At 35.1% G+C, this 72089-nt stretch overlaps 1 pseudogene; it reads right to left on the reverse strand.

Annotated features, from left to right (window-relative positions):
- Positions 1-11716: 11716 nt before the first annotated feature.
- LOC120116802 lies at positions 11717-49100 on the reverse strand (annotated as a pseudogene).
- Between the last annotated feature and the right edge of the window lie 22989 nt (positions 49101-72089).

The following is a 72089-nucleotide window of genomic DNA, read 5'->3' on the forward strand; positions in this document are numbered from 1 at the left end:
CCATTCACCCCCTCTTGGCCAAATCCGTCAATTGATTAACTCAACAATTGGTATCAGTGCCTAACTCATTTGAAGGTTTAATCGCCTCTTGAGTCGATTCGGGAAGAGTTATATCAATTATCAAAGTCATCAATGGCCTCCGCTTCAAACTTCGACTCCGGTCTCAATTCGATGCCCGTCAACAAGCCTCCTTTCTTCAATGGAGCTAACTATGCTTATTGGAAGAATAGAAAGATGTACTTCATTCAAGCAAGTGACATGGGAGCATGGAATGCTGTAGAAGAAGGATACATCAAACCTCTCACTCATCCAAGGTTGTGGAGTGAAGGAGAGACAAGAATGTTCCAGCTCAACTCCAAAGCCATCCATATCATTTTTTGTGCTCTTGGACCAGATGAATACGGAAGAGTTTCATCGTGTACAACCGCCAAAGAAATATGGGACAAACTTCAAGTCACTCATGAAGGTACCGATGAGGTAAAGAAATCTAAAATTATATTCTAACGCATAGCTATGAAAATTTCAGGATGAAACCAAATGAAGATATCAAAGCTATGACGATAGATTTTCAACGATATCAATGGTCTCAAATCATATGGAGAGATCATTTCAAATGAAAAGCTTGTGAGGAAGTTAGTCTACTCCCTCCCAAAATCGTGGCAATCAAAGAAGACGACAATCATCGAGTCTAAGGACTTAACGTCCTTAACTCTTGAAGAGCTAATTGGGTCACTCCTCACTCATGAAATGATGCTCGAAGATGAGGTGGACCTCGACAAAATTGATGAGACACCAAAGGAGAAGGAGAAGAAGAAAAACATTGGAGTTACTCTCAAATCCACAAAAGATGAGAGTGATTCGAATAACGATGACGATGACGAGGAAATGGCATTGTTTGCCAAACGGTTCAAAAAAATGATGAGACCTTATCGAGGAAGAAAATTCAAATGAAATGAAGGCCTCAAAAATGAACCGAAAGAGAAGGACCCAATCATTTGCTACGAATGCAAAAAGCCAGGGCGTGTTAAATATGATTGCCCACAATTGAAGAAAAAGGGTCAATCAAAGAATAAGCACAAGGCTCATGTGGCTACATGGAGCGATGAAGAAAGTTCCGATGAAGAGGAACAAGAAGTAGCTAACTTGTGCTTGATGGCATTTGGGGAAGATTCTAAGGTAACTTCTAACTCATCTGATTTTGATGATTTATCCTATGATGAGTTATTAGAGGAATATAATGGGTTGGCTTCGGATTATGAGAAATTATTTTTAAAATATAAAAACGATGTTTCAAAATTGAAAAATGAAAACAAACTCATATCCAAAACCAACAACGATCTTGAAAGTAAAATCAAAGATTTGCAAATCAAACTAGAAGAGTTTGAAAAGAAAAATTTAGATTTGCAAAATTTACTTTCAAAGATCAATGATGATCATCAAAATAAAATTGATGATCTTAAAACTTCTTTTGATAAAGTTGGAACAAAACATTTTGAAAAAGGTGGAAATTCAAAATCCAACTTTGTTAGAAAAAGTTTAAGAAACTACAATCATAGAGGTCCCCAAAGAACCTCTAATGGAAAAAATCATTAGAAGTATGTGGGTTCCTAAAGAACTCATTACTACTAAAGATAAAAATATCCTACACAAATGGATACCTAAGGGGACTAGGATTTTGGAAACTAATGAATATGGACCCAAAAGAATTTGGGTACCAAAAATCAAAAATTAATCTATGTTTGTAGGGAAATGAGCATTGCTACAAGGCACGGGAAACAAATTTAAATTCATGGTACCTTGATAGTGGATGCTCAAGACACATGACCGGAGACAAAAGCCGGTTCATTGAGCTTAACGCCAAAAATGGAGGAGAAGTGACTTTTGGAGACAATTCAAAAGGTCACATTGAAGGTATTGGTACAATAGGTAATACCTCTTCCATACAAATTAAGAATGTTTTATATGTGAATGGATTAAAGCATAATCTATTGAGTATTAGTCAATTATGCGATAAAGGATTCAGTGTCTTATTTGAAATTAATGGTTGTAAAGTCATTGACATTGCATCTAATCGGATTATGCTTATTGGTCATAGAATAGGGAACATTTACATGGTGCATTTAGATTCTTTTGATATGACTAATTTATGCCTAGTTGCTAAGGATGAACATGGTAGTTGGTTATGGCATATGAGACTAGAACATGCTAGTATGAGTGTTTTGCAACGGCTAATTCAAGGTGATTTAGTTCGAGGGTTGCCTAAGCTTAAATTTGATAATGATAAAATCTGTGATGCTTGTGCTAAAGGAAAACAAAAGCGTGTTTCTGTTAAATCCATTAATGAGTATCAACTAGTAGAGTATTACAATTGATCAATGTAGATCTTTTTGGGCCAACTAGGACTACTAGCTTGGGTGGAAAACAATATGCATTTGTCTTGGTAGATGACTATTCTAGATATACTTGGGTTCTATTTTTAAGTACTAAAGATGAAGCATTAGAACAGTTCATCACATTTTCAAAAATAATCCAAAATGAAAAGGGTTACTCTATAACTAGTGTTAGGAGCGATCATGGAACTGAATTTGAAAATCTTGGATGTATTGAATTTTGTAATTCTAATGGTATTAGTCATAATTTTCAGCACCTAGAACCCCTCAAAAAAATAGAGTTGTTGAGAGGAAAAATCGAACTTTAGAAGAAATGGCTAGAACCATGCTTTGTGAAAATAATTTGCCAAAATATTTTTGGGCGGAAGCCACAAATACTGCTTGTTATGTTGTTAATCGAGTAATGATTAGGCCAATTTTAAAGAAAACTTCATATGAAATTTTCAAAAATAAAAAGCCTAACATTAGCTATTTTCATCCTTTTGGATGTAAATGTTTTGTTTTAAACAACGGTAAAGAAAACCTTGGCAAATTTGATGCTAAAAGTGATGAAGGAATTTTTCTGGGTTACTCCTTAAATTCTAAATCTTATCGAGTATTTAATAAAAGAACTTTAGTTGTAGAAGAGTCTATACATGTTGTTTTCGATGATAATCCCCTTCCAAGGAAGGATTCTTGTGTGAATGATGATGTAGGTGTTATAAATACAAATGATGTTAGACATGAAGTTGGAGAACCATCATCAAAGGAAGAAACGAAAAATGAGGAAACTCATGATCCTCTTGAGAATCCAACCATTGAAGAAAGGGAAGTATCTTATCCAAGAGAGTACAACTATGTCAAGGGTGGTGAGATTATAGGTGATTCATCCAAAGGGGTAACAACTCGATCTTCTCTTAGAAATATTTGTAATTATGTTGCATTTATTTCATGCATAGAGCCTAAGAATATTAAAGAAGCATTAAATGATGAACATTGGATTATGACTATGCAAGAAGAATTAAATCAATTTGAGAGAAGTAAAGTATGAACATTAGTTGAAAGGCCTAGTAATAAATCTACTGTAGGTACTAGATGGGTATTTAGGAATAAGCTTGACGAGAGTGGTAATATAGTGAGAAACAAGGCTAAACTTGTTGCTCAAGGGTATACTCAAGAAGAGGGTATAGACTATGATGAAACATATGCTCCCATAGCTAGGATGGAAGCAATTAGAATGTTATTAGCATTTGCATGTTTTCATGAATTTAAATTATATCAAATGGATGTTAAAAGTCATTTTTAAATGGTTTTATAAAAGAAGAAGTGTATGTGGAACAACCTCCAGGATTTGAAGATTCAAAATTTCCAGATCATGTTCTTAAATTGACAAAAGCTCTTTATGGTTTAAAACAAGCTCCTAGAGCTTGGCATGAAAGATTGTCAAATTTTTTAATTGAAAAAGGTTTTTCAAAAGGAAAGGTTGACACTACATTGTTTTTAAAGCATAAAGGTAAAGATTTATTAGTAGTTCAAATTTATGTTGATGATATAATATTTGGTTCTACTAATGATGTTCTTTGCCAAGAATTTTCTAAGCTAATGCAAAGTGAGTTTGAGATGAGCATGATGGGGGGAGCTCTCATTTTTCTTGGGACTCCAAATCAAGCAAAGAAAAGATGGCATCTTCATTAATCAAGCTAAGTACGTCAAAGATATGCTCAAGAAGTTTGGACTGGAAAATGGGAAACCTCATGACACTCCAATCAGCTCTTCAACAAAGCTTGACTTAGATGAAGGAGGTAAATGTGTAGATGTTAAATTATATAGGTCAATGATTGGATCTCTACTTTATCTAACTGCAAGTAGACCAGACATTATGTTTAGTGTTTGCTTATGTGCTAGATTTCAATCATGCCCTAAGGAATCACATTTACTAGCTGTTAAGAGAATCTTTAGATACCTTAAGGACACTCCTAGTTTAGGACTTTGGTATCCTAGAGACTCTAGCTTTAGCTTGCATGCTTTTTCTGATGCGGATTATGGAGGATGTAAATTAGATAGGAAAAGCACCTCCGGTATTTGCCAATTTCTTGGAAATATGTTGATTTCTTGGTTTTCAAAGAAACAAAATTATGTTGCATTATCTATCACTGAAGCAGAATATATTTCAGTCGGTAGTTGTTGTGCACAAGTTTTATGGATGAAACAACAACTTTTTGATTATGGAATTGAAGTAGGTACTATTCCTATCAAGTGTGACAATACTAGTGCTATTTGTCTCCCTAAAAATCTCATCCAACACTCTAGAACTAAACACATTGAAATTAGACATCACTTCATTAGAGACCATGTCACTAAGGAAGATGTAGTTCTAGAATTTGTTGATACTTTGCATCAATTAGCGGATATTTTTACAAAACCCTTAGATAAGGAAAGATTTTGGACACTTAGGAGAGAATTAGGTTTAAGTGACCTATCTTCACTTAGTGTTTAAAATAATTCAGCACTTTTAATAAATACTGAAAAATGCTCATAATAATAATTTTTGATTGCATTCATTACTATTAGTTAGGGGGAGTTTATGATTCTTGATGAAAAATTAACTTTATGTTCAAATATTGATTAAAGATTAATTTAATTGTTTGAACATAATTATTTTTCAATATATGAGTTGCCTATACCACTAGAGAAGATTAATTTAGCATTTTGTATGCTTAAAAGTCGGATTTTAGCATTTTGGTGCAGAGGGAATCGATCCCCCCATGAGGGAACCGATTCCCCCTTTGAAGGGGAACCGATTCCCCCCACAGGGGAATCGATACCCCCCTGGGGTTCTGTTAAAATCGGACAGAACACCCCAAAACCCCAAAACCTATTCCGTCTTTTCTCACCCTCAAACACTCAAATCTCCATTCTTGCCTCAAATCATTGATTTTAATCGGAATTCACTTCAAATATCATCTCCTAAACTTGCAATCATCATTAAAATCGTGCAAACAACATCTAAATCCCCTCAATCTTCATCTTTCAAGGTAAATTTTTCTAAACTCTCTATTTCATTAATTTTGAACATAGGATTAGTTTTAATCAGTTCTAGGTTGAAATAGTGATCGGGCATTGATTGTTTAGTGATTAGAAACTAGATGTTACAACTAATTTCATCAAAAACACAAGAATTTTCCAAAAAATTTAAATTTTCGAAATTAAAAAAAAATTGTTGTTTTTCAAATTATTGTGTTTTGATTAGATTATGTTGTTGTTATGAAAACTATACATATATTGTTTCTCAAAACCATATTTTTTCAAAAGTTTTTCAAAAACTTTGCCCATTAGGATTGTTTTAGAGAACCTTGAAATATTGAGGACTCAATTGAGTTTTGGGATTAATTGAATTGCATACATTTGTTTTTAAAATTGCAGATTATCCAATCTATTCCGATTTCCTTCACCATGTCTAATCCTAAACGTGCTAGGTCTTCATCTAGTCGTTCTAGTCGTCAACCAAATCCTCCTCCTATTCCTCAAAATCCTATTCCAAATCTTGATCCTAACTTGACTATCCAAAATTCTTGTTTCAATCAACCGGGTCCTAAAGACTATCGTTATTGGTTTTACCAATATTTTGACTCGTATAAAATTAGGGAAGAACGTATCCCATCTCTTCAAGCTATGGTTGCTATTAACTTTAAATATCTCCCTATCTTGCATGAATGGAAATTTGATAAACTTTTCGAACTTGAACCCGTTGTCTATCATTAACTTGTTCGTATCTTCTACTGTAATGTCGTTTGTATCAAAAATCGTGACAAACCCAAAACCATAGGAGTACGTTCCTACCTCCTAGGTTAATATTTCCATCTTGATCCGGATTACATAGCCAATGCCTTAGGCTTGGATAATGAAGGTTTATCAAATGAAAAACAAGTTTTAGGCTCACGATATAAACGAAATGATAGTGCAAGTGTTCTAGATCTTCATGAGCGTTTTCTTCATCTCATGATCACTTGGTGGTTTCGACCATCCGGGGGTCGTTATTCCACTCTCAGAGCTTTAGACCTTTGGTGGTTGCATTGTTTTGAACACAACATAAAAATAAACCTTTCGATATTATCTTTGCTGAGATCGTTGAAACCGTTAACCTAGTGCCAAATAAGAAACTCTGTTCTTCACTAGTTTACGGTTGTATCCTTAGTAATCTCTTTTCTAAAGCCAAGCTTCGAGTTGGTCTAGATGCCGCTTTTCCTCTTAAGGAACAAATCAATTTCTTTCTTTAACAAGAGCGGGATGGGTCAAAAATAAAGAAACCGGTGAATGGGTTCGATCTTCTGCAACAACTCCGGGAGCTAGTTCTTTACAAGCTCCACCCGAAGCTGACGAAGATCTCGAGCTTGAGCAATTAATGCGAGACATCGATGAAGCTGAAGATGAACCTGAGCAGCCCGAAGAGCAAGCACAACAATCGACTCAAATGCCTCCATATTTTCAATCTTTTATGGAGACATTTGATTACCGATATGCGACCATGGATTCGCGCTTTAATTCTATAGAGTCTCATTTATCCACAATGGGAACTCAACAATTAGAAATTCTTCGGGAAATGCGTGCAAATAATGAAGCAACCAACGCACGTATTAATGACCTCACTAACGAAATGGCCGCTATGCGAGCTCGTTTTCCTCATCCTGATCCGGATATGTGATTAAATGTTTTACTTTGAACTCCAAATTCATTGTTTTAACATTTTGAATATTTTGGAATGTTTGAATTTGTGGATTGTGAATTTGTTTGGATTTATGGATGGTGTGAACTTATATGTTTGGTGTGATTTATTCATTATTGCATCATTTATCATTATTAGCAATATGACCAATTTTACCATATCACATTGTTTATGAATATTGATTATGGAACTAAATGGCTAACGTTTCTCTTGATTGTGATCTTAGCAGCTTATGCATACATATACCTAATCAATTGGCTAAATGTTTTTCACGTTTCTTTGAATCTTTTTGATTTAACAAAAAGGGGGAGAAGTGTGTGTTTTAAGTGTGTTTTAAAAATGATAAATGGGAGAAGTGTTAAAGTAAGGGGGAGTAATTTCAAAACTTGATTTCAAAATCTTAAAATTACTAAAATATTTTGTTATATCAAAAAGGGGGAGATTGTTGAAAACATTTTGATATTTCGATATAACAAATTAAGTTAAATGAATTTTAATATTTTCCAAATGATTTTCTAAGTATATTCGATATAATTATTCGAATATCAAAACATTACTCCAAATATTTCAAAAATCATTTTTAATCCTTACTTAAGTGTAAAATTAAGTTTTAATCTTAAATCAATTTCAAAATAATCTTTCAAAGTATTTCGAACCATTTCAAAGCCAAAAATTCCAGATTGCTCAGAGGGAACCGATTTCCCCCCAAGGGGGTACCGATTCCCCCCTGAACGGTTTGGCTCCGAGATTTCCAGAATTCTCGGAGGGAACCGATTCCCCCATAGGGGGTACCGATTCCCCCTGTTCAACGGTCGAAATATTTGAATTTTACACTTAGGGAACCGATCCCCTATGAGGGGGAACCGATTCCCCCCACGCTCCAAGCATTTTTATTAAATGTTTTCACACTTAAACGGCTATATTATCTTCATTAATTATCCCCAACGTTCAGAAGTGATTCAAGGTGTATTTAAACAAGTTCTGAAGCCCTTGATCAACAAGAAATTATAGAGAAACAAGAAAGAAAGCATCAAACACCAAGTTTGTGCAAATCAAGCCAATTTTTCCTTTCAATATTCATTTTGCTTTCAAGAACACCATTTGTGCTCATTTGTAATTATCTTTGAGTGTTCTTTTCTTGTTCTAGAATTGTGCAAATATCTTACCTTGTGAGGTTTTCCTTGTAAGTTTGCAAATTTGTAATCTTCTCTTTGAGAAAGAGTGTTCTCAAGAATTGGGGTATATTCTTGAGGGTGTTGTAAGGTTATCTCTTTGGCCTCAAAAGAAAGAACAAATTAGTGAATTTGTTGGGAAATCCTTAGTGTGGATAGCTAAGGTAGTGGACGTAGACTTTGATTGAGAAAGTCGAACCACTCTAAATCGCTGTGCAATTACTTTCAATTTTCTGCAAAAGCTTCCACCAAATTTTTAATTGCCAATTCACCCCCCTCTTGGCCAAATCCGTCAATTGATTCAACAAAACCCATACCATGGTATCGATACTACCACACTATGGTTTCGATATTACTCTATGGTATCAATACCATTTTTGCATTATGTTTTGAATGGTATCGATACCTTACCTTCGGTATCGATACTCCCCCTTCAGTATTGATACTGATTGAATGAGTATCGATACTACCTAGCTGATTCATCCCTCGTGCCCAGAATTTCCAATTTTCAACCCGATTATCACCCAAATGATGTCAAAATTTGTTATAATCACACCATACAATACTATTAAACTCTTCTTTAACTATCCATACTAACATTCCTTTATTTAGATACTCAAAACATCTAGTATCCCTCAAGATCATTTGATTCGAAGAATCACACCAAAATTTCTATTTTGTTTTTAAACTCATCCAATGCTTCTAATATCTTATTTACTACTTTGACAAGTCAAAACAACCAGTAAACATCAATAAAATCTAATATACTAACATATCATTTCAAATCGCATTTTCTAAAATCTCTAATATTTTCTCTATTTCATAGTTTTAATCTCATTTAATCCTTCCTTAAGCTTCTATATCACTTAAGGTTGTAAAAACAACCCATAATCAAAAGGAAAAATTGATTAATTGAAGCTTACCTTTGGAGCTATGGAGGAGGCTTTATCCACGTGAAAGAAGAAGAAAAGGAAAATGGTTTTTTGGTATCTACTTTCCCCTTTTCCCTTTTCTTTAATACCTTACTAATAAAAATTTTAAATTCATTTTCCTTTAAAAGACCAAAATGCCCTCTAAATCATCAATTATTACCATTTAGTCTAAACCACAAATCCTAATCATTCTTATCTTTTATCATTTAATCTAATAAATCCTCCTATTTTTAAATCCTTTCAATAAAGTCCTTAATTTGGTATTTGGGGTATTACAATACCTAACCCTTAAGTATTGATATTATCTGTCGATAGTTATATTAAAACAAGGCTAAAAACTATTTAATATAAAATAAGTATTGATACTTCCATATCAATATCTATACTACCTCATTGGGGATCAACTATATCTTCGAAGTTCATAAAATAAATGGGGTATCTATACCACTAGACTGATATCGATACCACTATCTCATGTATTGACACTCACCTTGTGTATCGATACTAACTCCATCTTTGATGTTTAAATAAATCTCCTCGATATCGATATCAAGCATCTGGTGTCGATAACTTATGAACAATATTGATACCATGAACAACTATATCGAAACTTTAAGTTAAACTTGCTCATCTTTACACACTCATTCAACTGGTATCGGTACTATAATAGTATCAATACCAAAGCCTAGAAAATGGTTTCTAAGGCTCAAAAATTACTCTCAAACCCTCTCTACATATTACTATTAAGGTCATGCATCATTTTTATGGTTCTCAAGGGTCATATAGGATCATTTAGCACTTAAATATCTTATGTCAAACACTTAAACAAGCATTTCAAGCCAAAATCAAACAACACACAATGCTTTCAAGTTATATTCTACCACAAAGCATCATCTTTATGATAGCCATGATACTACAAGGTGTTAATGATACACTACCATGCATCAAATCAACCAAAGGAAGCTCCTTAATCAAGATCACCAAGCTTGCATTTACCTCTAATCCTTGAGGGTTTTCTTCGCTCTTTTGTTAATCAAACAACATCAAAAATGATCTCTAATCACTATCAAATTTCAATAAAGACTAAGGGAAAATTTTAGAAACAAATGCATGCTCTAAAACTCTCCATAAATAGATAAAGAATTAAACCCCACCATAAACACTCTTGGATTCATGCTTCCCAAAATGAGTGATATGTTACTCAAATTAAAGCACTTGAAACTCTATGAATGTTTCTTGCCTTGATGAAGTTGAGATTTTATCTCTAAGGTGTTAAATTGAGGGTTTTCAAAAAAAAATTGGTGGGGGTGGGGGTGGGGGTGGGGGGGGGGGAGAGGAAGAGGAAGCAAATAAGGAGAAGAGATGAAGTGAGAGAAATGGTATTTGCCTTCAAAATCTTAAATGAGTTAATCACCTTTTCGGCCCCCCAACCTTAAAGCTCTCATAAAAATCTCTTTTTTCTATGTCCAATTGGGCTAATTCTCACATAAATAAAGCCTCACTTGCCTAAATGATCCAATTAATACCCTAACCGACCCAAAATTATCTTCAACTCTCATATGTTAACTCAAAAATTTGAACTGCTACACACCAATGAAAAAAATATTTATTTTCCATTTTTTTCACTTTTCTATCTCTTCAATTTCTCACCATTTCATTTTTTTCACTCTACAAAACAAAATCTTCATTGTACTGACACATTGAATAAATATACAAAAGTTAATTATATTTTATTAATTTATTTAATTTTCAATTATGAAATCTTTGCCAAAATCCAATATTTAAACTAAAAAACTATTTTTTAAAAAGATATACATATTTATAAAATCTATTAACTATTATAATTATCTTATTGAAATAAATTATATTTTATTAACTTTCAAAACATTTACCAAATTTTAAAATTTAGAACTTAAAATTCCCAAATTTTGGTTATAATAATGAAACCAACATTTATTCACCAGAGGAAAGGGATACATGTCCGAGGGAGTGGCAATTCCACCGCACCTTTATTTCCAAAAACATATATAACTTGGTATTAGACAGTAAATGTTGTTAAATTTTTACATTTGCCATTGTAATGTCACGTCTTGAAGTAGGGAACATAAATCCCACATCGAAAAACAGAAGGGAATTTCTAAAATTTACAAGTGGCTCGCTGTACATCCTATCAGACATTTTTTTGGAAAAGGATAACGATATCATGATCAGTGGTATCAAAACAACTCTTTAACTACTCTCTTTCACGTCGAGTGTCCTAGCGGACGAAGTAGGCAGCGTGGACAATCGTGATGATGACTCACAATGAGGATGTCACGAGATAAGTAGTGAACACACCGGAGAGAAATCCTAAAGTTTATAAACGGTGTAGATCTAAATAGTGATGCAAAGGACACTGTATAAATCAGAAATCAGTCCATTCTTTTTCTATAAAGTGATGCAAGTTGTTAAAGGAACAAAGATTTTCCATGTCTATCAATGTAATTCAACTCCATGAGTATGACCAAATGCACAAACCTATGTTAGAAAGAACATACATTTCATCGAAAGGTTCGAATACGGAACGGCTACAGACTGTTCTTGTTAGCAGCATGTAGTCAACCTTGTAAACGAAGCTCATAAACGAAAAATGACCGAATATAAAGATTGATCATAAGATCATTGGAGCATAAAATGATAATGCAATGGCAACTTTCGTGCAGTTGATTGATACATGATATCATTTTAAAAATGAAGAAACAAAATTGAATCACAAAATGAATGATAGTCAATACTCTCATGTATTTGCGTCAATGAATTCTCTGTATTCTTTCTTCATTTTGACCCCGGATACAGTCCTGTAAAACCAGGAAAAAGAGGAATTGGATGGAGGCAAGAAGTTTATTTTGACCCTTAGCATAGTATTAAATTGTGGCCGCAATGCAGCGTAATGGCCGCATCGTAACGTTTTTCAAGGTCACCGCGACACCACAACCACATCTAAAATCATATTTACTTTTAAGAAACAAATCACGCCGTAACGTCCGCAACCGCAATTTAGTACTATGATCCTTAGACGTTATAAAACTGATAGTGATGCATTTCTTTTGCAACAAGCCTACTCATCAATTAACAATATAACAAGTTTGTTTTTGCATATACATGAAAAAGGACAAGTTTAGCCAACCTGAGCATCTCTTTATTTTTGAAAAACTGCACACATGGTGTACCCATAATTCCAGCAGCTTCAGCAATTTCTGGATCTTCCTCGATATCGATTTCGATAAAATGTACACTCTGATCAAATTCATCAATCACCTGTAAATAGACAGATTTAGTGAAAGATAAGCAAAACAAAATTTCATTTTGCATGATATAATTTTGCATATAATTATAGATGTGTCAGATGCATGCGAAACTTTGTGAAACAATATGATATAATTTTTAACTTCCATCATAATCACACGGCTAATGATTCAGAGAATGAGATTTACACAAGCTTAGTAGTCTAATAATCTATGTAATCCTGAAACATAAAACCGGTAATAAATCACGTTGAAGATTTTGCAAATCAAGTCCAACTCGGCAAGCTAAACAGCATGAAGTTTGAACATATTAGGACTAATATACCGTGCTAAGAATTGGCTTCAAAGTCCGACATGGACCGCATGTTGGTGAAGTATATAATACACATTAAAGCCTTGGACTCTCGTGATACAACTTTCGCAAAGCATACTGAAATAGAATAAATGAATAATACTGGTTTATTGATAAGAAAAAATTGAAAACTGAAAACAAAAACAAATCTAGGCCTATTAGGTACAAACCTGGCCCTTATGCTTTGTGAGTGTAATGTCAAAACCTTCTTGAATATCTCTATCCGTCAGTTCTCTCTTGACCTCCTCAGTTTGAGGCTGCAAGATATATGATCATGATAAATATAATAAAAGCATGTGTGATATAACTCCGAAGGAGCTTAGTAAGGCCGATCATTGAGACAGTACAAAAATACTTGCAAAATATAATAAGAACACCGGAGTTGGCATTTGTTAGAAAGAAAAATACCTGATGAAACTCAACCAGAAGATCATTTCTAACAAGGTATCTTTCAACAGATAAAGCAGCAATGCATCCGGATCCAGAAGCAGTTACAGCTTGTCTCCACTCATGGTCCTGTTAATGAAATGAACCAATGGCGTTGCAAGACAAATTCATTATATACAGACTTCTTCAAAGACGTGAAGCCAGATGGTAGTTTAAATTCATCAGGTAACTCGAGCACCATCATGTTTCATGTCATGAAGAGAATGCAGTAAGCCTTCCAAGAACTCATCAATGGTCTTTTTCATGCAAGGAAACCATCAAAAGAAAATATTTAGTTTTCCATAGTTATATTTATGTTTCTTTGGGTCATCAGTAAGATCATGTATCGTACAGGAATACACATATTCGACACCACAAACTGAATATGGACAAATGGGAGGCTGACTACAAACATAAGGGAAAACTTAGGAAATATGAACATGCTCCTGTCAAACAAACGTCCATGCCCAACATTTCATGTCATGAAGAGAATGCAGTAAGCCTTCCAAGAACTCATCAATGGTCTTTTTCATGCAAGGAAACCATCAAAAGAAAATATTTAGTTTTCCATAGTTATATTTATGTTTCTTTGGGTCATCAGTAAGATCATGTATCGTACAGGAATACACATATTCGACACCACAAACTGAATATGGACAAATGGGAGGCTGACTACAAACATAAGGGAAAACTTAGGAAATATGAACATGCTCCTGTCAAACAAACGTCCATGCCCAACATTTATCCTAACAGAAACATGGGTTATAAATTGTCTTTCCCGCAGCAAATACAACAGAAGCAACACCCTACACCTAAGAACACTAGTTTTCTGAATCTAATACTATATGCATGGACATACATGTCAGACAGAAGCACTCTCTAGAAATCATATACACCATGAAAGATAAAATGACACTCCTTAAAACAATTCAATATATAGCAGGCTATGCAGTCTTGCCAAATAATCAGAATATTGGAAGAACTTTATGCTATAAATATTCAACCAAATTGATAATGGTTGACTAGGATTAATCCAATAATGACAATTCTTTATTATATAAATTGGAACTATATGTTAATTTTTTTACAAATCTGAAATCTAAAAGTTCTATTCATGAAAGCCAACATATCAATTTAGTTTCATCATTTTCAAATACTAGAGTGTCACTTAAATAGGCATTTATGAAAAATTCCCATCGTTATGAACCCGAGTTTGGGATCAAGTTACTGGGCAATGAACAGGAAATTCAGATTTTGAAGAAGGTTCTTCGACCTTTTCTCGTCCCCTATTTTTGCCTATGATGATGAAACTCTAAGGGAGTAGCCTACAACAAGTTGATGGATAAAGAAAACCTTATGAAATAAATAAAATTGAGAATAGATAATAGAGAATCATAGGAATAAGATAAACTTAAAAAAAATAAAAGATAAAATCAAAATCAAACCCCTTTGGCTCTTGGTTTCTTGCATGTCAGACCCATCCAACAGATTACAGATTATAAGAGAGAAATGAAAAGTAGACCAAAAATTTGACTTGTTGAGCTCATAACCGGTTTGAATCTTAGACACTGAAGAACAAAAAGAAAAGTTTCGCTCTCTCATTATTACAATTGGGTTACTCTTGTCCACCAACAACATATGTGAGCATTGCACTGTCATTTTCCTTGATGTTCCCTATATTGTACCTACTTCAACTGATGATGCTAGAGCAATCCTTAGATTCTTTAATGCCCATACCAAGGTATTACGAAATATTCCAAACACAAGCATTTATGATTTTTAATTAATACTCCTATATTTTTGAAATGCTAAGGCGAACATACCATAAATTCAGGCATTGCTGACACACAAGTCAATGTTTTGAGGAGATGAGATATTTGTTAACTGGTCCCAAACTAATATGATATAAGAGGAAGATTACCTGCACGTCTCCTGCTGCAAAGACACCTTCAACAGAAGTCTTAGCAGTACCCTCCTCAACTATCACGTATCCTGAGCTGTCAAGTTTTACTTGACCTTGCAACAGCTGGCTATTTGGTGAATGTCCTATACCATAAAACAAGCCCTTTGCTTCGAGCACAGATTCCTCCCCTGTATCAACTCTTCTGGTTAGTATGCTGGACATTTGACCTTTCGTATTGCTAACAACATCCACGGCCTCTACATTGAAGTGCAAGGTGATATTTTGGATTGTCGTAAACTCTGAAACATTCGTGTTAATTACTTGTTAAACAAACATTCAGGGAGTTAAACTCGACAAGCAAAATGTTCATTAGTACACGATGCACCACAATCAAGGTAGCAATTAGAATGACCACGAGAAATTTCAATTAGAACTAAACCACTGACTTCATTCAAATATAAGAACAAAAGTGATGAAAAAATCAAATCACCACAAATTCCATTACATCATGGCCTAAGCTTTTGGATAATTCATTCTTGAGAAATTTCAAATAATATAAAAAGTTTTAAACAGAATAGTTCAATAAATTTCATGAAGGTCATGCTTTGATAAAATTTCCTAGGTTCCCATGACCAAAGCAAACAACTTGTAAAGTCACGCAGATATGAGATAGCATCAACTTCTATGATGATCACCATGACTATAAAATGATAGAAGCAACTTCTTTATATTAGCTAGCATTTCCCCAACACAACTAGCATAACAAGCCAGTATCCTATTTTGTGTCTGTATACTTTCTAAACATCACCATACCACTTCCAACAAAAAATTCAAATTTCTACTCCATTCACTTTGATTCATTCCGACATATGGGGTTCGGATTTGTTACCTTCATTGATGATTGTATAAGGATCACATGGGCCTATTTGATGAAAACAAGTCTGAAGTTCCAATTATATGTACACATTGTCAAAGGTTATGAAGAATCAATTTGGAGTCAACATTCAAACCTTGGGACCTAACAATGGAAGAGAATATTTCAACCAAAGAGCTAATGACATACTTATCAAACAAAGGCATTCTACACAAACCAACTTGCATTGAGGCTCCTAAGCAAGATGGTGATGCTTAAAGAAAGGATAGACATTTTCTTGAAGTTGCTCGCCTTTCTTGTTTTAAAAGTGTACCAAAGTTTTGTTCATTAGAAAGGATAGACATTTTTCTTGAAGTTGCTCGCCTTTCTTGTTTTAAAATCATTCATTATAACAACTTATTTAATCAAAAAGATGACTACCAGAGTCCTCTAAGATCATAGTGCTATCGAGAAATTAATAAACTTTTGAGATTTAAAATTTTTCCTAGAATCTCTTTGGTTATACTGTGCCTCATTTGAATGATTTGGTTGATAGTTTTATTGTCCCTCAAATTGAGGAAATAGATTGTCACTATAATTAATGAGGAATTAGTGGCTTCAAGACATATTTTTATAAATTCTAGCAAGTTATGGTTATGGAGGAAAATCATAGAGTTTTTCTCGTTGAAATTTTAAATCTCAAATTCTATCTTCATCTGATCTCTGAAATTCTACAAGGTACCGAAGCTTGACTTGGAGAAATCGAAAGCCAAAATTTTGGAAATAAACTAAAGTTTAAACTAAATTTTAGGATCATAAGAAAATTATAACTTAAAAACAACTTGGTTGATTAAATTCATTTCCGAAATCCTTCAGATTTATTGACTAATAGTCCTAGCTCCTTTCAAATAACAATAAAGCCAAAAAAAGCTGCTTAATTATTTTTTGTTTATAATCAAAATTAGAAATGTTCAATTCGATGAAATTTTCTAATATACTTGTTTTTAAAAATGTTTAACTATCTTTTAAAATGAACTAATATTTATTTTTTAGAAGAAATTAAATAAATTTGAATTTTCAACTGATAGGATTTTTCTTAAAAAAATTACATGAAACCATTAAAATTTGACCCATCAAAAAATTGAGTCGGATTAAACTAGAATCGACTTTTTTTCAAATCCGTTTTTGGTTTGGCCTAAAAAAATAATTATTGTTTATTTGAATAAATTTTTTAAATAACATATAGTTGTTTATTTGAATTTTTATCAAATCAGAAGAACAGTCGAGATTTCAACAAGTCAAAATAAAATAAATGTTCCATATAACATGAGAATGAATTATTATGTTATTATTAAAAAGGCAAAATACAAGTTGGTGAAATCTTTGTCAAATTTTGAAGAATTTATTGATTTTTTTAAAAAAAAATTATAATTTAAAAAGTAAATTATGAATTTTCATATATTTTCAAAAGTTTTCTAATTTTTTAAAATTATTGTTTAGAATATGGAAAATTATCAAAATAAAAAATTTTAGTTAAAATTGAGGGACCAAAGAGATATTAATCATTAAGTTAATGTAACCGTTCAAAAAGTTTAATGACCCAAAAAGATCATTAGAGTATAGTTTAGCAATCTTTGGAACACTTTACCCAAAAAATCAAAGACAAAGTCCACCAGAGGTCATTGAAGTTTGGAATATGCTCAATGATCGTTTTGGTCCATGAACTTCAAACATTACAAAATGATCATTAATTTAAACAGTTACAAAACGGTCATTAAATTTTGTCAAACAATTAAAATTAGTCATTAAATTTATCAAACTTTACAATTATTAAATCGCAATGACCATTTTGTAACATTCGATAAATTTAAGGACCATTTTGTAACTTTTCAAAGCTCGGTGACCAAAAAGATCATTTTCGCATAGTTTAGTGACACCCTGGTGTATTTTACCCAAAATAAAATATGGTCCACATATTAATTACAACAATTTGAGCATCCTCTAACATATGCAAGAAAGGCATACCATGTGGATTTATATCACAACAATTGCACATAAACATCTAAGCAACTTCAAAACCATGATTAAATTACGATGTAAAATAGTGGCCATAAAACTTTAAACATAAATAGAGTTTGTAAAACTCACCTATCTTGCATTACTACAAAAATACCTTCGGTTTTCGTTGTATCCGGCGACGGTTGGGGTTCTCCGATGACAGAGTAAGCTTCTTTCCTCTCTTCTCTCCTTTTTTTTTCTTGCTGCGTTGATGTTGACTGAGATCGTTGGTATATTTTTTAGTATATCTTTTTTTTTTCTCTGTTTTTTTTTCTCCATCTCTCTGTGTTCTCTGTCTCTCCGTTTTTTTTTTCTGTTTTTTAGTATATCTTTTATAGCCACCACCGGTGTGGCCATCGGACCGGTCCGAAGATGGGGTCTCGGTGAATCACCGGACTACCAGTGGTGACTCACCCCGTAGCATGGCGTGGACGGCTGGCGTTGGAGCTTCTGGAGCCTTCGGTTGGGACGTGGCAGCGGCGGAGGCGGCGAGATAGCAGCGGCGGCCGCGTGTCCCTAGGGTATCAGACCCTAGGGTTTCCATCTGGGGCAATCTGGACCGTTGGATCTCTTAGATCCAACGGCTGTGATGAGGCGGCCGGCTAGATTAGGGTTAGGAAATCCTAACTGAAACCTCCAAATGTTTAGGGTTTCTGGTTTGTTCTGGACCGGTTCTGGTTTGTTTGTAACTGGGCCGGTCCATTTGTAATTGGCCTGTAATTAATTATTTATATATTATTAATATATTTTAATAATAATAATAATAATAATGATAATAATATAATAATAATAATAAATATAATGGATAAAAAATTAGTATCTTCAGCTGCCCCTCTTTGCTCATTCTTGTGTTAACAAGAATAGGGCAAAGATGAAAGATAATAAATTTTTTATCCATTTGGCTTTACTTGATCATAATGGATATATTGAATAAATTCTTCTCTCTCTCCAGATGAGTTCTTCTTATTATGAACTTTTTGCTGGGGATGATGATGACCTCCTTTCTGTGATAGAGTCATTCAAAAGGTTGAATAAGCTCTTGATGAGTTCTTCTTATTATGAACTTTCTCTAGAAAGGCTGATGCTAATCTATCTCCTTCTGTGATAGAATTATGCAAAAAGTTGAACAGTTCTTCTTATTATGAACTTCTTCTTTCTTCTTCAGATGAGTTCTTCTCATTATGAACTTCTCTGGAAAAGATAATCCATCAATTGATGAATTCAGGTAAAAGGTTGAACAAATTCTTCTCATTATGAACTTCTTCTTCCTTCTTCAGATGAGTTCTTCTCATTATGAACTTCTCTGGAAAAGCTGATCCATCAATTGATGAATTCAAACCAAAAGGTTGAACAAATTCTTCTTATTATGAACTTCTTCTTCCTTCTTCAGATGAGTTCTTCTCATTATGAACTTTCTCTGGAAAAATAATCCATCATTTGATGAATTTAGGTAAAAGGTTGAACAAATTTTTCTCATTATGAACTTCTTCTTCCTTCTTCAGATGACGAGTTCTTCTCATTATGAACTCTTCCTGGCAATGTTGATCCCTCAAATGATGAATTCAAACCAAAAGGTTGAACAAATTCTTCTTATTATGAACTTCTTCTTCCTTCTTCAGATGAGTTCTCATTATGAACTTTCTCTGAAAAAAATAATCCATCAATTTGATGAATTTAGGTAAAAGGTTGAACAAATTCTTCTCATTATGAACTTCTTCTTCCTTCTTCAGATGAGTTCTTTCATTATGAACCTTTTCTGGAAAAGCTAATCTATCAAATGATAGATTTGAATCTTTGCTAAAATCTTTGAAATTCCTGTTAAAAATTCAACAAGAATAAAAATGAATGAAAATGCATCTATTTTTGAAAATGCCTAAATATGATGCATGAATGTTAATTTATTTGATTTCAGATTGGTGAATTGAGTATTTCTTCAATTGTAAAAACCCAATAGATCTTTCTTCTTCAAATCAGAATATCATCTTTGACAAATGTAGATATAATGTCATAAAATCTCTTGAGAATAAAACTCAATAGTATAAGCTTTTGAAAAGCTTGCATTCAAGCAACATGTTGATTCTGATAACAACTCATCTGATTATGAAGTGACCTTTCAAGATGATTTCACAGATACCGAGAAATCTTGAATTCTGATTCTGATGAGGAGAATAAACTGTTATACTTGACAAAAATGGGATTCTCAGATGCTGAAATTCAATAGCCCTAGAGAAATGTGGTCCAGATTCATCAATTGCAGAATTGGCAAATTTTATATGTGCTGCTTAAATGACTAAGGCTGCTGATGCACTTCTTCTAGTAAAGATAGGAAGTTATGCAATGATCCCAATTACAAGCAAAGGCAAAACTTGGGCTATGATTTTTGAAAAGGAAGAAGCAGAAGAAGCTTGAAAAGAAGCTTCTTAATGAAGATGATCATGCAGTTCATCTTTCAATTCCAACGATCGGTTCTGGGGTTCCTACTGAATCAGATCAGATAACTCAAAGAACACTTCCAGAAGATGCTATTGGGTCTCCTTCATATTTCTAAATTCAATAACTAGTTTTACCAAACCAGATCAGATAACTCAAAGAACACTTCCAGAAGATGCTATGAGCACATTCATCTTTCAAAATTCAATGATTGGTTCTGTCTAACCAGATCAGATAACTCAAAGAACACTTCCAGAAGATGCTATGAGCACATTCATCTTCTAAATTCAATGATTGGTTCTGTCAACCAGATCAGATAACTCAAAGAACACTTCCAGAAGATGCTATGAGCACATTCATCTTCTAAATTCATGATTGGTTCTGTCTAACCAGATCAGATAACTCAAGAACACTTCCAGAAGATGCTATTGGGTCTCCTTCATCTTTCTAAATTCAATAACTAGTTTTACCAAACCAGATCAGATAACTCAAAGAACACTTCCAGAAGATGCTATGAGCACATTCATCTTCCAAAATTCAATGATTGGTTCTGTCTAACCAGATCAGATAACTCAAAGAACACTTCCAGAAGATGTATTGGGTCTCCTTCATCTTTCTAAATTCAATAAACTAGTTTTACCAAACCAGATCAGATAACTCAAAGAACACTTCCAGAAGATGCTATGAGCACATTCATCTGTTCCAGTTAATGTTTGGACTGGGATATCACAGTACTTATTAGATGTAGAGCCAGATTTTGTAGATTCGAAGCATTTTCATGCTACTACACTGAAAAGGGCTTATTCATAATTCTGCCAATTAAGAACATATTTCTCTTATTCTGTTTCCTCCATGTGCTGATGCTTTTCCATTGACAAAGAAATGATGGCCTTCTTGAAATCCAAGAACAAAGTTTACCTGTTTATAAACATGTACATGAAGTGCCAAATTGACAGAAATGATCTGTAAGGCTCTTGAAGCTTATGACAAAGAGCCACATTCGAGTGTCCAGAAGTATGTTCTTGATGAGTGTTGAAAATGGAATCTAGTATGGGTTGGAAGGAATAAAGTTGCTCCACTTGAACCTGATGAGGTGGAAATGCTTCTAGGTTTCCTTAAAAACATACACAAGGATCTGTATAGAGACATGTTTCCCAGTGATATCAATGTCTTGTTTCTTTTTGCTGGAATCAGTGCTACAGGTCACCTTCTACTGTCTTAGTATATCTTTGAAAACAGATATGCAAGAACTGAATGGTGATTGGTTGGAGCAATTGATGAGTAGATTTGGCGGATTCGACCTTGTTGTCGGTAGCATCCCGTGTAACAATCTAATGTTCATGGTTTTAAGATGGTGATGATTTGCTTACTTATATTCCTGCTTTTAAAAAGTATTAACATAAAGTGATATTTAGAAATCTTTAAATTATTTCAAAATTATGTTAATTCATATAAAAGAATAAATTGAATTTTCGAAAATAAATTGAATCACAAATAAATTGAACTTGAAATAGATAGAATTGTATTCAAAGTTCTGGCAAGCATAAGAATGATAAAATTCAAATGTCTCAACAAATTATAAGCATAAGTATTTCTAAATTAATCAAGTTGACACAATTAGAGAAATGATGTAAGCTTTTGTCTGGAAGATCTCAAACGTTGTTGAAATGCTTGTAGATGTGAAGTTCTTCCAAACTGTCAAATCTAAGAGGGTTCAATTGCCCGATGCCTAATATCAACCTGCATTGAGCCGCCTTTTCAGGTTTTCAACTCAAATCCTTCCTTTGGTTACAAGATGCCCTTTGCGGGTTTTCACCTTGACCCCCTTTCTTTTTCTTCTTTTTCTCTTTTTTCTTTTTTCTATTTTTTTTTATTTATTTTTCTTTATTTTTCTTTTATTTATTTTTTCTTCAAGCATAATATTTCTTGACAGAATCTGAGTTTATTGGATTTCTCAGAATTTTTCCATCCATTTCTGCCAAGATCAATGCTCCTCCGGAAAAGGTCTTTTTTACAACATATGGCCCTTCCCAATTAGGCATCCATTTCCCACGGAAATCTTTATGTATAGGCAAGATTTTTTTTAATACTAGATCACCCTCTTGGAATTCTCTTGGATGTACTTTTTTGTCATGAGACTTCATCATCCGTTTTTGATACATCTGTCCATGGCAAATAGCTTTCAATCTTTTCTCTTCAATAAGGTTCAATTGATCAAATCTAGCTTGGATCCATTCAGATTCATCCAATTTTGTTTCTCTCAATATTCGAAGCGATGGAATCTCAACTTCAATTGGTAAGACTGCTTCCATCCCGTAAACTAAAGAAAAAGGCGTTGCCCCAGTAGATGTTCGAACCGTAGTTCTGTATGCATATAGAGCAAAAGGTAACTTTTCGTGCCAATCTTTGTAAGTTTCAGTGGTCTTTGTAATGATTCTCTTGATGTGTTTGCTGCTTCAACTGCCCCATTCATCTTTGGCGATATGCCACTGAATTTGAATGTTTGATCTTAAACTGTGCACAAAGTTCGGTCATCATTTTGTTGTTCAGGTTCATAGCATTATATGTAATGATCCTTTCTGGTAGGCCATACCGGCAAACTCTCTTTTTCTTTGAATTTGCAGACTGTGGACCTCTTAATATTGGTATATGAAGCAGCTTCAACCCATTTGGTAAAATAATCAATTGCCACAAGGATGAAGCAATGTCCATTCGATGCTTTTGGTGTGATTGCCCCAATGCATCTATTCCCCACATAGAAAATGGCCAGGGTGCTGTCATTACATGTAAAGGAGATGGGGGTACATGAATCTTGTCTGCATATATCTGGCATTTATGACATTTCCTTGCATAATCAATGCAATATGTGTACATAGTAGCCCAATAATATCCATATCTCATTATTTTTCTGGCCATGGAAAGACCATTTGCATGTGTTCCACATATTCCACTGTGTACTTCTTCAATGACGTTTCGAGCTTCGCTGGTATTTAAACATCTCAATAGCATTTGATCATTGCTTCTTCTATACAATCTCGCCATCAAGAAAATATCCAGCAGCCATTCTCAAGGTTCTTTTATCAATTTCCGATGCATTTGGTGGATACTTGATTTTTGATATATTGCAGAATATCATAATACCATGGTTACCATCTACTTTCTTCTTCCACACTAACAATGTGCAGGAATTTCATATACTTGCATTTTGATTGGCATCATATCAACTTTCTTGGTTGCTTGAAACATAGCAGCTAATGTAGCCAAAGCATCTGTCATTTGATTTTCTTCTCGAGGGAGATAATTGAAGGTAACTCTCTCAAATTCTTTCACTAATTCGAGGGTAAAATTTCAGTATTCCAACAATTTGGGATCTTTTGTTTCCCATTTCCTCTCAATTGATACACCACCAAGGATGAATCTCCATATCTTGAGAAATTTGATTTTTCTTTCTATAGCTGCTTTCAACCCCATGACACAAGCTTCGTATTCCGCCATGTTATTGGTGCAAAAGAATTCCAGTCTACTTGTAAAGGGTAATAAATATTTTCTGGAGAAAATTAACACTCCCCCGATTCCTCGTCCCAAAGCATTAGATGCTCCGTCAAAGTAAAGCTTCCAAGTTGCAAATTCATCATTTGTTCTGACTTCTTCATTCAGGATATGCACAACAGATCTTCATCGGGAAAATTGAAGTTCAAAGGGCTGATAATCATTTGATACACGACTGGCCAGAAAATCAGCTATGACACTTCCTTTTATTGCTTTTTGGTTGACATATACAATATCAAACTCAGATAATAACATCTGCCATCTAGCCATTCTGCCTGTCAAAGCTGGTGATTCCATTAAGAATTTCAAAGGATCAAGTTTTGAATCAACCAAGTAGTATGGTATACATATATGTCTGAGTCTTCGAGTAGTCCACACCAAAGCACAACATAATTTTTGTATTGGTGGATATCGAATTTCACAATCGGTAAATTTCTTGCTCAGATATAAATAGCTTTTTCTTTTCTTCCAGATTCATCATACTGTCCTAGTACACATCCCATCGAATTTTCGAAGACCGTCAAATAGAGAATTAATGGTCTATCAGGCATTGGTGATACTAAAATTGGGGCATTGGATAAATATTTCTTAATAATATCCAAAGTTTCTTGACATTCTTCATTCCAGACTTCAGGATTGTTCTTTCGAAGTAATTTGAACACTGGATCACATTTGTCAGTTAATTGAGAAATGAACCGAGATATATAATTTAATCTTCCCAAAAAGCCTCGAACTTCTTTTTTTTGTATTGGGTGGTGGAAGATCTTGAATTGCTTTTACTTTATCTGGATCAATCTCGATTCCTTTTTTGCTGACCACAAATCCCAAAAGTTTTCCGAAAGTTACCCCAAAAGTGCATTTAGCGGGGTTGAGCTTTAATTGATACTTCCTCAATCTCTGGAAAAGCTTCCTCAATTTTGAATATGTTCTTCTTCAGTTCGGGATTTGGCAATCATGTCATCTACATATACTTCAATCTCTTTGTGCATCATGTCATGAAACAAAGTTACCATGGCTCTTTGATATGTTGCCCCTGCATTTTTCAATCCAATGGCATCACTTTATAACAGAATGTGCCCCACATGATATAAATGTTGTTTTTTCCATGTCTTCAGGATTCATTTTTATCTGATTATATCCTGAAAATCCATCCATGAATGAAAACCATGTATGTCTGCAGTATTGTCCACCAATGTGTCTATGGGGTAATGGAAAACTATCTTTTGGACTAGCTTTGTTGAGATCTCTGTAATCCACACACATTCGAACCTTCCCATTTTTCTTTGGTACGGGCACAATGTTGGCTACCCATTCTGGATATTTAGATGCCTGTAGGAAACATGCATTGATCTGTTTCATCACTTCTTCTTTGATTGCAACAACATTTCTGGCCTCATTCGTCTGAGCTTTTGTTGGACTGGTTTATATTCTGGATTGATTGGAAGCTTGTGTATCACTATATCTGTGCTTAAACCAGGCATATCTTGATAAGACCAGGCAAAGATATCTTTGAACTCTTGAAGGAGATTTATCAATTCTTGTTTTATCTGGATTGTCAGAGTAGTACCAATTTTCACCTCTTTTATTTCTTCATCTGTTCCCAAATTCACAGTCTCAATCTCTTCTTTGTGGGGTAGAATTTGTTTGTCTTCTTTTTCTACCAATCTTAATAGTTCAGCAGGAACATCACATTCCAGTTCATCCTCACAACCATTGATTTCTTCCAGACATATAGGCTGCTCTAAATTTATCAATGGGTTAAATTTAGGAATACACATGCTATTAACATGGTGACACCTGCAAATTTAAGTCGGACATATTTCTGAAAGAATATAGTAAATTTATGAAATAAATAAATGTAAAAAATGTAAAAAAAAATGTAAAGAATGATTGCCATATGAAAATTTTAAAGAAAATTTCTTATATTTAATATAATTTCTTTTACAAGATAACAAAAAGTTTTCATATTTTTGAACTAAACATAAAGATTAGTTCTGAATATTACTCTGCGTCAATATTAAAAACTATAGGAAGATCTTCAGTAGTCCAACTGGTGAGTGTTTCTCCAGGAAGACATGGTCGAATCCTATCCAAGTATTTGCCAGTTTTGTTGTCATTCATGATCATGTTGATAAATAATCCATTCATAGCTTCTTCGACTATGTCTTGATATTTCGTCAACTTTTTCTTCTTTAAAGGCTTCAACAAGCTGCTGTTCTACATTAATTGTTCCCCCTGATCTGAATATGGTCTTCAACTGTGGGAAAGACATGTGTTTCCAAAGGATTTCACCTCCTTTCAATTTTGCCTTTCTGTCTTCACATCTTCTTTTCATCTCTTTGTTCTTTTGCTGAAAATTGGGCTTAAACCCTAGCCCAAAACGATCTTTTTTCATCTTTATACTGATAGGAACTGAAATCCCTTGAAGATTCTTTCCTAGACCTTTCCCAGCTTTAGCTCCGATGTCTAAAGTTTGTTGTACTGTCATCTTGGTGCAATCAGACAATCTGGGATATGGAATTTTATTTCCTTCTGCAATAAAGGTTGCATTTACAAATTCAAGAGCTCGAAAAGAGCATTCAAGAGCATCATCATTGGTGTCGATATATGGAACATCGCTTGTTACAGACGCAATGATTTCTTCTTCAGCACCGACGCATATTAGTTGTCCATCAACAACAAATTTCAATTTCTGATGTAATGAAGAAGGAACGGCTCCTGCTGAATGAATCCATGGCCTCCCTAATAGACAATTATATGTGGGGTGGATGTCCATCACCACAAAGTCGATATTGTACACGACTGGGCCAATTAACAACGGTATTTCCATTTTCCCAAGCACTTCTTTTTGAGTACCATCAAATGCTCGTACTACATTCTGATAACTCTTCATGTGTGATTGATCCAGAGGCATTCTTTGAAGTGTGACTGGAGGCATCAAGTTGAGAGCGGATTCATTGTCAATCAATACTCCTGGCAATACATGACCCTGACAATGTGTCGTGATGTTCAAAGCTTTTACTGACCCCCATTCCGCCTTCTGGTATTTCATCATCCGTGAACGTTATATAATTGTCAGCGGATATATGTCCCACAATTCGGTCATGTTTATTGAGGGATATATCTTCAGGGATGAATGTTTGATTGAGAATTTTCATCAAAGCATTTCTATGTGCTTCTGAATTCATCAATAGATCAAGAATAGAAATTCTCGCTTGTTGTTTGTGTAGTTGTTCAACCACACTATACTCACTATGTTTCAAAATTTCAAAAATTCTTGAGCTTGTTTTTCTGTCACAGGCTCATTGAATGCTGGAGGGGATTCATCATCAAATACCTTCTGAGGTATTGCTATGGCTTTTCCTTTGGCTTTCACTTGTTCTGAAGCATTGGATGTTTCGGGAGAGTAACATCTCCCACTTCTCGTAAAGAAACCGACTTCGCTCACTGCTTCAGACTTCGATGTTGTACTCAAACTCTGTTTTTTCTTTCTGTTTTTCTAGAGAAACAGATCCTCCTACATTGAAACATTGTAGTATAATTCCAAGGTACCCTGCGGGTATCTTTGTATGGAAATGGTAGAGGAGTGGTGATAACTACTTTCGGCTTTATTGGTGCAGGAATCACCGTAGATGATTTCACATTAATGATCACAGGATCATTTATTCTTTGACTAGGTTTAGAATCCTCTGATGAGCAAACATCATCTTCTTTTTTTCCTGGTTCTTCTTCAAAGAATTCTATTTCTCTATTGTTCATCAATTTTTGCACCAATCCCTAAACTCAGGACATAGTTGAATTTTATGCCCTTTCTCCTGATGATATTCACAATAATTCTTGCCTTCATTATGCTTTGGCTTGAATTGTTGTGGAATTATACCGGCTAAAGAGAATTGTTGGAATACCCAAACAAACGGAGATTTAATTTCTGGAAGACAGAAAAGGTTTCATACCGACGCTTTAATACGGATTACTCACCATTAAAAGAATTTCTAGAGCAGGAATGGCCGAAAGAAATTAAGAAAGATATGTAGATTAATGCCTTTCGAAATCTGCAAAGCAATGACATTGTTTGGCGAGCCCCGTGGCAAATACAAAGGGAATTCATTTACAAATGTCGAAATTACAACTGGATAATGTTGCTCGGATTATGGGGATGAATTGGATATGCACCACTTCTGGTCATAAGACAGTATGAAGGTCGTCAATTTGTACCTGTCACTGCTGGATTACAGTCATCTGAATTCACATTCCACAGCAAAAATTATAAAAGAAGTATTATGGAAGCCGTTACAGCTTGGAAAACAATTTTTTGTATCCGAGCTAAAGCAGCAAAAGAAATGCTAACTCCTGATTATGAAGAATGGAGATCTGTCAGAAAAAAACGAAAATATTCCTTTACCAGATCAAAATGAGGATATCTCTATGGAAGATCGCATTAAGGTGGTTCCGTCAGAGATTGAAATCTTGAGAGCTGAGTTTGAAGCAGAAAGAGAAGGCTGGTTGAAAGAATTAGAACAAATGAGACAAGATAAAGCTATATTGGGGGTTGACATTGAATTTCATTCATCACAATGTGCAATGTTGAGAAAAGATAAAGAAAAAGGTGAGGATGAGTACAGAGCTTACAAAAATTACCAGGTTATAAATCCCGGAAAGCATCAGGATCAAGCCAAGCAACAATACAGATGACCAGAGAATTGAACATCGAGAAAAGACGAGTTGAAGATCTGAAAGGAAAAAATAACCGTCTACTCAAAAGCCTTGAGAAAGGAAAGCAAAAAATGGAAGATTTTGAGGTTGACAGAAGAGAGCGAATTATAAAACACAAGGCTGAACAGCGCGAGATCATGAATGAAATGCAAAGAGAAAGGGATCGAGCCAAAGATTTAGAAGAGATAAAGAATGACATCTTTGATAAATTTGAAGACGAGAAAAATATCATATCCAAGGGATTTGAATCTGAAATGAACCAGTTGATTGCTGAACTTGAAGTCAGAGGACAAAAGATGGAAGAATCCAATATTGAAAAAGAAAAATGGGAGCTGGAAAGAAAAAATTTCAACACCAGACTTGAGGTAGAGCAGGAAGTGGCTATAAATTGGATGCGAAGATGCAGAAACAAAGATGTTCAGATCCAGAAGCTTAATCAAAGAACGCAAGAAGCACGAACAAAACTTGAAGAAGATTTGGATCAGTCTAGAAACAAAAATTCAGAGTTTAACACTTATATTTTGCAACTTGAAGAGTCATTATTTCAAGAAGTGGTTCGTCTAAGACCTAATGACCTCAAAGAAAGTAATGAGGAAAATGCTTCACTGCGAAGACGCATTAGAGATCTTGAAAAATTCTGCACAATTGTCAAGTCAGAATCACTGAGTTGGAGCAAACTCTTGAAGGAACGAATGAACAATGGCAAAAGTCAACTAATTTCTATGTTGAAAGAAGTGAAGAAAGAAGTAATATGGTGTTTGAGGCCATGGTACAAATGAGCGAAGTTGCTAGATATGTTGGGGAACTAGCTGTTGAAGCCAAAATAATTGAGCATCACGTTGATCCAGTTTCTAAGTGCGGAAAGAAGGTGTCAGGGTTAATGAAAGAAATTATAGAGCTTAATAGGAAAGCTACGCCTTATCTGTAGTTCTGAACTATTATAAAGAAACTTTTGTATGCCGATGAAAGTTGTTCTATGACAGTTAACTTTTTGGGATCAATACCTTTTTTGCATACATACATTTTGCATACATTCATCATTCATTTCATAATTTTCTCTATGAATAAATTTATAATTTTTTATTATTAAGATAAAATTCATTAATTAAATTTAAAAAAAATAATAAAAGATTTTTCAATCGCAGTTATTCTGGCCAAAAGAGAAACAACATCACTACGGTACTAGACAAGCTACTAAGAATTATGGAGGATAAAATACAGCGTATTGAGGAACAACCATCATAAAGAACAAGAAGAAATGAGAATGAAGCTGGAAAAAATTGAAGCCAGTATTGCAAATTCACAAGACAGTATGATGAAGAAAATAGAGGACTTGTTTAAAAGGCAGGTTATCAGTGGAAAAATGCATGAAAATCCTGTATCTTTCGACCAAGAACCCATATATCCTCTAGTGTTTCCACCAGAACCAATTTATCATTATGGTACTACACCTATACAAATCAATGCTCGTACATCTGCATTTCAAGAAGCCAAACCACATGAAAACCAACAAGTGGATCCTGCATCTTCAAGCAAAAATCCGCTTATATCCGATGTGAAAATAGGGGATCTTAATACTGAGCATTTGATCCCAGATTTGAATGAGTTGAATGAGAAACAAAAAGTAAATGAAGAACTGACCAGACAGATCAAGAACTTAGAAGAACGAATGAAATCTGTGGAAATAACTGAATCATTCTATGGGTTTGATGCTAGTGAATTGAGTTTAGTTCCAGACCTAATCCTCCCATCAAGTTCAAAGCTCCCGAATTTGATAAATATGACGGTACTACATGCATCCATCCCACATTACTATGTTTTGTCGAAGAATGGCAGGATATGTGAAGGACGAGAAATTGTTAATTCACTGCTTCCAGGATAGTTTGACAGGACCGGCTTTAAAATGGTATACTCAATTGACCAAAGCCAACATTAGATCTTGGAAAGATTTGGCTAAAGCATTTTTAGAGCAGTATCGCCATGTAACAGGACTCTCCAAAATTTGGAGAAAAAGAACAACGAAACATTCAGACAGTATGCCCAGAGATGGCGTGACACTGCGGCCCAAGTTCAACCACCTTTGTCAGAAAAAGAGGCCACAGTAATATTTGTTCATACCTTGAAGGCTCCTTATTTAAATCATTTAATGGGGAATGCAACCAGAAATTTTGCAGATTTGGTCATTTCTGGAGAACTCATTGAAAATGTCTTGAAAAGTGGCAAGATTGAATCAAATGATGGGTCTAGTTCCAAAAGACCTACGTACCGGAAAAAAAAGAAGAATGAAGTCATAATGCAAATTCTTACAGCAAGGATTCATCGAAAAGTGTTACAATAACCCAGCCAAGGGTTAAGAAAGAGGAAACAACACTAATCGAACAGAGTCCAGAGGATCTCGAAAAGAAATGAAAGGTTGTCTTTTACACCATTAGTACCATATGCAGAGATCTATGATTCACTGTTAAAAGCAGATGTCATAAGACCTTATCCTTTGGTTCCCATGCAACCACCATTTCCTCCTTGGTACGATACAAAGGCACACTGTGTTTACCATGAAGGAATTACAGGTCATTCTATTGAAAACTGTTTAGCATTCAAAGGTGGTTCAAAATTTGATCAACACTGGGAAGTTGGAATTCAATACACCATCTGCATCAAATCATCCATTGCCAAATCATGGAGATAAAAACGTGAATGCAATTCAGGAAGAGAACAGAAAGAAAGCAAAACTGACATTTCTGAAATTAAATCTCCGTTTGTTTGGGTATTCCAACAATTCTCTTTAGCCGGTATAATTCCACAACAATTCAAGCCAAAGCTAATGAAGGCAAGAATTATTGTGAATATCATCAGGAGAAAGGGCATAAAATTCAACTATGTCCGTTTAGGATTTGGTGCAAAAATTGATGAACAATAGAGAAATAGAATTCTTTGAAGAAGAACCAGGAAAAAAAAGAAGATGATGTTTGCTCATCAGAGGATCTAAACCTAGTCAAGAATAAATGATCCTGTGATCATTAATGTGAAATCATCTACGGTGATTCCTGCACCAATAAAGCCGAAAGTAGTATCACCACTCCTCTAACCATTTCCATACAAAGATACCCGCAGGGTACCTTGGAATTATACTACCAATGTTTCAATGGTAGGAGGATCTGTTTCTCTAGAAAAAAGAAAAGAAAAAACAGAGTTTGAGTACAACATCGAAGTCTGAAGCAGTGAGCGAAGTCGGTTTCTTACGAGAAGTGGAGATGTTACTCTCCCGAAACATCCAATGCTTCAGAACAAGTGAAAGCCAAAGGAAAAGCCATAGCAATACCTCAGAAGGTATTTGATGATGAATTCCCTCCAGCATTCAATGAGCCTGTGACAGAAAAACAAGCTCAAGAATTTTTGAAATTTTTGAAACATAGTGAGTATAGTGTGGTTGAACAACTACACAAACAACAAGCGAGAATTTCTATTCTTGAAACATTCATCCCTGAAGATATATCCCTCAATAAACTGACCGAATTGTGGGACATATCCGCTGACAATTATATAACGTTCACGGATGATGAAATACCAGAAGGCGGAATGGGGTCAGTAAAAGCTTTGAACATCACGACACATTGTCAGGGTCATGTATTGCCAGGAGTATTGATTGACAATGGATCCGCTCTCAACTTGATGCCTCTAGTCACACTTCAAAGAATGCCTCTGGATCAATCACACATGAAGAGTTATCAGAATGTAGTACGAGCATTTGATGGTACTCAAAAAGAAGTGCTTGGAAAATGGAAATACCGTTGTTAATTGGCCCAGTCGTGTACAATATCGACTTTGTGGTGATGGACATCCACCCCACATATAATTGTCTATTAGGGAGGCCATTGATTCATTCAGCAGGAGCCGTTCCTTCTTCATTACATCAGAAATTGAAATTTGTTGTTGATGGACAACTAATATGCGTCGGTGCTAAAGAAGAAATCATTGCGTCTGTAACAAGCGATGTTCCATATATCGACACCAATGATGATGCTCTTGAATGCTCTTTTCGAGCTCTTGAATTTGTAAATGCAACCTTTATTGCAGAGGAAATAAATTCCATATCCCAGATTGTCTGATTGCACCAAGATAACAGTACAACAAACTTTAGACATCGGAGCTAAAGCTGGGAAAGGTCTAGGAAAGAATCTTCAAGGGATTTCAGTTCCTATCAGTATAAAGATGAAAAAAGCCGGTTTGGGCATTAAATAGCCCTTCCCAAACGACGCCGTTTTGGGGAGGGCTATTTGTGTAATTTTATAAATGTTAAACCCTTTCCGTAATCCCTATGTTTTATATGTTTTACATTTTAGTCATTAAATTGAATTTATAATATTTTTAATTCAGTCTTCGAATTTAATTTCTTTTATTTAGTCCTTTATATAAAATAATATATTTAGGATAAATAACAGATTTAATCCCTTAATTTTAATAGATATATTTTAATCCCTAGTTTATATTTTTTTTAATTTTTAATCTTATATTCGAATTTTAAATAAGTTTATTTTAATCACTAAATTATTAAATAAGAAAATAGCATGTTTAATCCTCATATTCTGATTAATTATGAATTGGTTTTTTTATTTTACTATAATTTAGTCCTTTATTTAAGTATTGTTTATTGCTTTTAAATATATGGCTATAATTGTATTTTTTATTTACTTGTTTATATATATTTAAATATTTTATTAGTCATAATATATATATAATAATATAATTTTTTTAAATAAATTATTTTAATATTTATTTTTCAATATCGAAGAAAAGGACAGTCTTAATACAACTGGATGTCCTATTCTGGTATTTTAAAATAAAAAATATATATTTTAAAAATATTATCATATCAAAGAAAAGAGCTGTCTTAAGGCACCTAGAAGTTCTTTTCTGATATTTAAAATAAATAAATATTTTTTTATATAATTTTGAAATAATAAAATTATAAATTAAATATATTTTGAATTTTTAAATTTTAATAATAGAGACAATTTATAATTAAAAAGTACCAATTTTGGACGTTGTAGGGGTGCTAATCCTTCCCTAAACGTAACCGACCACGAATCCCTTTTTATTATTAAAGAATGAATTTTTGGTTATAAACGCAGATCAGTTCATTTTTTATGTTTTCTTTAAAACTCTTTTAAAAAAAAATAATTTTTAGGTATTCGACCTACCTGACCCAAAAGGCCAATGGCGACTCTCAAATTATTTTCAAAAACATTTATTCACATCAATTTTCCAGCCAAATTTAAAATTTTGTGCCCGGAAAGACCATTTGCATGTGTTCCACTATTTCCTTGCATAATCAATGCAATCTGTGTACATAGTAGCCCAATAATATACATATCTCATTATTTTTCTGGCCATGGAAAGACCATTTGCATGTGTTCCACATATTCCACTGTGTACTTCTTCAATGACGTTTCGAGCTTCGCTGGTATTTAAACATCTCAATAGCATTTGATCATTGCTTCTTCTATACATAATCTCGCCATCAAGAAAATATCCAGCAGCCATTCTTCTCAAGGTTCTTTTATCAATTTCCGATGCATTTGGTGGATAACTTTGATTTTTGATAAATTGCAGAATATCATAATACCATGGTTTACCATCTACTTCTTCTTCCACACTATAACAATGTGCAGGATTTCATATACTTGCATTTGATTGGCATCATATCAACTTTCTTGGTTGCTTGAAACATAGCAGCTAATGTAGCCAAAGCATCTGCCATTTGATTTTCTTCTCGAGGGAGATAATTGAAGGTAACTCTCTCAAATTCTTTCACTAATTGAGGGTAAAATTTCGGTATTCCAACAATTTGGGATCTTTTGTTTCCCATCTCCTCTCAATTGATACACCACCAAGGATGAATCTCCATATATCTTGAGAAATTTGATTTTTCTTTCTATAGCTGCTTTTCAACCCCATGACACAAGCTTTGAGAAATTTGATTTTTCTTTCTATAGCTGCTTTCAACCCCATGACACAAGCGTATTCCGCCATGTTATTGGTGCAAAAGAATTCCAGTCTACTTGTAAAGGGATAATAAATATTTTCTGGAGAAATTAACACTGCCCCGATTCCTCGTCCCAAAGCATTAGATGCTCCGTCAAAGTAAAGCTTCCAAGTTGCAAATTCATCATTTGTTCTGACTTCTTCATTCATGGATATGCACAACAGATCTTCATCGGGAAAATTGAAGTTCAAAGGCTGATAATCATTTGATACACGACTGGCCAGAAAATCAGCTATGACACTTCCTTTTATTGCTTTTTGGTTGACATATACAATATCAAACTCAGATAATAACATCTGCCATCTAGCCATTCTGCCTGTCAAAGTTGGTGATTCCATTAAGAATTTCAAAGGATCAAGTTTTGATATCAACCAAGTAGTATGGTATAACATATATTGTCTGAGTCTTCGAGTAGTCCACACCAAAGCACAATAATTTTTGTATTGGTGGATATCGAATTTCACAATCGGTAAATTTCTTGCTCAGATAATAAATAGCTTTTCTTTTCTTCCAGATTCATCATGCTGTCCTAGTACACATCCCATCGAATTTTCGAAGACCGTCAAGTAGAGAATTAATGGTCTATCAGGCATTGGTGATACTAAAATTGGGGCATTGGATAAATATTTCTTAATAATATCCAAAGTTTCTTGACATTCTTCATTCCAGACTTCAGGATTGTTCTTTCGAAGTAATTTGAACACTGGATCACATTTGTCAGTTAATTGAGAAATGAACCGAGATATATAATTTAATCTTCCCAAAAAGCCTCGAACTTCTTTTTTTGTATTGGGTGGTGGAAGATCTTGAATTGCTTTTACTTTATCTGGATCAATCTCGATTCCTTTTTTGCTGACCACAAATCCCAAAAATTTTCCGGAAGTTACCCCAAAAGTGCATTTAGCGGGGTTGAGCTTTAATTGATACTTCCTCAATCTCTGGAAAAGCTTCCTCAAATTTTGAATATGTTCTTCAGTTCGGGATTTGGCAATCATGTCATCTACATATACTTCAATCTCTTTGTGCATCATGTCATGAAACAAAGTTACCATGGCTCTTTGATATGTTGCCCCTGCATTTTTCAATCCAAATGGCATCACTTTATACAGAATGTGCCCCACATGATTATAAATGTTGTTTTTCCATGTCTTCAGGATTCATTTTTATCTGATTATATCCTGAAAATCCATCCATGAATGAAAACCATGTATGTCCTGCAGTATTGTCCACCAATGTGTCTATGTGGGGTAATGGAAAACTATCTTTTGGACTAGCTTTGTTGAGATCTCTGTAATCCACACACATTCGAACCTTCCCATTTTTCTTTGGTACGGGCACAATGTTGGCTACCCATTCTGGATATTTAGATGCCTGTAGGAAACCTGCATTGATCTGTTTCATCACTTCTTCTTTGATTTGCAACAACATTTCTGGCCTCATTCGTCTGAGCTTTTGTTGGACTGGTTTATATTCTGGATTGATTGGAAGCTTGTGTATCACTATATCTGTGCTTAAACCAGGCATATCTTGATAAGACCAGGCAAAGATATCTTTGAACTCTTGAAGGAGATTTATCAATTCTTGTTTTATCTGGATTGTCAGAGTAGTACCAATTTTCACCTCTTTTATTTCTTCATCTGTTCCTAAATTCACAGTCTCAATCTCTTCTTTGTGGGGTAGAATTTGTTTGTCTTCTTTTTCTACCAATCTTAATAGTTCAGTAGGAACATCACATTCCAGTTCATCCTCACAACCATTGATTTCTTCCAGACATATAGGCTGCTCTAAATTTATCAATGGATTAAATTTAGGAATACACATGCTATTAACATGGTGACACCTGCAAATTTAAGTCGGACATATTTCCGAAAGAATATAGTAAATTTATGAAATAAATAAATGTAAAAAATGTAAAAAAAATGTAAAGAATGATTGCCATATGAAAATTTTAAAGAAAATTTCTTATATTTAACATAATTTCTTTTACAAGATAACAAAAAGTTTTCATATTTTTGAACTAAACATAAAGATTAGTTCTGAATATTACTCTGCGTCAATATTAAAAACTATAGGAAGATCTTCAGTAGTCCAATTGGTGAGTGTTTCTCCAGGAAGACATGGTCGAATCCTATCCAAGTATTTGCCAGTTTTGTTGTCATTCATGATCATGTTGATAAATAATCCATTCATAGCTTCTTCGACTATGTCTTGATCTTTCGTCAACTTTCTTCTTTAAAGGCTTCAACAAGCTGCTGTTCTACATTAATTGTTCCCCCTGATCTGAATGGTCTTCAACTGTGGGAAAGACATGTGTTTCCAAAGGATTTCACCTCCTTTCAATTTTGCCTTTCTATCTTCACATCTTCTTTTCATCTCTTTGTTCTTTTGCTGAAAATTGGGCTTAAACCCTAGCCCAAAACGATCTTTTTCATCTTTACTGATAGGAACTGAAATCCTTGAAGATTCTTTCCTAGACCTTTCCCAGCTTTAGCTCCGATGTCTAAGTTTGTTGTACTGTCATCTTGGTGCAATCAGACAATCTGGGATATGGAATTTTATTTCCTTCTGCAATAAAGGTTGCATTTACAAATTCAAGAGCTCGAAAAGAGCATTCAAGAGCATCATCATTGGTGTCGATATATGGAACATCGCTTGTTACAGACGCAATGATTTCTTCTTCAGCACCGACGCATATTAGTTGTCCATCAACAACAAATTTCAATTTCTGATGTAATGAAGAAGGAACGGCTCCTGCTGAATGAATCCATGGCCTCCCTAATAGACAATTATATGTGGGGTGGATGTCCATCACCACAAAGTCGATATTGTACACGACTGGGCCAATTAACAACGGTATTTCCATTTTCCCAAGCACTTCTTTTTGAGTACCATCAAATGCTCGTACTACATTCTGATAACTCTTCATGTGTGATTGATCCAGAGGCATTCTTTGAAGTGTGACTAGAGGCATCAAGTTGAGAGCGGATCCATTGTCAATCAATACTCCTGGCAATACATGACCCTGACAATGTGTCGTGATGTTCAAAGCTTTTACTGACCCCATTCCGCCTTCTGGTATTTCATCATCCGTGAACGTTATATAATTGTCAGCGGATATATGTCCCACATTCGGTCAAGTTTATTGAGGGATATCTTCAGGATGAATGTTTGATTAAGAATTTTCATCAAAGCATTTCTATGTGCTTCTGAATTCATCAATAGATCAAGAATAGAAATTCTCGCTTGTTGTTTGTGTAGTTGTTCAACCACACTATACTCACTATGTTTCAAAAATTTCAAAAATTCTTGAGCTTGTTTTTCTGTTACAGGCTCATTGAATGCTGGAGGGGATTCATCATCAAATACCTTCTGAGGTATTGCTATGGCTTTTCCTTTGGCTTTCACTTGTTCTGAAGCATTGGATGTTTCGGGAGAGTAACATCTCCACTTCTCGTAAAGAAACCGACTTCGCTCACTGCTTCAGACTTCGATGTTTGTACTCAAACTCTGTTTTTTTCTTTTCTGTTTTTTCTAGAGAAACAGATCCTCCTACCATTGAAACATTGGTAGTATAATTCCAAGGTACCCTGCGGGTATCTTTGTATGGAAATGGTAGAGGAGTGGTGATAACTACTTTCGGCTTTATTGGTGCAGGAATCACCGTAGATGATTTCACATTAATGATCACAGGATCATTTATTCTTTGACTAGGTTTAGAATCCTCTGATGAGCAAACATCATCTTCTTTTTTTCCTGGTTCTTCTTCAAAGAATTCTATTTCTCTATTGTTCATCAATTTTTGCACCAAATCCCTAAACTCAGGACATAGTTGAATTTTATGCCCTTTCTCCTGATGATATTCACAATAATTCTTGCCTTCATTATGCTTTGGCTTGAATTGTTGTGGAATTATACCGGCTAAAGAGAATTGTTGGAATACCCAAACAAACGGAGATTTAATTTCAGAAATGTCAGTTTTTTTGCTTCTTTCTGTTCTCTTCCTGAATTGCATTCACGTTTTTATCTCCATGATTGGCAATGGATGATTTGATGCAGATGTGTATTGAATTCCAACTTCCCAGTTGATCAAATTTTGAACCACCCTTTTGAATGCTAAACAGTTTTCAATAGAATGACCTGTAATTCCTTCATGGTAAACACAGTGTGCCTTTGTATCGTACCAAGGAGGAAATGGTGGTTGCATGGGAACCAAAGGATAAGGTCTTATGACATCTGCTTTTAACAGTGAATCATAGATCTCTGCATATGGTACTGGTAATGGTGTAAAAGACAACCTTTCATTTTCTTTTCGAGATCCTCTGGACTCTGTTCGATTAGTGTTTGTTTCCTCTTTCTTAACCCTTGGCTGGGTTATTGTAACACTTTTCGATGAATCCTTGCTGTAAGAATTTGCATTATTGACTTCATTCTTCTTTTTCCGGTACGTAGGTCTTTGGAACTAGACCCATCATTTGATTCAATCTTGCCACTTTTCAAGACATTTTCAATGAGTTCTCCAAAATGACCAAATCTGCAAAATTTCTGGTTGCATTCCCCATTAAATGATTTAAATAAGGAGCCTTCAAGGTGAACAAATATTATTGTGGCCCTCTTTTTCTGACAAAGGTGGTTGAACTTGGGCCGCAGTGTCACGCCATCTATGGGCATACTGTCTGAATGTTTCGTTGTTCTTTTTCTTAAATTTTGGAGAGTCCATCTATCAGGATCATGTCTGTTACATGGCGATACGCTCTAAAAATGCTTTAGCCAAATCATTCCAGGATCTAATGTTGGCTTTGGTCAATTGAGTATACCATTTAAAGCCGTCCTGTCAAACTATCCTGGAAGCAGGGAATTAACAATTTCTCGTCCTTCACATATCCTGCCATTCTTCGACAAACATAGTAATGTGGGATGAAGGGCATGTAGTACCGTCATATTTATCAAATTCGGGAGCTTTGAACTTGATGGGGAGGATTAGGTCTGAACTAAACTCAATTCACTAGCATCAACCCATAGAATGATTCAGTTTATTTCCACAGATTTCATTCGTTCTTCTAAGTTCTTGATCTGTCTGGTCATTTCTTCATTACTTTTTGTTTCTCATTCAACTCATTCAAATCTGGGATCAAATGCTCAGTATTAAGATCCCCTATTTTCACATCGGATATAAGCGGATTTTTGTTTGAAGATGCATGATCCACTTGTTGGTTTTCATGTGGTTTGGCTTCTTGAAATGCAGATGTACGAGCATTGATTTGTATAGGTGTAGTACCAGAATGATAAATTGGTTCTGGTGGAAACACTAGAGGATATATGGGTTCTTGGTCGAAAGATACAGGATTTTCATGCATTTTTCCACTGATAACCTGCCTTTTAAACAAGTCCTCTATTTTCTTCATCATACTGTCTTGTGAATTTGCAATACTGGCTTCAATTTTTTCCAGCTTCATTCTCATTTCTTCTTGTTCTTTATGATGTTGTTCCTCAATACGCTGTATTTTATCCTCCATAATTCTCTTATTAGCTTGTCTAGTACCGTAGTGATGTTGTATTTCTCTTTGGCCAGAATAACTGCGATTGAAAAATCTTTTATTATTTTTTTCAAATTTTAATTAATGAATTTTATCTTAATAATAAAAAATTATAAATTTATTCATAGAGAAAATTATGAAATGAATGATGAATGTATGCAAAATGTATGTATGCAAAAAAGGTATTGATCCCAAAAAGTTAACTGTCATAGAACAACTTTCATCGGCATACAAAAGTTTCTTTATAATAGTTCAGAACTACAGATAAGGCGTAGCTTTCCTATTAAGCTCTATAATTTCTTTCATTAACCCTGACACCTTCTTTCCGCACTTAGAAACTGGATCAACGTGATGCTCAATTATTTTGGCTTCAACAGCTAGTTCCCCAACATATCTAGCAACTTCGCTCATTTGTACCATGGCCTCAAACACCATATTACTTCTTTCTTCACTTCTTTCAACATAGAAATTAGTTGACTTTTGCCATTGTTCATTCGTTCCTTCAAGAGTTTGCTCCAACTCAGTGATTCTGACTTGACAATTGTGCAGAATTTTTTCAAGATCTCTAATGCGTCTTCGCAGTGAAGCATTTTCCTCATTACTTTCTTTGAGGTCATTAGGTCTTAGACGAACCACTTCTTGAAATAATGACTCTTCAAGTTGCAAAATATAAGTGTTAAACTCTGAATTTTTGTTTCTAGACTGATCCAAATCTTCTTCAAGTTTTGTTCGTGCTTCTTGCGTTCTTTGATTAAGCTTCTGGATCTGAACATCTTTGTTTCTGCATCTTCGCATCCAATTTATAGCCACTTCCTGCTCTACCTCAAGTCTGGTGTTGAAACTTTTTCTTTCCAGCTCCCATTTTTCTTTTTCAATATTGGATTCTTCCATCTTTTGGCCTCTGACTTCAAGTTCAGCAATCAACTGGTTCATTTCAGATTCAAATCCCTTGGATATGATATTTTTCTCGTCTTCAAATTTATCAAAGATGTCATTCTTTATCTCTTCTAAATCTTTGGCTCGATCCCTTTCTCTTTGCATTTCATTCATGATCTCGCGGTTGTTCAGCCTTGTGTTTTATAATTCGCTCTCTTCTGTCAACCTCAAAATCTTCCATTTTTTGCTTTCCTTTCTCAAGGCTTTTGAGTAGACGGTTATTTTTTCCTTTCAGATCTTCAACTCGTCTTTTCTCGATGTTCAATTCTCTGGTCATCCGTATTGTTGCTTGGCTTGATCCTGATGCTTTCCGGGATTTATATAACTCCTGGTAATTTTTCTGTAAGGCTCTGTACTCATCCTCACCTTTTTCTTTATCTTTTCTCAACATTGCACATTGTGATGAATGAAATTCAATGTCAACCCCCAACATAGCTTTATCTTGTCTCATTTGTTCTAATTCTTTCGACAGCCTTCTCTTTCTGCTTCAAACTCAGCTCTCAAGATTTCAATCTCTGACGGAACCACCTTAATGCGATCTTCCATAGAGATATCCTCATTTTGATCTGGTAAAGGAATATTTTCGTTTTTTTCTGACAGATCTCCATTCTTCATAATCAGGAGTTAGCATTTCTTTTGCTGCTTTAGCTCGGATACAAAAAATTGTTTTCCAAGCTGTAACGGCTTCCATAATCCTTCTTTTATAATTTTTGCTGTGGAATGTGAATTCAGATGACTGTAATCCAGCAGTGACAGGTACAAATTGACGACCTTCATACTGTCTTATGACCAGAAGTGGTGCATATCCAATTCCTCCCCATAATCCGAGCAACATTATCCAGTTGTAATTTCCACATTTGTAAATGAATTCCCTTTGTATTTGCCACGGGGCTCGCCAAACAATGTCATTGCTTTGCAGATTTCGAAAGGCATTAATCCACATATCTTTCTTAATTTCTTTCGGCCATTCCTGCTCTAGAAATTCTTTTAATGGTGAGTAATCCGTATTAAAGCGTCGGTATGAAACCTTTTCTGTCTTCCAGAAATGACTACGGATCCAAACATATAACAACTGGGTACACCCTGAGAATCGTCCACCTCCTAACTTTCTACAAGCATTTAACGATCTGAAGGTCTCTGCTAGGATTGCAGAAGCAGGATTAATCTTTTTCGATAGCTGTTCAAACAAATCTACCACTGCAGCTTCAACATATCCCAATACTTTTGGGAAGATGACCATACCATACATACCCAGAGCAAATAAATCGAACCGTACTTTAATATCTGGATGACTCTGAATAAGTTCTTTAATGTTGGTCCAAGCAATGCCTTCGTTTTCGCCTTTTTGTTTTGTACGAGATACCACCCATTCTTCTCGTACCCCGGCAATCTTTGCTAATTTAACTCGAAAGGGTTGAGTTTTAATTGACTTTGAATAGATTCGATTCTCCAAAGCCCCATCTATATGTAGCAAAGTTGTGTATTCTTCAATAGTAGGGACCAAATCCTCTTTATTGAGAGTGAAACAATTGTACCCTGGATTCCAGAATTGAATTAGGGCTCTGAGTAATTCATCATCAACTTCTACATAGAGCAAATATGGGATGTCTCCGTAAGTCTGATAAAACTGCAATTTTTTATTTGAATCCCAACTTTCCCAAATGCTTCGCAAATCTTGCATATCATTTCTTTTTAGTGAAACTGGAGCATAACTGGCCAAGTCAGATACATAATCATCCTGCAGGCTGTCTCCTTCTCGTCTTTGTAAGTCCTCAGCCCACTGTCTTACTTCTGAGTTTAGAATTACTTGATTTGAACACTTTTTATCCATAGATGAAGGCTTTCCAATGAGACAATTAACACAAGGATCAATGTCTTTTATCATGTATGATGCAATGCAAACAGAAAAATAAAGAACACACAAAAAGAAAATAAATTAGTTTACATAATAAAGAAATTTAATAATAACATTTACATAAATATTCTTTATTTAAACATGCTTTTCTAAATTTAAATAATTTAAATAAACATGTAATTTAATTAATAAATAAATTAACAAGAAAGTCAGAATTCATTTCTCCTGTGTGTACACCTATTTTAGACAAAATTTCGGCATGACTTCGGATCGTAAGAGTTTCTAAGGTTTTTTATATGTAGGGTTTCAGATCTAAGAATAAAAGTACCCGAATTGTCCTTGTTAGTGCCCCCTTTGGCTGCTAACCCTCAATCATAGTCCATTACAGACTAAAGTGGATCGAGTTCAATTCGAGGAGATACATTTCTCTATGCCTGACACGGAGAATAAATTCTCACGAAGACAGAGAGCATATGAACCCCGGAAGTTACTTGCTAGGTCTGACACGGAGAATAAATTCTCACGAAGACGTTGCTTTCACTCCCACTTAAAAGGGACAACTCAATTATAGAGCTTTATGTTATGCAATGCAAGTGTTGTGTGTGAGGAGAAATGTTTAAACTTTTGACAGAAAAATAAATAATGAAATAAAATACTTGTAAATAAATAAAACATATAAATATTATAAAAATAATATAAATAAAAAAATTTGAAAAGAAAGAATTAAAAATTAAATATATAAATTTTAATTTTTAATTAATAGAGACAATTTATAATTGATTTTTAAAAGCTTGACCAGGCTCCCCAGCAGAGTCGCCAAGCTGTCGTAACCGGTTTTGGTCCGGGCACAAAATTTTAAATTTGGCTGGAAAATTGATGTGAATAAATGTTTTTGAAAATAATTTGAGAGTCGCCATCGGCCTTTTGGGTCAGGTAGGTCGAATACCTAAAAATTATTTTTTTTTAAAAGAGTTTTAAAGAAAACACTAATAAAAAATGAACTGATCTGCGTTTATAACCAAAAATTCATTCTTTTTAATAATAAAAAGGGATTCGTGGTCGGTTACGTTTAGGGAAGGATTAGCACCCCTACAACGCCCAAAATTGGTACTTTTAATTATAAATTGTCTCTATTATTAAAATTTAAAAATTCAAAATATTTTAATTTATTTTTATTATTTCAAAATTATATAAAAAATATTTATTTATTTTAAAATATCAGAAAAGAACTTCTAGGTGCCTTAAGACAGCTTTTTTCTTGATATTGATAATATTTTTATATATATTTTTTTTTATTTTAAAATACCAGAATAGGACATCCAGTTGTATTAAGACTGTCCTTTTCTTCGATATTGAAAAATAAATATTAAAATAATTTATTTAAAATAAATATTTATTTATTATATATATATATTTATGACTATAATAAAAATATTTAAATATATATAAACAAGTAAAATAAAAAATACAATTATAGCCATATATTTAAAAGCAATAAACAATACTTAAAATAAAGGACTAAATTATAGTAAAATAAAAAAAACCAATTCATAATTAATCAGAATTATGAGGATTAAACATGCTATTTTCTTATTTAATAATTTAGTGATTAAAATAAACTTATTTAAAATTCGAATATAAGATTAAAATAAATTAAAAATATAAACTAGGGATTAAAATATTATCTATTAAAATTAAGGGATTAAATCTGTTATTATCCTAAATATATTTTAATATAAAGGATTAAAATAAAAGAAATTAAATTCGAAGACTGAATTAAAAATATTATAAATTCAATTTAATGACTAAAATGTAAAACATATAAAACATAGGGATTACGGAAAGGGTTTAACATTTATAAAATTACACAAATAGCCCTCCCCAAAACGGCGTCGTTTGGGAAAGGCTATTTAATGCCCAAACCGGCTGGCCCTTCGGGCCAGCTATCTCATTTCTTTTTTTTTTCTTTCTCTCTCAAACAGAGAGAGAAGAGTTCTCTGGCTTCTCTCTAAACTGAGAGAAGCCGTCCCGGTCAGCCACCGCTACCGGGCTCCGACCACCGCTGCCGGCCACCGTTAATGGTGGCCGGAAATTACAAAAATCCACCAAAATATAGATCGGGACGGTCTAAACCGTTTCCGGTGTTCTTTTTCCTTAAAAAGCTCCCAATCGGAGCGATCTACAAAATACCTTCGGTTTTCGTTGTATCCGGCGACGGTTGGGGTTCTCCGATGACAGAGTAAGCTTCTTTCCTCTCTTCTCTCCTTTTTTTTTCTTGCTGCGTTGATGTTGACTGAGATCGTTGGTATATTTTTTAGTATATCTTTTTTTTTCTCTTTTTTTTTTCTCCGTCTCTCTGTGTTCTCTGTCTCTCCGTTTTTTTTTTCTGTTTTTTTTAAAGGTTGGGGTGGTGGCTTTTATAGCCACCACCGGTGTGGCCATCGGACCGGTCCGAAGATGGGGTCTCGGTGAATCACCGGACTACCAGTGGTGACTCACCCCGTAGCCATGGCGTGGACAGCTGGCGTTGGAGCTTCTGGAGTCTTCGGTTGGGACGTGGCAGCGGCGGAGGCGGCGAGATAGCAGCGGCGGCCGCGTGTCCCTAGGGTATCAGACCCTAGGGTTTCCATCTGGGGCAATCTGGACCGTTGGATCTCTTAGATCCAACGGCTGTGATGAGGCGGCCGGCTAGATTAGGGTTAGGAAACCCTAACTGAAACCCCCAAATGTTTAGGGTTTCTGGTTTGTTCTGGACGGTTCTGGTTTGTTTGTAACTGGGCGGTCCATTGTAATTGGCCTGTAATTAATTATTTATATATATATTTAATATATATTTAATAATAATAATAATAATAATAATAATAATAATAATAATAATATGGATAAAAAATTAGTATCTTCAATTTGAATTTTCAACTGATAGGATTTTTCTTAAAAAAATTACATGAAACCATTAAAATTTGACCCATCAAAAAATTGAGTCGGATTAAACTAGAATCGACTTTTTTTCAAATCCGTTTTTGGTTTGGCCTAAAAAAATAATTATTGTTTATTTGAATAAATTTTTTAAATAACATATAGTTGTTTATTTGAATTGATTTTATCAAATCAGAAGAACAGTCGAGATTTCAACAAGTCAAAATAAAATAAATGTTCCATATAACATGAGAATGAATTATTATATGTTATATTATTAACTCAAAAGGCAAAATACAAGTTGGTGAAATCTTTGTCAAATTTTGAAGAATTTATTGATTTTTTTAAAAAAAATATAATTTAAAAAGTAAATTATGAATTTTCATATATTTTCAAAAGTTTTCTAATTTTTTAAAATTATTGTTTAGAAATATGGAAAAATTATCAAAATAAAAATTTTAGTTACAATTGAGGGACCAAAAGAGATATTAATCATTAAGTTAATGTAACCGTTCAAAAAGTTTAATGACCCAAAAAGATCATTAGAGTATAGTTTAGCAATCTTTGGAACACTTTACCCAAAAAAATCAAAGACAAAGTCCACCAGAGGTCATTGAAGTTTGGAATATGCTCAAATGATCGTTTTGGTCCATGAACTTTCAAACATTACAAATGATCATTAAATTTAAACAGTTACAAAACGGTCATTAAATTTTGTCAAACAATTAAAAATTAGTCATTAAATTTATCAAACTTTTACAATTATTATAACATCGCAATGACCATTTTGTAACAATTCGATAAATTTAAGGACCATTTTGTAACTTTTCAAAGCTCGGTGACCAAAAAGATCATTTTCGCATAGTTTAGTGACACCCTGGTGTATTTTACCCAAAAATAAAATATGGTCCACATATTAATTACAAAAATTTGAGCATCCTCTAACATATGCAAGAAAAGGCATACCATGTGGATTTATATCACAACAATTGCACATACACATCTAAGCAACTTCAAAAACCATGATTAAATTACGATGTAAAATAGTGGCCATAAAACTTTAAACATAAATAAGAGTTTGTAAAACTCACCTATCTTGCATTGCTCTTGATGCTCTTAGTTGGTCCCTACGAACAAGCAAGTGAACATGACGAGCATATTTAGTTAGATATATTGCTTCTTCTGTAGCTGTATCACCTCCTCCAACCACAGCAAGTACTTGTCCTTTAAACAATGGAGATGCTCCATCACAAATTGCACAAGCACTAATCCCCCTACTCCAAAATTCATCTTCACGAGGTAACCTAAGCCTTTTTGCTGTAGCTCCGGTAGCAAAAATCACGCTATAACACTTAACCTGAAAAATAAATGTAAAGAACAGATATGGATAAAGAATAAGCCTCATAATAACTTTATTGAAAGACTAATGGTAATTGAGTTCCAAATGTTTAACATGGGAAGAAACAAAAATGTAAACAACTAAACGTTCTCCTCTTTCTGCGGATTGTAGCATCATATAATTGAAAAAAGTACTCCTATGGGCACAACATAACAAGAAAGTATAAGTTTTCAACTCAAAACGGTGTTCCAAAGAAAAAAGCTGATATCACATCTACTAGCATGACATTCAATCAAAAAATTAATTAGATGAGTTTGACAAAAGGATCATTACGGGCATAATGAGGCAATTCAAGTTACAGATAGTACTTAAATGTGTTCCAATAATTCACAATGGTAATAATTTAACCACGTCAACATAACAACAAAAGTAGCCAACAGAAAACTATATCACCTCACGTTCACTATTCCGAACTGTAAAAGGATTGCTTTTAACATCAATGTGTTCCACATCTTCTAGGAACAATTCTGCTCCCCAACGCTCAGCTTGCTTTCGCATCCTAGTCAAAGCATGATCAAGAATCTAATTATACAATTTAGTTGAAAGTTGAAACAGTTGTAGCTGATAAATTCAGCAAACAAGAAAGCCAGACTTTCATCTTTCTTTTAAATACCTGTCCATCAAATCTGGACCAGTTATTCCATCAGGAAACCCAGGGAAGTTCTCAACTTCAGTAGTAGTCATCAACTGGCCACCAGGAACACCACCAACCTGATATCCCTCAAACACTACAGGCTTCAAATTGGCACGAGCTGCATATATTGCCGCCGTATATCCAGCAGGACCAGAACCTATGATCACCACATTCTCGACTGATTTACCTGCACGAAGAAACCTTTACTCATGCCCCTAAGTAATTTGGTTATAAACACTTAGAATTAAAAAAAAAAACTCCTTCCCTTATTGTACATTTTTACAATTCATATAATGCCAGCAGTTGATATCGCCGACGCCATTCACAAATTATACTTTTTCTGAACAACTTAAGCTGAATTTGATCATTAGTCTCGCTAATTGTTTTTGCTTTCGTAGACTCTGGCTGGTGTTTTTGCTGATATATATATATATATTGTTTCCATTAATCCAAACACTTGACTATTTTTGGGAAAGTAAAATAAAAGCAAAAACCAAACATAAAACTGATTTTGTTTTTTTTTAAATCAAGTACTACAATGCCACAAGCTTCTCACCATTCTACAAGAACCTTTACTTCTTAGAATTTATTAGAAAATAAAATCTGCAGTATTTTCATGTTAGCTAGAAGATAAAAAAAAGCTGGGCAATAACAATATTTGTCTTAATTCAATATTCCCAACTAAACATTTACATAGAAAAACTAAATAAAAAAAGATGTCATTGGAATTTTAAAACACAAAGGCCAAGGAAGTAGTGAGAGAGACCTGAAGCGGCGGGGGTTTTGACGGAGGCCTTGGGGCGGAGAGAGAAGAGGCGGGGGCGCGTTCGAGAAGAGTTGAAACGGAGAGCGCGTGAAGGGGAAGAGTAGTAGAAGAAGAAAGGGTAGGGGAGAGTGGAGGACATAGGAAGACGGCTGTGTGGTGTGGAATGACTGGAAGGGATTGGGATTCCGATTTTAGAAGAAACAGCCATTGGATTCCAGACCATACAAATACTAATTGTAAGAGAAAAACATCAGAGACAAAACAAAAACCAGTTCTGACTTGAGAATGGAATTCCAAGGTATTTATCTCTAGCCTCATGCCTTCTAGATAAGAACCCTTCTTCTTTTCCTTCATTTTCCACCATAGTATTTGTCCTTATTTTCCGAGGCTTAATTATAAAATAAGTGTTAAAATTATATTTTTGATGAATAGGTATTTATAAAAAATTTAAATGATCTAAATAAGTACAAACATTATTAGTTTAAGTGTCTAAGTTCTAACTATTGTTTACTTTTTTACGATAAGGGACATGTATCACGTTGTGGTAATTTTAAATTTTTAAATTAAAAATATGATTATATTTATAAAAAAAACTCTAATTTCTCTTAAATTAAAAAAACTCAAATCCATAAAAAACCTAACCTACCACCATCACCTTTTCCGGCCACGACCATCGCCGTCAACTTAATCACTGCCATCCTCCTAGTCATACGTTGGCATAGTTGTTACCAACTGGTCGTTAGAATCGTATGAGATCACGATTTTTATCATAGGGTTTGCGAGGTATAAACATTGATTGATCATCAATCGATTGCGATTTCATAGGGGTATTGATCATAGGAGGTAGGTGAGGTCAAGTGGACTTTCGTAGACACAAATGGTGGCTGACGTAGGTTTAAAGGTTGAAATGAAGGTTTTTTAAAATTTCGAGGCTATTCCAAAATTTTTGTGTGTTTTTTTAAATATATTTTTAATTTATTAATTTTAAATAAAATTTTTAAAAATTACGAGAATAGAATACGTCTCACTTAACAGATAAAATTAACAACATAGCTCATACACAAAAAATTATAACTTTTGTAACATTAAACACCGAGATCATTTAAAAAGTATTGTAGGCACTTATTCATACAAAACATCACTTATTCTATACCTAAGCCATTTTCGAGCTATTCTACACATACCTGCACTTGTTAAACTCTTTCAATCAAGTATTTTAAAATGCATCATTTCATGAATGATTTGTAATGATTTCAGTAACATTTTAAATTGCAATTAAAACATTACTTAAATCAACCTAAAATGCTATATATTTTAGTAATATTTTTAGTTGTAACCTAAAATATTACGTGAGTTTTTAAATTGATTTAAACTTAATTTAAGAATAACATTTTAGGTTGCAACTAAAAATGTTACCCATTTTATATACTTTATTATGATTTTTGGTAACATTTTATATCACGACTTAAAATGTTATACATTTAGATAATATTTTTTGTTACAACTTAAAATGTTACGTGATTGATTAAAAGTTAATGTGAGGGTAACATTTTAGGTTCTAATTGGAAGTATTATTCATTTTACGTACTTTGTTGTGATTTTGGGTAACAGTTTATGTTACAACCTAATTTGTATATGTTTCAATACATTTCTGTTTGATACCTGAATTCGATCCATCGAATAAGACTTTTTCCGAGTAAGCTCTTATTTTTAATAGTATTAAGTGGTTTTGATATTTGAAAAAATGGTAGATCAATTTTTGTTTTTAAAGGAATTCAATTTTCGAATATGATATTCTCAAATTATGGAATATTTATATAGAGTGTGATTTCTCAAATATTTTTTTTATTTTTATCGATATTAAATAGTTTACGATAACCGTGAGTATTCGACTGAATTTTTGTGAAGTTTTATTTTCATATATGATATTAAATATTTTTACAAATTATTTTATAACGAGTATCTTGTAATGACTTTGAACTAATAAGTAGTCATTTCAAAAATTATTTCGATTAACGAGGAGAGATTTAATTGATTTATTTTGATTTCGAGTTAATATGGATTTGTAAAGATATATGGATATATTTATTAAGTGTTTTATATTATATGGTTGTACAAATATCCCCGATTTTATGAATTTAAGGTATTGATCGAATTTAATTGTATGGTTCTAGAATTATATTACTATTTTATTAATTTAAGGGGTGTACTTAAATGAGATATTTTGGGGAGAGTGTAACATTATTATTGGCACCCATAAGAGTTAGAACCCAAAACCTAACTGATCGTTCAACCATCATCGGAGAAGTTCAGTTCATCTCAACAACCAGTGACCCAACCAAACTGGTTCATCTGGTCTAGGCCAAATTAGCCCTCAAACAACCCATTTTCCAACACCAGGCAGTGGCCTCCTCTAAGCAGCAACCGTCAACGATAACAGCGATAGCATGAACCTACAAAGAAACATCATACAAATCAAATATAGCAAGCCAAACCAAGGGAGATAGTGAAAGAAGCCATCGAGGAGAGAAGCTCTCGACCTTGATGCTCCAACGAGATTTCGAAAGATCCCATCAGAGGTCGGATCCGTGACGGGAAGACCACGACAGTTCAAATGATGTGTCCAGGATTTGGCCAATGTCCGACAGTAATGGCCGACACGATAGTTGGTGATCGACCGATTAAACGTTATAATGGTACGGTAGAACACCGACGAAATTGAGAGAATTTCGATGAGGGGATTCTCTAAAGAAGAAGCTCAAATGACTTCTATACTTGGACTTGTAAGTGACTTCTATACTTGGACTTGTAACCAAGTATGGTACTTACGGGGACCTAACATTTATATTTCTCAATTTCATAATTTTTATTTTTTTTACGACCAACAGTAACTTTTAATATTTTTAGCCTCATATTATGTTGAGGTTTCTCTCTAAGTTTGGGGTTGGATTTTAGGTTATAATTATTTATTCTTCAATAATTACGTTTTCATTTAACATAATTTTTATTTTAATCAGGTCATTTCTTATTTAAGTTTTTATCTTTTTTTCATAATTTTTAATTTGACCATTTAAATTGATAAGATTCAATTTTTTTAATTTAAAATAAAATTACTTAATTTATTATCTTAATAAAAATGATAAATTATCTATTTAGTCACCCATCTATTTTTATTTTCACATCAGTAAAATAATAATATTTTTTAATAATTTTATTTGACTAATAAAGTAGTGACGTGTCACCACGTTATGATAATTAAATCAATACAACTTTCCCAAACATGATCATTAAATGTTGTTGAGTTCGTAAGTGCCACATTTAATCATCAAAGAAATCTTAAACTTTACTTACTCTGGTGACATGACTTATTCAAAGTTTTAAAATAGTTTATAACAAAAATATGAAAACGTACAAATTACAAATGCGGAGCTCTTTTATTTGAAAATCAAATACAAAATCAAATATGTACAACACGACTCAATAAAATCATAACCCCTATATGCTCACCCAAGTCCTCAACAATGTGCTCTGGTACTCCCACAAAGACGCATATATTTATATAATTGTCTTATCGCGATCCTCAAAACTTGAAATTTGTGAACGAAAACATTCTGAATATTGAGCTAACAAATCTCAGTGGTACACATCTACTCTACTATATTTCATAAATTTCATAAAAATAAGTATATATGTTAGCATATTATGAACTCATCAGCATTAATCATCTACTCTTACAACCTTTAACATTATCAACATGGTTCATTATGCTTACCCGAGATCTGAAGTCATCAAATTACCTTTTTTTTTCATGATCACATTCTTGATATTCCTAAATTCATTATGCATCATATAAATTAATTATCCAGTCTAGGATATACCTCTAGTTCATTAAGATGATTTCCATTATGATAGTTTCATAACTAACTATTTATACGAGAGTTGCCTTATTTGGAATATTACATCTAGTTATATCATTAATGTATGTAAGTATATCATGCATACAATCATAAATAACAACTGTATCATGCATGGAAATACCAATATCGTCATGTCATCATGTCATGTTTGTACATCAATTCTCATGAAATGAAATATTATTAAGGACGCCCAGATTTAGGGTCCGATTTGCCAAACTCGTAGTCTTTCACTGCACATCTACAGAAATACCTTTTGACTACTAAAACTTTACAAGCTTTGATCTATCTACCTTCCACTGGTCCTCCTTTCGCGATATGTTGCGCTTTCAAGGGGAGCATCTGTAACACCCCTAAAATCATTCTAGTTCTAATTTTCGATGATCAAAATTTACTTTTAAATATTTGAATTAGGTCATTGAATCATTAAGTTTAATTTAATTATAATCCTAAAATCAATTAGGTTTAATCTTGAAATTCTGTAAGGACCAAAATGCAAGAAATATGAAATTAAAAGTTTGGAGTGCAAGAAAAGCTTAGAAGCTCATTCATGTGCATATTAAAGACTAAGGTCCTAATTTGATTGAAATCCTAAGGTTGGTGATTTATCACCTATGTGTCATGAAATGGTAATTTATAGACAGTTTTCTAATTATGAAAAATATGGAGTTTGCATTATATTTATAGTTTTGCACGTCCAAGGCATGGCGGGAGAAAGAAAAGTCTATTTTGATATTTTACCTTGGTCTTTTAACTATTTATGAATCACCTCTAAGCATTCATAGCTTTCTAAGCAAGTTCATCTCAATTTCGCCATTTGATTTCAATTCCAATCACATATTTGGTAAGCTCTTGCTCATAGTTTTCATTTTGTACCAATTTTATCAAATTTAGAACCTAAGTGTTCTTGAGTCATAAACTCTAATTGATGAGAGTTTGTGTAATTGATGATCCTCCTTTGAAATATAATTGATTATAAGCTTCATGATAATTTTTCCATGATTTTTAGGTTTGGAACGTCGAAGCCTAATCCCTTAAAGTTAGGGTCTCATGTCATTTAGTAAGCTTAATGATTTGTGTTCTTGATGCTTAATTTGAAGGTTTGTATGTTTAATTTCATGTGGTCAAGAACCGATTGAAGAAATCTCCAATCAAAGAGGAAAGTCTAAGGCCTCCAATAATTGGCATTGTGATTCCGGGCACTCCTTAAACTGGGAGTAATCGGTGAGTGTAGTTTGTATGTTCAGGTAACTTGGTGTCATTATGGTTTAATCCTTGTAACACTTTTAATAGGTGAATTCATATGTTAAGTTTCGGCTCACATAGAGCAATGAATAGAAAAAGTAAAGTATTAAGGGAAGTATGATAAGCGTTGGTATTCATTGGCATTTTTATGATACTATGATATGATAAGTTCCATGTATTTATGATACGTGTACTAAGCGAGCATGTAATATGTGAAGTTATAATGTTATGTGATAAGCTAAAAGATCAACTACGTACTTGGTAAGCCAAGTTAAGAATAAATGTGAAAAGATATGTTAAGTATTGGCCTTGGATGATAAGTTTAGTTTGAGTACAATTACCATGAATTACAATCCTTATTGGTGAAGATGAGGTAAATTGTTGGTCATTGGTGAAGATGAGGTAAATTGTTGGTCATTGGTGAAGAAGAGGTAGACCATTCTCATTTATTTGGAGACGAGTAGGGGATTCAATTATACATAGCTATTTATGCCCCAATGGGCTATATTATGATCTTATATGATATAAATCTTGCCATGAAAATTACATGTTATGGTTATGAAAATTATGTGTCATTTTTCATTCAAGCATGTTATGTTTATTTTCTTTGAATTTTGTTAACTACCTCACTAAGATACATAAGCTTACACTCTCTTTATTACACCATTTTAGGGAGTCAAGTTTGATAGCTCTTCAATCCTATTTATGGATTGCAAGTCACTCATTCCTAAGTAATGTTATTTTGTCAAACTCCTAGACGGTGATATATGTTCATTTTGTTTGTGTAAATGTTATGATATATTCCATGATGTTTTTTTGTTTAAGTTTGATATGGTAATGTAATGTATGTGTATATAAGGTTTGATGCTATAGTTGTTGTGGTAGTTAGAGTCATCTGGATTATGCATATGGCATGTTCATGTTTTATGATGAATAGGTATTCCAGAGGCAATGTAAGATGCATAAGTAATATTATGCTATGAATATATGGAAGCATGCAATTGAATGCATGCCAGTTGTTAAGTACATGTTGATTATGGTTTTTATGTGTTTTATATGGATTATGTAACACCCCAGTTTAGGGGCTAAATTTTAGAATTATAAAGTGGTGGATTTAATTGGTACTTTGGGAAGAAAATTGAGGATTAAATTGAAAATTTTCAAAGTTGGCAGACCATCTTATAAAGTATAGGAAATTCAGTGGCTAAACTCATAGTTTAACCATTTTTATTTTTGAGACAATTATAAGTCTCTTCCCCGTGTATTTCTGCAGAAAAATTCTCATTTTTCCTCTCCCCGGTCAACGACTTTGATCTCCGATCTACTCGCCGTCCAGCCTCCGTTCGACGAACCGAAACCACCATCGTGTTCGTTGTCGACTGATGAACAAATCCCCTCAAGCCTTTCGTCGTGAATCTGCGTCGTTCGTCGTTAATTTCAATCGGAAGTATCGTCGGTTTTAACTCAATTTTCGTTGGTTTTCCGTCGATTCACGTCGATCCGACCACCCGTTTTCGACACCTCCCACACCATCTTGTTCCTTGCATCGTTCCGAGTCCACCGGTGATCTCTGTGTCTCTGTCATCGCCGGTGCATAGAGGGGTGAGAAAGTCAAAGTTTTCGATGTTTCGAAATCGAGCTCTCCGCCGTTCAAAATTGTGAACCGAGCTTGGTAAGTGTCTTAAATGCCTTAAAATAATTTTTAGTAATTTTTCAAGGAATTTTTAGACGTTGCACGACGCCGCACGCGCCGCCCCTGGCGTGGGGAAAGACTGGTGCGCGTGTGGGCTAGGAAAAAAACCAGTTTGAACCGGTTTGACCGGCCCGACCCGACCCGACAGCCCGACCCGACCCATTGACCCGTTGACCAGCGTTGACCATTGACCGCTGTCGCAACCGTCTTTCGGTTGGGCCCCGGGATTGGGCTTCGACTTGAAAAATGTGGATTGGGAGTCGCCACCGATCATTTATTTAAAAATAAATGGGTTGATCAGATACCCTATTTCTTACCTGATCTGCGTCTTACCAGAAATATGTCGGGCTTTGGAGTCGGTTACGGTCAAGGAAGGATTAGCACCCTCGAACCGCCCTTTCGGTACTACGTAATTTCCAGTTGTCTTAATTAAGAAAATTGTAATTTTAAATTAAAAGGTAAAATTTGATCATGAATTACTTACCTCTGATTAATTGAAGAAAATACCCTTAAAAAGTCATAAGATGTGTTAGAGAGAAAAAATGAAAAAATGAAGAATAAAAATAAGTAAAAAAAAATAAAAGGAAAAATAAATAAATAAATAAAATATATATATATAAATGAGTAAAATAGAAAAATAATAATCATAACAATAATAATAGTAATATGAAAATATAATATAATATAAATAAAAAAACCAAAAAAATAAATAAATATATTAACCAAATATAAAAGTATACATATAATGATAATTGGCTTATAAATAAACTATTAAAAACATACATATATACGTATAATGATAAAGTAAAAAAAACTAAATAAAGATAATTACAATATATATATATATATATATATAATAATACGCTTATAAGTAAAATATTTTAAAAAAAGTATATATATATATAAAAATAATAAATATAGTATTAAAAAAAATAACCAAATGAATATAAATAAATAAAACATATATGTATATATAATAATAATATATAGTGTAAAAAAATCAATTGAAAATCATTTAAAAAAACATACGTATATATATTTATATAATGACAATAATGTAAATAATAAATAAATAAAAATATCTATACAATAAATAAAAGGACTAATATAAATAAAAATAAAGATTGGGGCCAAATTTGAAAGACAATTAACGTTGATATTACGCATTAGGGGGATAAAAAAATGAACACGCCTCAGGGTAGATCTAGGTTCGAAACTTCGAAACCCCACCCATTTTTGGTCATCGGCGCAACCCACGATTTGGTTTATTCGAACCAAATCTCAAAAAAATAACGTGCACATGCGAGAAATGAACGAATCAAAAAAAATGCTACCTTTTATTTCCTTTTCAAATCGTTTACAATAGCTTTGCCTTTGTATTTTCCGTGTTTTCCTCTGTATTTTGTCTGTAAATCGTGTGTTACAATAGTGAGTTACAATGGCTATTTATAGTGCTTGTGGATCCTATCTTTAGGAGTTTAAATCATAGTAGAACTATATCATATTTTTAGGAGTTTGAATCCTAGCAAAATTCTATCCTATTTTTAGGAGTTTGAATTCTAGTAGGACGAAAATGTGTGTTGACAGCTGCCCCTCTTTGCCCATAATCGTGTAACGGGGATAGGGCAAAGATTAAAAGACACACTTTTCGTTCGGTGGAGTTGAAAATTGACTCTGATGTTTCAATAACTCCCTGTCGAATTGAGTTACAGATGACTCCTCTGTCGTGAAGCCGAGTTCATCTTGAAATGATATGAAATTGAAGCCGTAGTTCGGAATTTGAATCAACAAGTGGCTTCTCGTTGCCCTTCGGTCTTCTTCTCAGTTTAAAGACCTTGGATCGGAATCGAACTCAGAAATCTTCATTGACAAATAGATTTTACTTGAAAATGGTTGCTTGTCACTAAGGCACGGTTAACCCAGGTCCTCTTCTCGACTTGAAAACCTCTACTGCAACCAGAAAGTAGTGCGATTGATGTGTCAACAATCGAACTCGACAATTTTGATGGCAGATAACCCTTCTAGCCTTGAGTTATGCTGTAAATGATGTGCCTTGGAGCTGAGCGTAGTCGAACTCGAAGGTCTTTGTTGACAGATACTCCTTCTTTGAGTTGGATATCCTTCGTTGTGAAGTTGAAATCCAATCTAAAGATGGATGATTCTTGTGTGCACAATTCCCTTTTTCGTGAAGTTGAGCCTGAAATTGGATATCCTTCATCGTGAAGTTGAAATCCAAGTAAGTAGCATTGTTCCGAGTCCAATATCCTCTGTCGTGAAGTTGAAATTGACTCTGAATGAAATTTTGTTAACAATCAGCCGCCCCTTCGTCGTAAAGTTGGGCTTGTGTTGTCTTGGGTCCAAGATCCTTCGCTGAGAAGTTGAAATTGGCTCTAAAATTGGGAAGTTATTTATTGACAACCAGCGGTCCCTTCGTCGTGAAGTTGAACTTGCGTTGTCTGGAGTCCAATATCCTTCGATGTGAAGTTGAAATTGGCTCTGAAATTGGAAAATTGTTTATTGACAACCAGCGATCCCTTCGTTGTGAAGTTGAACTTGCGTTGTCTGGAGTCCAATATCCTTCGATGCGAAGTTGAAACTGGCTCTGAAATTGGGAAATTGTTATTGACAACCAGCCATCCCTTCGTTGTGAAGTTGAACTTGTGTTGTCTTGAGTCCAATATCCTTCGTTGTGAAGTTGAAATTGGCTCTGAAATTGAGAAGTTGTTTGTTGACAACCAGCGGTCCCTTCGTCGTGAAGTTGAACTTGCGTTGTCTGGAGTCCAATATCCTTCGCTGTGAAGTTGAAATTGGCTCTGAAATTGGGAAGTTGTTTATTGACAACCAGCGGTCCCTTCTTCGTGAAGTTGAAATTGCGTTGTCTGGAGTCCAATATCATTCGCTGTGAAGTTGAAATTGGCTCTGAAATTGGGAAATTGTTTATTGACAACCAGCGGTCCCTTCGTCATGAAGTTGAACTTACATTGTCTGGAGTCCAATATCCTTCGCTGTGAAGTTAAAATTAACTCTGAAATTAGGAAATTGTTTATTGACAACCAGTGGTCCCTTCATCGTGAAGTTGAACTTGCTTTGTCTGGAGTCCAATATCCTTCGCTGTGAAGTTGAAATTGGCTCTGAAATTGGGAAGTTGTTTGTTGACAACCAGCCGTCCCTTCTTCGTGAAGTTGAACTTGTGTTGTCTCGAGTGGCACGATATCCTCCGTCGTGGAGTTGAAATCGCGGATGGCCCATTCGTTGTGAAGTTGAGCCTTGACTTGAATATCCTTCGTCGTGAAGTTGAAATCCACTCTCGAGAAAATTGTGTTGTTTCGAGAGAAACTTTCAATCTGTCGAGTTGTTCGAAGTGTAGCTTCTTGCTGCTGAGTTAAGCAACCAACATGAATCTTTAAAGGTGCTTTTGAATCGAGTATCCTTCATCTTGAAGTCGAAACTTGACTCTAAAAGCTGCAAAAAATTATGTATGTGGAAAATGATAAATATGATGCTCTAAAATGTATGCATAAGATGCATGTAACATGAATTGGTTATATTTTATCTCCTGAAAAAGGTCTGATAATTTGCATTAGGATGTTGAATCCCCAAATGATGCCCCAATATCCAAAAATGCCCCAATATTTGATGTTGAATCTTCAAAGATGCCCCAAATGTTCCTCATTTCTTGCTTCAGCATTGATTCTGAGCATGGGTTTTGTGTCTAAGAGTCACATGTCATTTACCAAGATCCATTCTAGAGAGACTGTCTTGTTTGAAAAAAATGTTTTTTTCCTTTATTTTCAAAGTTCTGAAAATATCAAAAGTTTTGAAAATATTGTCCCTTTCACGGTTTTACAATTGAGACGAATCATAAAACTAGAGTTCATTGGATATCAAATAATTAATTACAATGTTAATCCTTCAATAAATTATAGCCATTTTACAAGTGTCAAGATCAAAGCTATCTTTGGGAAATGGTTGAGTAAGGAAAGGATAAAAAAGTCTCAGGTTATTGTGTTTGGTCAAAGGTTTGATGGGGTATCTTGCATGCTCCTTTACTAGAAGTGTTCTCTGACTCCCAACCTTTGTGGTTACACTCGGATTAGGCGATGCCGTATCAAGGAACTTGTGTGATTGCCTCAGTTGCACAATTTTTATATTCAAGCCGCCTTTTTAGGTTTTCAACTCGAACCCTCCTTTGGTTTCAAGACGTTATTCAGGATTTACGTCTTGAACCCCTCTTTGTTATTTTTCTATACCATGCATTAATTACATTGTTTTTTGCAAACTGTTCGCGTGTTGTGAGTACTACAAAATATACACAAATAATGTGCAAGTATACACAATCGCTCAAGTAATATAATGATGAGTGAGTATCGTCTCCACAGGGATTGGGTGAAATTACGAAAGTCTAACCAAAGCAACACACTAAATTATCTAAGTATAGTTAGTCTTGATATATACAAATGTCACGGCAATGGATATGTGTATGCTGGTGGATGCGGATTGATGGTGTGATGGTGTAGCAAATGGAAATGCAGTGGCAATGATGGATGTTTAATATTGAGTATGGTGAAATGTCAAGGCAATAAAAAATGGTAAAAACAGTAAATAAAAAGATAAATAAAATAAATAAAATAAGAAGAAAATAATCCTCACGTTACAAGCTTCCAATGAAATGAATGGTAAGGATAGGTCTAAGGTTGCTAAACTTATTTCTCAAGTATATTTAAGCTATCTCGTCTTTACTTACTCGACAGGGCTTTCCTAAGGTGTTCAAAAGAACCTAACAGAATAGGATGCCAAGGTATCTGCTCTCACTCAACGATGTTGGATAGCCTACCCTATTGATAAAGACACCCTTTTTAGTCGTTGAAATCCTATCCTAGTCTCTTCCAAGATCTAAGGGATTAAGTTATAATATTCCTAAGCCGGTTCAAAGCCCCTTGAAAATACCATAACCCATTGCTTATGAGGATCTTATCTTGCGTTTCTTCCGAATACTTACAAGTATTTTTAGCTTAGGATTCTTCCGAATACCTAACCTTCATCTAAGAGATAGACATTTCCATGCCTCTTACAAGCCTAGATGGTGAAGCATTCATAAGCAAAGCAAATAAAGAACCCAAAATAAACTTAAATATACCCTAAAAATAAAGTTTAAATAATCGTTCAACAAACCACCACCAAATAAGTTAGTTCATGGTGGGGTTCGAAATATCCAAACACAAAGTCATGAAAATATTCGTTCCAACAACCCACAAATTAATAGAAAAATAGCAGCAAAAGGGAAGTGAGAAGAAGCCTTCGACGCGCCACCGGAGGTCTCTTCTTGGCCACCACGAACCACCTAGCTCGCTAGCTCCTTCCGGCGCCTAGCTTGCCACTCCTTGGAGCTTTATCAATGGAGGAATATCTCAAGGAAGAAGAAAGGAAAAGAGAAAATAAAAATGTGATTTTTTTCTACTCTATGCGTGTGCTCTCTGTCCCCCTTTTTTTTCTCTCCCATGAGGTGTCATATATAATAAAAATATCTAGGGGTAATGATGAGGTTGTTGGGTGCAAAATACCCCTCATACCCCTAGAATCACATGCTGTGCATAAACCTTATCCTCCAAGTGGCAGTGGTCCTTTGGCAGCTCTGGCAGGCTGTTACAGCAGTCCTTTACGTGCAAAGACAGCTGTCCAGTGCCAGCTGTCCTTATGCAGAAATATCTTTTTGTCTTTTTTTGCGCCAGAAATGCCAAGGCATTTCAATCTACTTTAGCAACGTGTGATGCCGCGGCATTACTTCCCAAAGAATCCTTTTTCTTGCTATTCCCTGCACACGATAGACAGACTGCACCTTTCCCTCAAACAGCACCATTAAGAAATAAAATAGCACAACCACCACAAATGCAACTATATGCAACTATATGATCCTAAAATGACTAAAATGAGCTTTTAAACAAAAAATAACTTAAGTGAAAAAGGCTTTAAAAGTAGCATTTTTAGGAAGTTAACACACCCCCAAACTTAAACTATTGCTTGTCCTCAAGCAATGGATAGCAGTTACATAAGCATAATGTCATGGCAAAGTTCGATAGTAAGACACTAGAACAAAATTAAATTTCAACCCTCAGAACGATAGGCTTCAACATGCTAGACTTATCAAGAATTCAAGTACTTTTCCCTAGGTCAAAATCCTTTGTGGTAGTGTGTGTGCGTGATTGTATCCAATCTATACTTAGCGAATTTAGACAATTTCTAATCAAGTCCCCTAGTTTTTGTCAAGGCATTTACTTATCATTAAGCACATTTTTACTCTTTTTTTAGCATGTTACGAAGGGAGTCAGCTCATCACACCTACTCTCCCACACTCTAGATGAAAGGGAGCATACCTTCCATCTCTGAGCTAGTTAAGTAGAGTCATCCCGTGACTTCTTTCATTCACTCATATACACAAGGCTTCCATTTATTAAAGAAAGTTCCAGGAAATGCCACGGCAAAGAGGAGTGTCCCTCTACAGCTATGCTTAAGCATTTATTCACAGTTTCATTTCTAAGGGAGTTTGTTTTTTATTTTTATTTTAAACACCATACTATATTTCAATGCCAAGACTAACTAAAGTTCCTTCATAAAAATTTCCTAAATTTTCTAAGTATAGAAAACATACAAATCGTGTAAATATTTTTCACAAAGCATCAAGCCCTAGAGTGAGTTCTATCATTCTCAACAGTCATTTACATTCAGATTCTAGCCTAACAAAATTATCATCATCGGGTATCCTCAAAACATTTCATCTAACTGTCCTACCATTTACTGATGCCATGGCATAATACTATGCTAATGCTATCATGCATATGACCTACCAAGAACAATACCTCCCCCAAACTTAAGGGAATCATTGTCCTCAATGCTTTAAAGAGAACTAAACTAACTATAAACTATATGTTATGCAATGAAATACAACTAAATGAAAATGGATGCAAGAGAGGTACCTCAATGTTTACGTGGTGGTGGTGCTTTGGAGGTGCTAGCAACTCCTCGTCGGGTGCGCTTTCGGATAGGTGCTGGGCTGGACTCGGAAGAAGTGGAGTAATAGTGCGTAATGCGTCCAGCCGTTGTCTTGGTGCGGTGACCACTACGTTGTGCATGAGAAGGATTGGGTGCTGGGACGGGACTGGGTGTTTCTTCGACAGGGACAGTGGGCAGATATTCAGGAGTCTCAGACCGGTGTGTATCAGGAGTAGGGTCAGCAGCAGGAGGATCGGGTGCATCGTGCTCAGGCTCTGGAGATGCCTCGGCATTGAATGCCGACAGAATTTCGTCTGGGAAACCAGGGAAATTCCGTTGACTGTGGGGAATAATTTCTTGAAACAACGATTCCACCATAGTATCTCTATGCTTCACGTATCCAAAGAAATTACAGATGTCACCGTGTAAAGCATGCAGTTGAGCTTGAGTCTGCGTCACAGCTTCCTCGAGAGCAAGTAACCTTGCCTCGACATTCGATTCTGTAGTACCTGCAGATTGCTCATGAACAGGGTCTTTAGACTTGGGATTTTCAAGTCCCAACAATATTGGAAGTCTAGCCCTAGTGATGCCCGATAATCCAGGTAAAATTTCATCAAAAGCATTTTCCTCAACCTTTTTCTTATGACATAAAGCGGTAATTAAATTAGAAGACACTAAAGCACTTGCCTTTTTACCCAAACAATCATGAACTTGCTGAAAAATAATACGACCCACATCGATCGGACGTGATACTATTATAGAATGTAAAAGCAATAAGCGTGAAAGCGATACCGTAGTGTTGTGGGAAGTGGGCATTAGTTTATGCTTGAGAAAGTGATTCCATAACTTTGCGCGCGGCTGAAGACGTTCTCGGTTGACCGAGTATCTACTCGTTTGTCGTCCATTCCACTCAGTGTTTTCAAAACAAAGGTCCTCCAAGACCCCATCATATGTGTTGCTATCGGCTTCCTCTTCGAACATGGCATGGCCGTCTACTACCTCCTGTAAATGAAAATAACGATTAATAGCAGTGGATGTAAAACGGATTTGCTTACCTCGAACGAAGATGGAGTGTTGATTAGGCTTGGAAATGTTCGCATAGAACTCCTTAACTAATGAGGCGTTCACCGAACCAGGATGACGGGAAAACTTCTGCCACTTGAGCGGCGTCACGATGTCCATAACATCAGGTCCAAAACCACCATCGGTTTCCTCGGTAAAAATAAATCCCAACTCAAAAAAGAGTTTTTGGTTCTTGAAGTTTTAGAATCGAGCCTTGGCCTCATCGTTCTCAAACTGTTGCCAAGCGGTCGTGTCGGTTGGAGCTGGTCTTGAGCGCACCATTTTCAGTGTTTTTGAAGTAAGAAAAATGAAAAAGGAAGAAGCTTTTTAAAGCTTTAAAAACTTGGATGTATTTCGGCTATGGAGAGAATAAGGGAAGAAGATGAGTAAAAGAGAGAGAAAAAGTAAAAGTTAACATGAAAGAGAAAAAAATGAATAAAGAAAGAGAAAAGAAAAAGTAAAAAATTTGGGAGGGAAAAGGGGTGATAGGACGGTTAAGAGAGGAATTAGTGGGTGGGGGGTTGTGCATGTATAGGGAAGGAAAAAAAACTACCAAAAGGTAATGATGGTGATAGGACAAGTCTGTGGAAAGAGAAAAAGAAATGTCAGAAATTAAATTAAATAAAAAGAAACAAATCAAAAGAATATCTCTCCAATTAATGCTCTGTCCTTTCCTCCCTTTGGTAACCGCTCCTTGTACGGTTTGCAGTAATGTGCTCCCTACAAATCAGATCAAAAATTAATTACAAAATAAAATAAAATAAAACTAAAGAAAAAAAACTTGAATGTTAAATTTTATTTATGCACAGACACAAATTCATGCCGAGGCATCGAATTTTGGTTCTCCTCTGGGCACGCTTCAGTATCGTGCAGCCGTAACACGACCTTGTTGTGCGGTGGTGGAATTCCATTGTAGGCTTTCAGACGCTGGCCATTGACCTTGAAGATCTTCCCATTGTCTATTCTCTTGATGTCAACAGCTCCATGGGGATAGACATAATGCACCTCAAATGGCCCTGACCATCGAGATTTTAGCTTCCCAGTAAAGAGTTTAAGTCTGGAGTTGTAAAGCAAGACTTGGTGCCCCACATGAAAATGCCATGGCATCAGTTTTTGGTCATGCCACTTCTTGGTTTTCTCCTTGTATATCCGAGCATTCTCATATGCTTGTGCTCTAAACTCTTCCATTTCATTAAGTTCTAATAATCTCTGCTCCCCAGCTAGTTGAGCATCGAAATTCAATCGCTTGATAGCCCAATAAGCTTTATGTTCAAGCTCAACCGGGAGATGAAAAGCTTTACCATACACTAACTTGAAGGGTGACATCCCCAAAGGAGTTTTGAATGCTATTCTGTACGCCCAAAGTGCTTCATCCAACTTTGGCGACCAATCCTTTGGCTTTGGGTTCACCACTTTCTCTAAAATCTGCTTGATCTCTCGATTAGATATCTTAGCTTGGCCATTTGTCTGTAGATGATATGCCGTGGCAATCTTATGTCGAACTCCATATCTCAGCAGTGCCTTGGCAATCAACTTGTTATCAAAATGGGTTCCTTCATCACTGATGATAGCACGAGGTACTCCAAACCGAGTGAAAATATACTTGTGCAAAAACTTGAGTACGGTCTTGGAGTCATTCATTGATGTTGCTATTGCTTCCATCCACTTTTACACATAATCCACAGTAAGCAATATATATAATTTTCCTTCAGAAGATGGGAATGGTCCCATGAAGTCTTTGCCCCACACATCAAACAGCTCTATCTTCAAAATATTTTACAGCGGCATCTCATGTCGTTTGAAGATGTTTCCAGTCCGTTGGCATCGATCACATCCTTTGTAAAATTCTTGGGCATCTCTAAACAATGTTGGCCAGTAAAAGCCTGATTGCAGGACCTTAGCAGCAGTCCTTGTTCCACCAAAATGGCCTCCACTTGGGGCTGAATGACAATGGTACAAAATATCACTTTGCTCCTCTTCAGGTACAAATCGTCTAATGAGCTGATCGGCACAATGTTTGAACAGATATGGCTCATCCCAAAAATAGTGCCTTGCATCGTGCTTGAACTTCTTTTTAGCCTGACTATTCAAATCAAAAGGCACAATTCCACTAACAAGAAAATTAACAAGGTCAGCGTACCACGGGATTGCCGCGACATATAAAATTTTCTCATCAGGAAATTCCTCTTGGATATCTACAGTGTCATGGAATTCAGAATTGTTCTCTAGCCTAGATCAGCAACTTGATTTTCAGTTCCTTTTCTATCTATCACCTCTAAGTCAAATTCTTTCAAAAGTAAGATCCACCTAATAAGTCTAGGCTTGGCATCCTTTTTGTTCACTAAGTATTTTATAGCCGAATGATCTGTGTGAACAATAACTTTAGTGCCTATTAGGTAAGGTCTAAATTTATCAAAAGCAAATACTACGACAAGTAATTCTTTCTCAGTGGTGGTGTAGTTCAATTGTGCTTCATTTAAAGTGCGGCTAGAGTAATAAATAACATGAAATATTTTACCTCGGCGTTTCCCCAAAACAGCTCCTACGGCATAATCGCTTGCATCACACATCAGCTCAAATGGTGATGTCCAGTCGGGAGGGACTACAATGGGTGCCGAGATCAGTTGTCGCTTTAGCTCAGTAAACGCGCCGAGGCATAATTCTCAAACACAAAGGGTTGATTTTGTTGAAGCAATGTGCACAAGGGTTTAGAAATCTTGGAGAAGTCTTTGATAAACCTTCTATAGAATCCAGCATGTCCAAGAAAACTTCTTATTTCCTTGACCGAAGTTGGTGGTGGCAATTTTTCAATCACTTCAATCTTTGCCTTGTCCACCTCAATACCCTTGTGTGAAATTTTGTGGCCTAATACAATACCTTCAGTCACCATGAAGTGACATTTTTCCCAGTTTAAGACCAACTCAGCCTCCTCGAATCTCTTGAGAACTTTTTCTAAATTGCCGAGGCATCGTTCAAAGTCGTCCCCACAAACAGAAAAGTCGTCCATGAAGATCTCCGGAAAATCCTCAACCATATCTGAAAATATAGCTTGCATACAGCGCTGAAACGTTGCCGGGGCATTACAGAGTCCAAAAGGCATCCTCCTAAAGGCAAAAGTGCCATAGGGACAAGTAAATGTAGTCTTCTCCTGGTCCTCTGGTACGATGGCAATTTGATTGTACCCCGAGTACCCATCCAAAAAGCAATAGAATGCTTTGCCGGCCAATCGATCCAACATTTGATCGATGAAAGGTAGAGGAAAGTGGTCCTTCTTCGTAGCTTTGTTGAGTTTTCTATAGTCCATACATATCCTCCATCCGGTCACAGTGCGAGTGAGTAATAGCTCATTATCCTCATTCGTAACCACCGTCGCGCCTCCTTTCTTCGGAACACATTGGACAGGGCTCACCCATGAGCTATTAGAGATAGGGTAGATCACTCCAGCATCAAGCCATTTCAGAATTTCTTTCATTACCACTTGCTTCATAACAGGGTTGAGATTGGTGTAAGGTTGCTAAACTTATTTCTCAAGTATATTTAAGCTATCTCGTCTTTACTTACTCGACAGGGCTTTCCTAAGGTGTTCAAAAGAACCTAACAGAATAGGATACCAAGGCATCTGCTCTCACTCAACGATGTTGGACATCCTACCCTATTGATAAAGACACCCTTTTTAGTCGTTGAAATCCTATCCTAGTCTCTTCCGAGATCTAAAGGATTAAGTTATAATATTCCTAAGCCGGTTCAAAGCCCCTTAAAAATACCATAACCCATTGCTTATGAGGATCTTATCTTGCGTTTCTTCTGAATTCTTACAAGTATTTTTAGCTTAAGATTCTTCCGAATACCTAACCTTCATCTAAGAGATGGACATTTCCATGCCTCTTACAAGCCTAGATGGTGAAGCATTCATAAGCAAAGCAAATAAAAAACCCAAAATAAACTTAAATATACCCTAAAAATAAAGTTTAAACAATCGTTCAACCAACCACCACCAAATAAGTTAGTTCATGGTAGGGTTCGAAATATCCAAACACAAAGTCATGAAAATATTCGTTCCAACAACCCACAAATTAATAGAAAAATAACAGCAAAAGGGAAGTGAGAAGAAGCCTTCGACGCGCCACCAGAGGTCTCCTCTGGGCCACCACGAACCACCTAGCTCGCTAGCTCCTTCCGGCGCCTAGCTTGCCACTCCTTGGAGCTTTATCAATGGAGGAATATCCCAAGGAAGAAGAAAGGAAAAGAGAAAATAAAAATGTGATTTTTTTCTGCTCTATGCGTGTGCTCTCTGTCCCCCCTTTTTTTCTCTCCCATGAGGTGTCATATATAATAAAAATATCTAGGGGTAATGATGAGGTTGTTGGGTGCAAAATACCCCTCATTCCTCTAGAATCACATGTTGTGCATGAACCTTATCCTCCAAGTGGCAGTGGTCCTTTGGCAGCTCTGGCAGGCGGTTACAGCAGTCCTTCACGTGCAGAGACAGCTGTCCAGTGCCAGCTGTCCTTATGTAGAAATATCTTTTTGTCTTTTTCTACTCCAGAAATGCCAAGGCATTTCAATCTGCTTTAGCAACGTGTGATGCCGCGGCATTACTTCCCAAAGAATCCTTTTTCTTGCTATTCCCTGCACACCATAGACAAACTGCACCTTTCCCTCAAACAGCACCATTAAGAAATAAAATAGCACAACCACCACAAATGCAACTATATGCAACTATATGATCCTAAAATGACTAAAATGAGCTTTTAAACAAACAATAACTTAAGTGAAAAAGGCTTTAAAAGTAGCCTTTTTAGGAAGTTAACACAAACTAAGATTAATCCTGATGGGGGGATGAAATCTGAAGATAGTCTCTTCTGTTTAGAAATCCATGTGTGATTAGAAGGGACTTTTAAGGCACGTAATGTAGGCCAGGGCTCATGGTTATGAAAGAAAAGGATAAATAGGCCCAAACAAGTGTTACAGGGTTTTGAACTAAAGATCAATTCATTCTGATGCCTTTAATCTTGTCTTGCTCAAAATGTCTCTTTCTCTTGATGCTCTATGATCTTCGAGTGAAGTGATTCAGTGATTCGGGAATGATTGTGCTTGATCAATCTCATAGTTTGAAGCTTGATGTGCCATTTGTCTTTAGGGAATCTTTGCATGTGCTTTTTGTCCCTTTTTCTTTTTGATTTTTTGTTCTTTCTTTTTTTCTTTTGTTTCTCTTTTTTCTTTATTTTTTTCTTCTTTTGCTTCTTTTCTTTTTTGTTCTTGATTGGATCTTCGCACTTGCAATTTGGTCCACCTTTGGATCGATGTCTTCACTCATGTGAACAGATTTCTTCCACCTTGTCCCCCAGTGTGGAGGGTGATCCTTGGTTAGGGTTGAATCAGAAGAAAAAAATACTATAGGCTCAAAAGGGGACACAAGGGATATATATTTTCTCCTGTTGTGAAAGGATAAAGAAAGAAAGCCATTCATCATTTCATACATGTAAGTCTTCACAGAAGAGGTATCCCTAGGGGGATAGATTTTCAGGATTAGTTCTATTCACATGAAAACAATGTAGTTAATGCATGATAGAATTATTTCGGATGAATTCTTCTTCTTTTTTCCCCAGATGTCTCAATGTTCAAGCTCCTCGCGAGATGCCCCAAGTTGTGTCTTTAGAATAACGCTTATGTTCAGATGAACAACTCAATACCTTGGGTTTTAATGGTATTAAAATGTCAATTTTGAGTCCAAAAAGACAGTGGTGTGATTTTATTGACTCAAAGAAAGGTATGGGTGTATCGAAAAGATAAAGGCAATGTTTAAGAATTTGGTCTTTTTGGTAATGACCATGAGTTATTTTGGGTAAAGAATTGATGTATTTTATTTTGGGGTTTGAGACAGGATAAGAAAGGTCTAATCTTGTCATATGTCAAAAATCTGTAATTCTTGAAGAATTAAAAGAATCATTAATTCATTTAATATTCGAAGAACTAAAGATGAAAATTTGTTCAATTTTTCCACCTTAGAAAGTAGCATAAATTCAATCCGTTAAAAGATGAAGAAAACATGAAAGATCAAAGACGTGTTCAAACAAAGCAATCCTCTAAGTGCAAATGGTATATGCCATGCCCCCTTCTTCGGCAAGCGCCTTACAATTTTCAGATGAATGTTTGGGGCTTCTTATGTGGCAACTGCAAACAGCTTCAACATCGTAGTCCTTAGGATATGTGGACTCTTTTTTTAGATCATCCTAGCAGGCTTTGTCCTACAATCAGCTGATCAGGTTCCCATTGTATTGATTTCAGCTTTTTCTTTAATTGTTAAAATCTTGCTTCAATGTGGTGTCATGTGGTTAAGATGAAGATGCAAAAATGCAAAAATGCAAGAATGCATGAAATGTTCGAGGCATTGATCCAGAAAAGTGTCCATTATTATAAATAATCCTTATTTCGACAAAAATGTTTTATCTTGTAAGAGACATAAAAACAATCAAAGGTACATTCAGACTAAATCCTCTAGACCCCGAACAGCTTCCAACAGGTTGACAAGTATTCTGTTTTCATCTGTCACTGGTTGTATGCCTTGTTGGACCACTCCAGCTTCCCTTTCCAGGCCGTGTAGATGGCAAGCTGCCTTCTGTACTGCGTCTCTGGCCTTCACCCTTTGTTGTGCTTGCTCCAAACGGAAACGCCACTGTAAACATCCATCGAAGGGTATTATCTGAAGCTTGCTTGCTTGCTTCTTGAACCCATCTACAATAGCTTCTAACTCAGCTATTGTTTTGCCATCTCTCTCATGTTGTTTCTCCAGATCAGCCATCCGGATTCTCAAGCATTGGTTTTGATGCTGACTGCCTGCTAAATGCCTCTGGGCAGTCTTCATCTGTTCCTTCCAAGCTCTCTCATTCCAGTATTTAGAAGCCACTTTCAACTTGGAGTTATCCTTGACTTTATCTTGATACCCCTTCCTTAAGTCTTCGAGCTCTAAACAGACTCTTTTTGTTCTCTTTCTAGTTTGTCTGCTCGATCTTTCTGAGAGTCGGCATCTAGATTCCACTGATAGTGCTCAGCCTCAAGTTCCTTTATCCTCTTCCCCAACTCATTATTCACAGCTTCAAACTATGTTTTGGCTATCTCAAGTCCAGAAGGGACATGCCTGAGATACTCCTCTATGGTCCGTGTGTCCTCACAGTTTGGCACCGAGGTGTTGTCATTTTTTCGCAATCTTCGCCACTCTAAATAGTCTGGGGTAAGCATGTCTTTAGCAACCACAATATCCATCTGTAACACTTTCTTCCATGAATCGACAATCTCTTTGATACTCTTCTTATAACTGTCACCGTGATATTCAAACTCTGATTTAGCTAGTACGCATGTTGCTGGGACAAACTGACGTGCCCCATAATGTCTAAGTGCTAACAATTGAGCATACCCAATTGTATCCCAAAGTTCAGGTAAGGTCATAGTGTTAGAGTCCCCATATTGGAAAAGAACGTCACTGAGGAACAACCAAGGGGCTCTCCAAGTAATATCTCGGTCTTGATAGATGAGTGAAGACTTTCATCCACTTCTCTTTTGAAGTTCCTTCATGAGATTTCATGGTGATGAACTCTCTCAAAGGTGAATATGTAGTGCTAAATCAGCGGTAGGCAACCCTATTAGTCTTCTAGAAAGAATCCAAACTTGAAGGAGCCGAACACATCCAATGAATCTATCTCTGCCAGCTCTTCGGAAATGGTTGAGAGACCGAAAAGTCTTGGCTAAGATGGTTGGTGCTGGGTTGACCCGTTTCGGAAGTTGCTCAAATAGTTCCAACACGGCTGCGTCAATGCATCCCAAAATCTTCGGAAAGATGATCAAGCCATACAGACCTAGTGTAAAAAAGGTCTATAGTCTTCCATTCATCAGGGTGGTCATTCATTAGTTTCCTTATATGGATCCACTCAATTCCCTGCCCGTTACCTTTGTTTCGGAGTCGGTCAATCATCCACTTTTCATCAACTCCTGCAATCTTAGCCAGTCTGTTCTTGAAAGGCTGACTCTTGATGTGTTTGATGTAGGCTCGCTCCAGTTTAATGCTTTCACAGTGCAATAGTGTAGTATACTCCTTGATGGCAGGTACCATGTCCTCCTGGATAAAAGTGAAGCAACTGTATCCCGGGTTCCAGAATCGAACCATGGCTCTGATTAAGGGCTCATCGGTCTTAACATGAAGCAAAAGTGCAATGTCACCATATTGGTGACTGAACTTCTGTTTCCAATCATTCTTCCAATTGCCCCAAATATCCCAAAGCTCTTGCACGTCGTTCTGTTTTAGGATAATAGAGGCGTAGCTAACCAGTTCTGACACATAGCTTCC

The sequence above is a fragment of the Hibiscus syriacus genome, unplaced genomic scaffold, assembly GCF_006381635.1.
Source record: "Hibiscus syriacus cultivar Baekdansim isolate YM2019G1 unplaced genomic scaffold, ASM638163v2 tig00110303_pilon, whole genome shotgun sequence".
Classification (NCBI taxonomy): Eukaryota; Viridiplantae; Streptophyta; class Magnoliopsida; order Malvales; family Malvaceae; genus Hibiscus; species Hibiscus syriacus.